Source organism: Anolis sagrei, chromosome 2, assembly GCF_037176765.1.
Source record: "Anolis sagrei isolate rAnoSag1 chromosome 2, rAnoSag1.mat, whole genome shotgun sequence".
NCBI lineage: Eukaryota > Metazoa > Chordata > Lepidosauria > Squamata > Dactyloidae > Anolis > Anolis sagrei.
In genome coordinates, this window is record NC_090022.1 from 279,447,148 (window position 1) to 279,508,095 (window position 60,948).

The window sequence follows — 60,948 nt, forward strand, 5'->3', positions numbered from 1 at the left end:
TCTCCCTCTATGAGCCATCTAGGAGGTTAAGAACATCTGGGGAGGTCTTGCTCTTGGTCCCACCTCCTTTGTAGGTGCAGTTGGTGGGGATGGGATACAGGGCCTTCTCAGTGGTGGCCCCTTGGCTATGGAACTCCCTCCCAAGTGAAATCAGATCAGCCCCCTTTCTCCTGACCTAGGAAAAAGCTAAAGACCCAGATTTCAATCAGTAACAGTGCAATAATAAAATACAGAATGGTACAATGACAATTGGAATGGCCTCGGATTGTGGCATCAGACTGCATGATTCTAAATAAGTGTTTTTAATGCTTGATATGTTTTTAGCAATAGTTTTAATGTATATGTTTTATTTTATTTTATGTGTATTCACATATATATGTAAGCTGCTCTGAGTCCCCTAAGGGGTGAGAAGGGTATAAATATGGTAAATAAATAAATAAATAAGTTTTCTGAATTATCTGCTTGAAACTGGATTATAAGAGTCTACACTGCCATATAATCCTGTTCAAAGGAGACAATATCGATTCAGAAAATGGATTATATGGCAGTGTTGATGGGGCCTGAGATGAAACAGAGATGAACTGGGATCCTCTTGGGTGACTGGGAAGAAGAAACAGTTAAGAAATGCTGCCCCATATTACTCAGAAAGTCATCCTGAAGCAAAACGCAGTGGTAGAAAATGCAAGCAGAAGAAAGTAGATAACTTTTCTGACTAATAACATGGAGATAATTTTAGATGATGCAGGAAATAACAAAAGGTTGATAGATGGAAAGTCAAATAACTTTACCCAGCTGTATAAGGATAGATAAAGCTCAGCTTCAGGTGATCTAACTCCAACTTTTGCCAGTGTAGGAACCTGCTGTTGGATCATGGTGATGGTGAACTGGGAAAATAAAAGAGATTTTCTCCTTTGATTTACTTATAGAGGGGTAAGAATAGAGGGGTAGCATTACTTCCCTAGATCTAGACACTATGCTCCTATTGATGCAGGCCAAAATCCCATTGGCTTTTTTTGCCGCCACATCAGAAAAGATTGAGAAGCACTGGCCATTGGTGAGAAGATAAGAAGCAGCAGTGGCTTTGGATACGGATCACAGCTCAATGGCAAAGCAAATTACATTTTAAAGGAATTCTGATATGTGCATTTCAAGTTTAAAGTTATTCCGTCATCAGTGTCAAAGTATCACCCTCTCTTTCTCTCCCTCCACAGAAATTAATGGGAAATAATGGTAAAATAATGAACAATACAACCCTTACAATTTTTTTGCATTATTATACAAGTAAAGCCGATCAAAAGCACAATATGCATCCTAATCTGTCTGCAGTATACATCCATGGACCATGTGCATCTTCATACACACCTTTGATTTTCACATTTAAATTGAATACAGACATCTACCCGATATGGAAAATTATACATATTTAAGATGCTAATAGGATTTCAGGCAATGAATTTTTCCCTTTCAGCACTGCATGGTGCTGAAAGCAATGTATTTTTCTATACATCAAAATGAATAATAAGAATAACTGTTGGAAATCAACTTTCCAAGTTATGTTGCTACTGTCTGTATCTATTTACTGACCTAGTGATCAATTTTTTGGAGTGTACCTTATTGATGTTGTTTGTTGTTGTTTCTTTTTTTTATTTTTGTCTTTGTCTTTTCATCTTTTTGTAGGGCAAACTTTGTAGAGCAAACTTTGGTGTGGATATATAGGTATATTAATGTATGTATATGCGAAATCATATACATATATGGATGCATGTATATATCTATATATATATAATTTGTTAGGGGCATCCAACGGAGAAACAAAACTCAAAAACCCCCCAACGAAACTTAACCAAAATTCCCATGCCCATAACACAACCCACAAGGTACAAACATATCTACTCAAAATGAAAAACAACACAACAACACACTCACAAAACGGCAAAACAACAAAACAACAAAACTCAAACCCAGCCGCAAGTTCCCTGGCGCGCGCACATGGTCTTCCGGCCAACGTTCCCTCTGCAGAAACCATGCCCACTCCAAGCCCCGCCGCGCCACTTCCCGCACACACACACCCCCTGCCACACACACACACACAACCCCACACTCCATCACTCCCCCCGCTGCCGCACACACACATGCAACCCCACTCCCCCCGCCGCTGCACACACACACGCAACCCCACACTCCATCACTCCCCCTGCCGCCGCACGCACATACGCAATCCCACGCTCCATCACTTCCCCCGCCGCCGCACGCACACACGCAACCCCACTCCCCCCGCCGCCGCACACACACACGCAACCCCACGCTCCATCACTCCCCTGCTGCCGCACACACACACGCAACCCCACGCTCTATCACTCCCCCGCCCCAATCTTACCTCCTTTTACTTCACGCCACCTCCAAACCCCACCCCGCCCCTTCCCGCCCTGTCAAAATCTAGGAAAGACAGGAAGGAAGGAAGGAAAGAAGGAAGAAAGAGAAAGGGAGGTAAAGAAAAAGGGGGAAGGAAGGAAAGTTAGAGAAAAAAGGAAGAAGAAAAGGAAAGAAAAGGAAAGATGGAAGGAAAGAAAAGAGAGACAGCAGAAAAGAAAGAAAAAGGGGGAAGGAAGGAAAGAGATAGAGAAAGAAGAGGAGAAGGAAAGATGGGAGGGAAGGAAGGAGGGAAAGAAGGAGAGAAAGAGGGAAGATTGGCCACAGCAACACGTGGCGGGTAAAGGTTGTTATTTCTATTATTATTATTATTATTATTATTATTATTATTATTATGCTATTGTTCCTATGAGACCCTTTTAGGGGGAATGGGAGAGGTGTCAGGTCCCAGAGGCAATGCATTGCATTATTGTTATTATTATGATGGTGGTGAAATAAAAGGAAATAAAAAGAGAAAGAAGGAAGCAAACAGGGAGGGAAGAAAGGCAAAGGAAGAAAGGGGGAGGGAATGAAGGAAAGAGAGAAGGATGAAACCAAGTAGTGAAAGAAGGAAAGAAAGAAAGAGGTAGAGAAGGAAGAAAGGAGAGAAAGGGGGAGGAAAAGGGGGAAGGAATAGGTAGGGACCTCTCTTTCATAATAGTCCAGATATCTACCTCAACTTTGATAAGTTTTACTATAGGCCACAGCAACGCGTGGCAGGGCACAGCTAGCACAGCTAGTACATACATATACAGGGAACCACACATGCCTTAGCTACTGTTATCTATTTTACATTTGTATTTGTTACGTCCAATCTTCATTAATAAAAATGAATTGCAAAAAGGAGGAAGCTTGGAGTTCCCCTTTTTAGTTGAGACTGGGCTCTCACTAACAAAATGGAATTTTCTGGATTTTGACCACTCATTGGAATCAGAAAATTGATTTGGATTTCATGAAAGTAATTTTTTCACATTTCCTGAATTTCATAGTTAGAGGAATAACACACCTCAGATTGAATTCACACACAGAGATACTTTGCATTTCATTTTCTTGCAGAAATTATATGTACCCCAAATAACACTTTTTAAAATGTGAATAACTAAACTGTACACAGTTAGGAAAAATATGAAGAAACATGCTTTAGTCAATGGGGGGAAATATGTGTTTGGGATAAAATGCATAAATAATTGTGCACATTAGGAAAAACTTATTACAATGGGTTGCTGTGAGTTTTCCTGGCTATATGGCCATGTTCCAGAAGCATTTTCTCCTGATGTTTCACCCATATTTATGGCAGGCATCCTCGGAGGTTGTGAGGTCAACCTCCGAGGATGCATCAACATTTCCAAAAAGAAACCCAACCTTGCATTGACCATGAGTTAAACACGTTCATGTAAACAAGTGTTAAACTTTGACACGTTTAGAGGAAATGAGCTTTGGAAATCCACCCTGAACCTGTCTAGTACAGAAAGAGGTCTACAAGTTCAGGTTCTATCGTTGTTTGCATCACATGCGTCAATGCTATGCTAAATCTGTTGTAGGACCGAGGTCTTGTTTCACACTCCTTGTTTGTATTTGTCCTGAGCAGGCAGAAGCAAGTATTTTCCGACCACTGCCAGCTCAGTTTCTCCCCGGAGAAAGCTCTGCACTGTTCCCTCTGGTTTCAACAGGCTTCCTCGGCTCTTGGAGAGCTGCAGGCCTGACCCCAAGGTCCAGAAAAGTGCCCTCTCCTACGTGACATTGCCCCTGTAAAGTGCTGGGTCTTGTTTACAAAGCCCCAAAAGGTGCTGGAATGGCCGGTTCACAAAAAGGGCTCTTGCATAGGCTCCAGGTGTAATTGGAGAAGCAAGTCACAGGTCACTGTTTGCTTCCTAGGCCCACTTCATTGCTCTGGGGTTGTGAAGCAGTGGCTGAATTCTCTTGCTAGATTCGCATTCAGGATGTTCACATAGCGGCTACTTCATTATGTTATATTTCTCTTTCATGGTTTATTGGCCTTCCTCCATCCTGCTCCTATGCTGCGGAAAGTTCATAGCCATCTTGCGGAATCTTCTCCTTTTGGCCTCTCTGGGCGCAGCTATATTACATATAATATATTACATTATATTGCATATAATATTACTAATAATATTGCCGTATAGTGGTATAATACAATACAATAATCTATAATACTAACATTGTGCTATACTAATAATATATATAGTATATATACATAAAATAATATTTTTTTTGGTCGTGTCAGGAGCAACCTGAGAAGCTGCAAGTCGCTTCTGGTGTGAGAGAATTGGCCATCTGCAAGGACATTGCCCAGGGACACCCAGATGATTTGATGTTTTATCATGCTTGTGGGAGGCTTCTCCCATGTCCCTGCATGAGGAGCTGGAGCTGATAGAGGGAGCTCATCCGCCTCTCCCCGGATTCGAACCTGTGACCTGTCGGTCTTCAATCCTGCCGGCACAGGGTTTTAACCCACTGCGCCACCGGGGGCTCCAACATAAAATAATAATATTGTAATACAATATAATACTTATAATATAATATATAATGTTGTTATATAATAATAATAGAAATATATTAAATATAATACTACTAATCATATATAATAATATATAATAATACAATTTTTATTGTATATTTGTATATTTGAAGTTGTAATGTTTTTAATTGTGAGCTGCTTTGAGTCTCTGTATGAAGAAATAAGGTAAACAGGTACAGGTTTCCCCCTAACATTAAGTCCAGTTGTGCCCGACTCTGGGGGTTGATGCTCATCTCCATTTCTAAGCCGAAGAGTTGGCATTGTCAGTAGACACCTCCAAGGTCATGTGGCTGGCATGACTGCATGGAGTGCCGTTACCTTCCCACCAGAGTGGTACCTATTGCTCTACTCACATTTGCATGTTTTTGAACCGCTAGGTTGGCAGAAGCTGTGGCTGACAGTGGGAGCTCATGCTGCTCCCCAGATTCAAACCTGTGACCTTTTGGTTAGCAAGTTCAGAAGCTCCCATGGAGAGATAAAAATGGGATATAAATAAATAAATAAAATCTATATTATGAACATCACTTTGATTGCTATGGCTCAATACTATGGAATGATTTGGAGTTTTACAAAATCTTTAGCCTTCTCTTCCCAAATGTGCTGGTGCCTCACCAAAATAAAATTGTCCAGGATTCCACAGCATTGAGCCATGACAGTTAAAATGGTATCAAATTGTAGTGTAGATGCATCCTGTGCTTGCTGCCCATAAGTTAAAAAAGAGATAAACTTTTAGCAATATTCATGTTTTTTTTCTCCTAAACTTATTTTTTTTCATTCTTGAAATGTCAAGATGTTGATCACACTGTAATGTTATGTTTCTGTTTGATAAAAAGAGGGTGAGTCTGGATAACCCATTAGGTTCTTATTTTGGAAAAGAAACTCAAAGGAGAAAACAGTTTTCCCATTTTGACAATTAGAAGCACAAAAATTTTGGGAGGCAAAGAAGCCTGGAAGACACATAAGACATTCCTTTCTAACTAATACCAATTAGGAAAAAAATACTTTTGCCTGGTACAAACCAGCTAAAGAGAAAAATAGTCTTAATTACATACAGATACTCACATCTATTAATTTCTGGATGAATCAGTGATGCAATGCTGTTTGTCATAGCTGATCAACAGAGCTTTTATGTAAATGCACAAGTTTATAAATTCCTGTTCATATCACGGTGCTTTAGGAAAAAAATGCTACTTTAGAACTTTTTCCAAGTTCTGCAGAATGCTAAGAATTCATATATTTGAATTTATTTTTATATTCATTTTTTTTGCAACAATGGAATAATGAGGGACCACAGTTAGAATGTAACAGATTGTGTGTTGTGTGACGTCCATTCAGCAACATTACCTGCACATGATTATGGACAGCTTCAACTGGCTCTCTTCAGATGTATGGATGAGTGTTGACAAGTGTAAACCTTTTATCCAAAACTAACATGTGAAATGAAACAGTCAGGTCAGGGAAACCTTGCATAAGCAAACCCAGACAACTACATTACCACTGGCTCTGTTTGCGGCGCATCTTTCATTTGCCAACAAAAGGGAAAATTAATTCTTTTCTGTGATGTGGCAGCTCTTTGATACCATTAATGTGAAACATTCCCAACGTTTTCTTTCAAATCAGAAAATGTTTGGTTTGCATGTACCATAACACCCATTCATTATAAAGCGTTACTTGGAGTGTGTAAGCAGCAGAACTCAGTACGGAGAGCTATTTATATGACATTAACGTTTAGCATAAGAGAAGTACAGCTGCCAGTCCTGGGAATAGCTGGTTCTGCAGCATAAAAGATCACTCCAAATGGTTTACAATCTCTTCATGCCCTGAAAATATCTCCAAAGCCTCATTTGCATTACAAAATCCGATAGAGGAAAGACAGGAATGCAAAAATTAACTGGTCCTGTTAGTGCCTTTACTGAACTTTTAAAATCTCACCATCTCTCTAAAATTCTGTCCTATTCAAAACCATTGATGTAACATATTTCACAATTTGCTGTCCAGTCAGTTTTGCTGTATAGTGATCCTATGAATGAGAGAACTTCAAAAGACCCCATTGTTAACATACCAAGCTCAAGGCCATGGCCTTGTCATGTGTACATATGTCATGTTTTGGATAAATCATGTGCGCATACATCATGTTTGATACAATGGGCCATTCAGTAGCCTCGTGGATTCTGCGCAAAATTTCTGCCTTCTAGGCAACTGCCAAGCTGAAGGACGACAGCCAAGAACAACTTTGGGCAAGCCACACTTTCAGGCTGGATCTACACTGCCATATAAACCAGTTTCTAAATCTGGATTATCTGCTTTGAACTGGATTATATGACTCTGTGCTGCTATATAATGCAGTTCAAAACAGATAATATGGATTATATGGCAGTGTAGATTGGGGCCTCAGCCTCAGAGGAAGATAACTTCCTCTAAGTGTTGCTCAATCTTCCTAATGCTGTGACCCCTTAATACAGTTCCTCATGTTGTTGTGACCTCCAACCATAACATTATTTTTGTTATGGTTGGGGATTTGTTATGTCATTATTACTTCATAACTGTAATTTTACTACTGTTATGAATCGTAATGTAAATATCTGATATGCAGGATGTATTTTCATTCACTGGACCAATTTTGGCACATATACCCGATATGCCCAAATTTGAATATTGGTGGGGTTGGGGAGGGGGGATGGATTTTTGTCATTTGGGAGTCGTGGTTATTAGGATTTATTATTAACCTACAATCAAAGAGCATTCTGAACTCCACCAATGATGGCATTGGACCAAACTTGGCACACAGAACTCCCATAACCAAGAGAAGGGTTTAGTAGGCATTGACCTTGAGTTTTGGAGTTGTAGTTCACCTACATCCAGAGCACTGTGGACTCAAACAACTATGGATCTGGACCAAACTTGGCACAAATCTTCAATATGCTCAAATGTGAACACTGGTGGGGTTTGGGGGAAATAGACCTTGACATTTGGGAGTTGTAGTTGCTGGGATTTACAGTTCACCTACAATCAAAGAGTATTCTGAACCTCACCAATGATAGAATTGGGCCAAACTTCCCACACAAAACTTCCATGCCTTGAAGGGATTCACTGGTGTGAGCCTCCCTCCAGCCAAGCACGCTCTCCCTCGCAAGCACATGCACATTATGCTGCCATGTGTTGAGCATTCCTGCTCTCCACTCCCCACTTGGAGTCTCAGAAACAGCCCTCCCCTTGGCTGAGAGGCTGGTCAATCACAGTGGAGGAGGGCTTTTGGTGGGAGGATTCACTGTCTGTTTCCAAAAAGGAAGAGAAGGAGAGATCTTCAGCCTTCTCTACCAAAGGGGTTCCTAAGACTATCAGAGATATATGTTTTCTGTTGGTCTTTGGCAACCCCTCTGAAACTCCCTAGTGACCCCCCTAGGAGTCCTGACCTCCAGATTGAGAAACGCTGCTCTAGAGTGAAAGTAGAGTATCAAATATTTATATAGTTAAGCAGATTAACATATGCCAATCATCAATCATAACTCCTTGACCGAACTGTAACGAGGAAATAGGCAGAAAAAACTACTCCATGTTATGGCAGACAACTAAGGCTACAGTCATAAGCACACATATTATGTAATAAACCTATCTGAATCCATTGGGACTTCTTGATTCTGAATAACTCTGCTTAGAATTGCATTGCATAAAAAGGAAATGTTTACAGGAGGAGAGTACAGGCACATGCAATATGGACATTGAAATTGATATATATTTGCATTTTCTGGTACTTCATTCCTGCCATGGCAACACAGCTATATGAAAAAGGTATTAACTGAAATCTAGATTAAAACATTTCTTCTGGTGCTAATCAAATCCATAGTGATCACCAGTGACCACCATAAATTCTTTAGTCCACAGGGGTGGGTATTATCATATGACACACAAAATGTTTGCTGAGGATCAAATGCTTTCTTTGTCTGGACTTGCCATGACATTTTTTCTATTGTATTTAGTAGATAATATTAAAACCTTGTGCAAACTAAGCTCTCCTTCCTCCAAATCTGGATGGATTTCTGAAAAGTCTTGTCTTTTTATTGAGTTATTAAAACAGTATATGTTACTGCATGTGGTTGATTTTAGAGGGACAGGCTGCCCTTCATCTCTACACATAAAAGCACACTGACATATACAAGATGATGTATCAAAACACTTTTTGAATGTTGTTGTCCTTTCTTCCATCTCTTAATTCCCTCTGTAATTTCAGGATCAGAGCTTTCCATTATCTCATAGCAATATCTTCTATTGATGGTTGTTTCTCACCGTTGCAGAAAATACTCTAGTAGAACACATACTTGTTGACATAGCTTGTGGTGTTGACCTTATCACATTGGAATTCCTGATACATATTATGAACTAAGAGTGACTCTTCCTATACACAAAATATAATAGCCTAGTATGAGTGTTCGTGCATTCATGCACATGTGCAGGCCATAGCAAAATGCTACTCCAAAGTGGTAGTCCATGGAGCAGTGCTAGTCCATGATCTATCAGCTGCCTGCCCATGGGAAATTTTGGGAAAACTATGAATTAAACAAGTGTTTTTTTCTGAACTGGCCTTTTCTACCAAAACTGACCCCTCAGCAGCCAGCATTAAGACATGTTTGTTATTTTTGATACAAAAGCACAGTATGTCACAGCAAACGAGATCAATATGCTTGGTTTTGTATCACAAAATCACAAGTTGAACACTTCCCAAGCATCTAGGACTGTGTGATGTCTTTTGAATGATATGTGCAGATCCAAGTAAGGTGTCCTTTTCCAGTTGACAGATAGTGATTTTGTCGATGTTTATTGTTTCCAAATGCCGGCTGAGATCTTTTGGCACGGCACCCAGTAAGCCAATGACCACTGGGACCACCTGTACTGATTTATGCCAGAGCCTTTGCAGTTCAATGTTGAGGTCTTGATAGTGGCTGAGTTTTTCTTGTTGTTTTTTCTCAATTCGACTGTCACCCGGTATGGTGACATCAATAATCCAGTCATTTTTGTTTTACACAATCGTGATGTCTGGTGTATTGTGTTCCAAAACTTTGTCAGTCCGCATTCGAAAGTCGCACAGTATTTTTGCATGTTCATTTTCCACGACCTTTGCAGGTTTATGATCTCACCAATTCTTTACTGCTGGCAGGTGGTACTTGTGACATATGTTCCAGTGAATCAGCTGGGCCACAGAGTTGTGCCTCTGTTTGTAGTCCGTCTGTGCGATTTTCTTGCAACAACTGATGATATGGTCCATTATTATTATTATTATTATTATTATTATTATCCCACCAGTTCTTTACTACTGGCAGGGGGTACTTGTGACATAAATTATTATTATTATTATTATTATTATTATTATTATTATTATTATTCTCACCCCAAAGTAGTGAACCAACAAGAGATATTGTATGATGTTGTTCAACAGGGACCGTGACCAAAGGCCACGGTTCTGCTACTGTGCGGGTTCATCACCTTCATGCCATAAAGTCCCTTCTTTCTCTCTTCAGATAGAATGAGAAGATATTCTTTCCGCTGGGATGAACCTGTACCTAGGAAAGGGAAAGCTGTGGTTGGAATAATCACCTTTTTGCTGAAGAGGGCTTATATAAGGGACAATACGGTGCCCCTTCCTCATTCCATGTATAGAAGTTGCCTACATTGATTAGCTACATTGGTTAGCTTTAACTACATTGAGTTATAGCTCATTTCAACACAAATCAATGTCATTATCCCCACACACCTGAGGAAGCAGGCTAGTTTAGGGGGCTCAGGAAAACTGTCCAGACGAAATGTGGGAGAAAAAGTCAGGGCAGCTGTTGCCTTCCTCTCTCAGCTGCTTGAGTCAGTCAACTCTCTCTGCCTAAAATGGAAGGCCAGCCTTGAGTAAGAGCTGGCAGTATGCTGCATGGATTGCCGCTGGATATCTGATTTTACTGTGACATACTTAGGGAGAAAAGATAGAGTGACCCATAGGATAATCTCCTGCGAACACCTCTGAGAGTTTTGCTACATCCTACTGTACAATACCAGCAAGGGGGTGTTTTCTGGAGCTTTCGCCTATGAGATTGCATGCTGCTTTCTTGGTGCCAATCTTGGAAACATCTCGGGTTGATTGTGTAGGTGGATAGCAGCCAGTTTTAAAGCAGATTCATTGCCGTGTTGGCTAGCATAATCATATATTTACTCACTTAACGGGGTCTTAAAATATGTTTAAGATAACTTATCCATACTAGATGGTTTAGAGCAGGGCTTCTTAAATATTTTCCACTCACAACGCCTTTCCACCTGAGAAGTTTTTACATGACCCTGAGTTTATAGGTATACAGATCAAGCTTTTAATCAGCGGATGAGCTCCTTCTGTCAGCTCCGGCACCCCATGTGGGGATATGAGAGAAGCCTCCCACAAGGATGGCAAAACATTAAAAACATCTGGGTGTCCCTTGGGCAATGTCCTTGCAGACAGCCAATTCTCTCACACCAGAAGCGACTTGCAGTTTCTCAAGTTGCTCCTGACATAAAAATATCAGCATTTGAAAAACTTGCTAAAAAGGCAGACTGGGTTTCCTTTTTGTGGAATACAGCTAAAGCATTTTCTGGAAACTGTAAATACGGCATGTTGTTGCTAACAGATTTGTGTTAACTGATGGCCTTCAGAAACTTTTTCCTGTTGCAATTTTTTTGTGACCCCAACATTGAGTTAAGGGGACTCTATTTGGGGTTGGAACCGATAGGATTAGAAGAAATGGTTTAAAGCAGTGGTCCCCAACCTTTGGTTCTCAGATATTTGGGACTTATTTATTTTATTGTTTATTTTATTTCCAACATTTCTATCCCACCCTTCTCAACCCCCGAGGGGGGGGGGGAGACTCAGGGCAGCTTACAAACAGGCAACAATTCGATGGCACAAGATAATACAAATATAAACAAATATAACAACAGTTCAAAACAGTAAATAGAATATTAAGTTAAAACCACATTAAAACATTATCATCAACTCATATAGCCAATTCCAGTCCGATTCAATATCCAAAGTGCTGTCATGCTTGCTGTCCAAAGGCCTGTTCTCAGAAGACTTCAGCTCCCAGAAGTTCTAACCAGCTTGGTCGGCTGTCGGGAATCCTGGGAGATGAAGTTCATAACATCTGGAGGACTAAAGGTTGGGAACCACTGGTTTAAAGCAAATGGAGTAATGTAAGTGAATGGTGGAGGAGGAGAAGAAGCAAAACTCAAGCTGCTGAGGAAAGAGGAAGGGGGCAGAGGAGGCAGTCAGCCAGCAGCCAGCCATGTGGATGGATGAGGAAGAATGTAATAAATCCAGCACCCGAGGAGAAGGAATGTGGTGGTGATGTGGGTAGAGAAAAGGCGGGGGAGGTATGTAAGGGTGAATGAGAAGGAGGAGGAACCCCCTGTGAGCCACACCAGGCACTTTCTGCCTTGCTTCACACACCCCTTGCTTGAAGAAAATCTGTTTTTTTTTGGGGGGGGGGGGTATTTTAAAGATAGCATCTTCATCTTCCTGTGGAGCTTGACTTGGAATAGAGTGGGTCTGCCATATCCATAGATTCAACCATCCATGAGATAGATAGATAGATAGAGATATAGATATATATAGATATATGGATTACGGCTGAATTTGGTGTTGTATTTAATGTTTTTATATTGTTTTTATTCTGTTTTTCTTATTCCATGTATATTTATGTTTTTCTTATCATAGGCACTATGCTGTGCCAGTTGTTAGCTGCCCTGAGTCCCTCTGTGAAATACGACGAGATATAAATACCCTAAATAAACACATTGTATATCACGGGACTTGAGCATCCACAGGTTTTGGTATCCACAGAGAGTCCTGGAACCAAATCCCAGCATATACCAAGGGCTCACTGTATTTTCCTTAAGGAGTTTGGTTTTAATGTATTTATTTATTTACTCCATTTATACCCTACCCTTCTCAAACCCAGAACCTCAATCAATGGCTGATACCAAATGAGAGACTCTCCCCTGGGCACACAGAAATCTGGGCGACTTGGAAGGCGCTGAATAGACTGCGCTCTGGCACCACGAGATGCAGAGCCAATCTTAAGAAATGGGGCTACAAAGTGGAGTCCACGACATGCAAGTGTGGAGAAGAGCAAACCACTGACCACCTGCTGCAATGCAACCTGAGCCCTGCCACATGCACAATGGAGGACCTTCTTGCAGCAACACCAGAGGCACTTCAAGTGGCCAGATACTGGTCAAAGGACATTTAATCAACTACCAAGCTTGCAAACTTTGTGTTTTATCTGTTTGTTTGTTTTGTTAAAAATGTAATACAAATGTCTGGTTGCTCCTGACACGATAAATAAAACCCTACCCTTCTCACCCTGAAGGGAACTCAGAGCGGCTTATAATCTAAGGCAAAAATTCAATGCTGCACTGTGCACATACCAATAAGTATACCATATGAAATTATAAAACAGTTAAAACATATAAACAGGTAAAAACATATAAAATAGCAAATACAAATTAAAACATAAGTGCTGAGTTATGATTTCCAACTTGTTGGTTTTCTTGTCATCATTATTCAGACTGCTAGATTAAAGTCAAATCTATGCTGCCCTACTCCCCAAATGCCTGTGTACAGATCCAGGTCTTTAGCTTTTTCCTGAAGACCAGGAGGGATGGGGCCAGTCTAATGTCAGTGGGGAGGGAGTTCCACAGCCGAGGGGCCACCACTGAGAAGGCCCTGTCTCTCGTCCCCACCAGTCATGCTTGCAAAGGGAGTGGGACTGAGAGCAGGGCCTCCCCAGAAGATCTTAAAGCTTAAAGTACTTGGAACTCTGAACTAATTTTTAAATCCATCTTCACTGATTTAACCCTCAATTTTTTTAAGCCTAATTTGTATACCTGTTTTATACATCTATATCAGGGGTCCTCAAACTTTTTAAACAGAGGGCCAGGTCACAGTCCCTCAAACTGTTGGAGGGACAGATTACAATTTGGAAAAAAAACATGAATGAATTCCTATGAACACTGCACATATTCTTATTTGTAGTGCAAAAAACACTTAAAAGCAATACAAAAATTAAAATGAAGAACAATTTTAATAAAAATAAACTTATTCGTATTTCAATGGGAAGTGTGGGCCTGCTTTTGGCTGATGAGATAGGGCTGTTGTTTTTGTGTGCTTTCAAGTCGTTTCCGACTTAGGTTGACCTTGAGCGAGGGATGAGTAAATAACCTTGGAGGGCCGTACCTGGCCCTCGGGCCTTAGTTTGAGGACCCCCTGATCTATATATACCTGTGGTCACATAAAAAAATATCAGGCGAATACATTTTCACATGCTGAAAAGGTTTAAGAAGTTCTGGCTTGGAGTAGCCAGTAATGCCACATAATAAGACCATATGAAAAGAAGTTTAAAACATTAGAACACTAAGGGGAGAAAATTCAGCAATGCATGAGTCATTAAATTAGATGCAAATAACACCACCAGGTGTTTTTTGCACTACTAGATAAAAGCAACAGCCACGTATAAAACAGTTACAGAACTGCAGGTGATCCAGAAGTTGGCGAGAAGAAAAATATCTTCCTGCCTCAGGGCCAACAAGGACACGAAATGTATTTCCCAGGAGAGAACATTCCAGAGATGTTGTGCAACCACAGGGAGAACACACACTGCATCAGTGAAATACTTGCTATGTGTTTACAGGTAACTGTAGTTGCTTAAGTCCTTAATATAGGGACATTTTTCCTCCTTCTCCTACCAATTATTGCAGCTGTTTAGTGGTAACTTCATGTTCCTTAGGTAGCCCCTAAACTAGCGGCTGTTAGGATAGAGAATATGTGCAGTTGCTAATAGGTAACTGTAAGTTGCATATTTGCAATTGCCCAACAAGATTCTGGCTGATAACAGGAAAAAGGAGGAAGGAAGTTGATGTCAGGGTTGGCAAAATGTTCCCCAAGGGTCCATAAATATTTGCATTTTTTTCCAATTTTTCTTTTTGTCCCCAGATATCCTGTAGAGAACATGGAGATTAGATATTTTTATCACATTTTTTGCCTCGTGATAGGGTTTTTCTTAAAAGAGGATGCAAACAGGATGTGATTTTTCTGCCACAATTGTAAAAATGGCTTTTTCTGGGCAAAAAGTGACTCATGGATGAAAAAACCCTTCACATAGCCTAGAGCAGGCGTGGGCAAACTACAGCCCTACAGGTGTTTTGGACTTTAACTCCCACAATTCCTAACAGCCTACCGTCCAAAACACCTGGAGGGCTGAAGTTTGCCCATGCCTGGCCTAAAGAGTGATTGGGAGTATTTTGGGGAAAACTGACTTTTGTGTGGTCACAGGTGTGGCAATTTAACATTTCCCAGAAAGCTGATGCAGCGCTCTAGCCTCCCACAGTTGCCCATTCCAGTCTAAACAGTTCTGTCCCAGACTACCTGTCAGAATATATCTCCTGCCTCAAATCATCTCAAAGTTTAAGATCATCTGGAGAGGCCCTGCTCTCGATCCCACCATCGTTGCAAACGTGATTGGTGGAGACGAGAGACAGGGCCTTCTCAGCAGTGCCCCCTGTCTATTTATTTATTTACATATTTATTTATCTATGGAATTCCCTCCCCAAAGACATCAGATTGGCCACCTCCCTCCTATCATTTAGAAGGAAACTCATGACTTGGCTGTGCGACCTTGCATTTGACCATTGAATAGCGGCTTGTATGAAGAAGACATAAGCAATTTCGAAGTGACAATGAATTGACCTGGACCCGGATTTAATTGACATGTTTTAACAACTGTTTATTTAATGTTTTGTTTTAATGAATTTGCTGATTGTTTTTATCATTATGATGGCACCGAATGGTGTTTGCTGTGAGGCCGCCCTGAGTCCCCCCTCGGGGGTGAGAAGGGTGGGGACCAGTATATGAAATAAATAAATCAATAAATATGTTTAAGCAAAGTCAGGCAAAGGCTAGACTTGGTAGTTGTACTGTAGGGAAGCCCTGGCCCTTGAGCGTGCTAACTGGAGGTCAGCTGTGACCAGCAGTGCTGGAGAATTCGAGGAGGCATGAATGGAGGGCAAAAGGGAGAAATGTGTCAAGAGGAAGGCATGTCAAGCCAACCCTGACTAGACTGCCTTCCACTTGGAAACTGATGTCCTCCACAGCCACCTACGAGCCCACCAACAAGACACTGGACGTGGAAGACCATCATCCTCGAATTATGAGGAATCGCCTAAGTAAGTACTGTAGTAGTACTAGTTCTTTTCCTCATCTTTTTATTACTGCCACTACTGTGAAGATCTAGTCTTTTTTAGAATCTAGGCATTTCTGTTATTTTGAAATAAATTGGATAAGCTCTGCAAAAAGGGGAGTTATGTAACAAGAAAAACTAGTAACTATGACTACATCAGATTAGAAAGCAACTAATAGAGTGTATTGTTGAAGGGTTTCATGGCCAAAATCAGTGAGTTGTTGTGAGTAGCATTCTCTCCTAATGTTTCGCCTGCATCTGTGGCAAGCATCCTCAGAGGTTCTGTTGGCAGTGAGGCAAGTGGGGTGAATATATTTCTGTGGGATATCCAGGGTGGGAGAAGCAATCTCTGTTTAAATAAAATGTGAATGTTGTACGAGGGATATCTGGAAAGTAAGGTTGCAATATTTTTAAAAAAATATAAAGGATGAATATATTTTAATAAAACTTGCAAGGATTATAGTATAGGTGTTACATTATTTTTCCACATAATCACTATTCAGTTCAATACATTTTGTAATCTGTTCAATGAGTTTTTCGATGCCTGTGTCACAGAAGTCTCCGCCATTTTCAGCCATTTTCTCACTTCGATTTTCACCTTGTTGTCATTGGAAAAGTGTTTTCCACACAGGTGTTCCTTCGATTTAGTGAATAATGCGAGATCGGGGCTGTGAGAGGGGTAGCCTAAAACAACCTAACCAAATGAAGTCAACAACTCTAGTGTTGCATGAGCGGTGCGCGGACGCACATTGTCATGAAGGAGACGGACAAAAGGGAAACAGAATGAGGATGCTCATGTCTAACTTTCACCCCAATGCCAGTTGATGAGCTACTGACAACTGGCACTGCTTGTTCACTTCCGCTGGCATCCCGCTACATGGCAGTGATACCAACTTACCCCAAGAAAATTCCCTGCGAGTGCTACGTGCCTTGAAACCTTACTTTCTGGATAACCCTCATAGTACCAGTACTAATCTAGGCAGTTGGTATTTTGAGATAAACTGGGTAAGCACTACAAAAAGGGAAGTCATGTAACAAGAATACTAGTTACTATGACTACATCAGATTAGAAAGCAACAAATTGGGTTAATTGTCGAAGGCTTCCATGGCTGTGGGTTGCTGTGAGGGTTTTGGGTCATATGGCCATGTTCCAGTAGCATTCTCTTATAACATTTTGCCTGCATCTGTGGCTGGCATCTTCAGAGGTTCAGTTGGCAGTGAGGCAAGTGGAGCTGCCCCTGGTCCTGACCCCAAATGGGGTCCCCCATAACTCAAAATTGGAATCCTGAAAAAATTGCCAATAGTAAAAGGGTTCTGAGCCATTTCCACAAATCTGTTAGCACAACTTGAGCAGTGTTTAGGGGCTCTACAGAAAATGCTTCAGCTGTACTCCACAAAAAGGGAAATCAGCCTACATCAGTCTACATAGGTACCACCAAATGCAGCATTGCCCAAACACGAATCAAGGAACATGAAAGGCACAACCAGAGAAGTCAGCCATAACAGGACACATGATGAACCAATCTGGACACATCATATTATTTGAGAACACAGAAGTGCTGGACCACTCTAACAACCACCATGTCACACTACACAGTGAAGCCATTGAAATCCACAAGCAGGGAGACAATTTCAAGAGAAAGGAGGAAACCATGAAAATGAACAAAATCTGGCTACCAGTATTAAAACAACCTCTAAAATCAGGACAGTAAACAAAGAGCAATCCTCAAAATGTAGGGGAATTCCAAACAGGAAACAACCAGGGCCACCTAAAAAAACCCAACAAAGGATTCCCCAGGCAGGAAGCAGCCAGGCTTTGAAGCTGCAAGGCCATTCAATGCTAATCAAGCTGGCCAATTGCAGCATTCACACCTGCCTCAAGCAGACAAGAGTTCTTTCTCCCACTCTGGGCATTCTACAGATATATAAACCTCACTTGCTTAGTTTCCAACAGGCCTTACAACCTCTGACGATGCCTGCCATAGATGTGGGTGAAATGTCAGGAGAAAATGCTTCTGGAACATGGCCATACAGCCCGGAAAACTTACAGAAAATCAGCCTCTATAGCAAACTTTGCAAATGTTGTTTTATTATCAGAAAATGCTTGATTTTTGTATCTGTTTTATACATCTATATACCTGGGGTTCACATAAAAATTATCAGGTTGAATAAAGTAATTAAAAAGTTTCTCAGCTGGAAAAGGGTTGTGAATGGAAAAGGTTTACGAAGACAACTGTCTGGCTGGCTGTTGGACTAAATTTGGTCCAGGATCGCTTTCTGTTTGTTCATAAATCAAGAGCATTTCTGTGGGGCTGGAAAAGAAAGCTTAAATTGGAAATTCACAGAATGAGTTGTGTAGGTCTAGGAAAGGAACTGGGGAAGGACTAGGAAATGAAGACTTTTCTTCCACTCAGTCTGCAAGTTGAGAAAATGAGAAAAGAAGGTAATCTCTCCCCTTCACTGCTGGTAAATACTATGCAAAGAAACCTCAGTGCCTCCCATTGGTCCACCCCTGTTTATGTTAATCTTTGTAGCTTTACATATCCCCTCCCAAAGCCCTGCCTCTCTTAAGTATCCCAGCCAGAGCTGTCAGAAACAGAAAGCACAGAGTTAGCTGTAAAAAGACATACTTGCTTCGCCGGGACCTGCAACGCATCTCAGATCTTGCACTGGTCTAGGAAACATTTTGCTTTTAAACTCATATGCCTCTTCAACCACGTGCAGTTGTGGTGGACTTGCTGCAGAACTGTTGAATTAGGAGAAATAAAGGGATTTGCTACCTCTTTGATAAGCTGTCAGAGTCCCTGCAAAACTTTTGGAATAAGAAGAAACATCTTCCTCTGCTTCTGGAGAATGCTATGGACTTCAGCTATGCGAAACTAGTAAACTTCTAACAGTAGATAAGTTTCAAGAATAGGAAGATCATCTACAGGTCGCAGCTCCCACCGTCATCCCTGCCTACAAATGAAAGGCAAACCCCATTTCATCAAAAGAAGAGACTCCAGTGACGTGTGGACAATGAACCAAGGAGATCACAGCAAACCAAATGCGTACATGGTCCACAATTTGGACAGCGGTGAACACAATGCATATTGCGAAGGTAAGCATTTTAACATTTAATGTAAGGTCCAGAATCTGAAACTAAAACTAGAGCACAATGTTTCTCAACTTTCCTTGTGCCACGACCCCTTAATACAGTTCCTAATGATGTGGCGACCACCAACCATAAAATTACTTTTGTTGCTACTTCATAACTTTGTAGTTTTGCAACTATTATGAATTGTAATGCAAATATCTGATAGACAAGATGTATTTTCATTCACTGGACCAAATTTGGCACAAAAACGCCCAAATTTGTATACTGGTGGGGTTGGGGGATTGGTTTTGTCATTTGGGAGTTGTAGTTGCTGGGATTTATAGTTTACCTACAATCAAAGAGTATTCTGAACTCCACCAATGATAGAATTGAACCAAACTTGGTACACAGAACTTCCATGACCCACAGAAAATAATGGAAGGGTTTGTTGGGCATTGACCTTGAGTTTTGGAGTTGTAGTTCACCTACATCCAGAGAGCACTGTGGACTCAAATAATGATAAATCTGGACCAAACTTGGCATGAATACTCAATATGCCCAAATGTGAACATTGGGTAAAATAGACCTTGATATTTGGGAGTTGTAGTTTGCTGGAATTTATTGTTTGCCTACAGTCAAAGAGCATTCTGAACCGCACCAATGATAGAATTAGGCCAAACTTCCCACATAGAACCCTCATGACTAACAGAAAATACAGTGTTTTCTGATGATCTTTGGTGACCCCTCTGATAATAATAATAATAATAATAATAATAACAACAATAATAATAAAACATTATTTGTACCCCGCTACTATCTCCCCAAGGGACTTGGTGCGGCTTACATGAGGCCGAACCCACAGCACATCAATAAACAAGACAATAACAATAATCAATACAAACAGTTAAAATAAAATAAAATAAATGAACTCAAAACAAAAAAAATACACAATAAGCAATAAACAATAACAATAATAACATATAGCATTAAAAAACCTATGGCCGGGCCAAATGTAATAATTAAAATTTAAAATGCCGGACATGAACAAGGTAAGGTAAACTAGGATAACCCCTCGAGACCCCCCCCCCCCAGTGGTCCCAACAACTAAGGTTGAGAAACGTTGCTATAGTACAATTCACCCAGGAGGAAGTCTCCTTTAACTTACCAATCCAAATTCTGATGTATCCCAGGGAAGTAAATTCTCCCCAAACAAGTCCAGGTGTTCAGTGTCTGAGGAAAGAACCTTTGCTCATTTAGTGTTTTAAAAATATTACGATACATGCACACTCTTCAACATTAGCTGTGATTTCCCATAATTCAAAAACGCCCACTTTCCATGACCAAAAAGGAGGGAATTTGATCCCTTACTCTTTTTGGTTTCCAGAAACTGTGCACTTAGATATGCTTACGGGGGTCACTTTTTTCAGAATTTGGAATCTCTTGACATTTTGCATTGTCTGAGGCCCCCCAAAAAGTACCTCAAATGGGAAGGCTTTTGGTGGGGACTATGTTTTCATTCCTCGTACTTTCTCTTTTTCTTGATGTTGTTGTGTGCCTTCAGATTGCTTCAAACTTATAGTGACCCTAAGGCAAAGTTATCACAACATTTTCTTGGCGTGACTGATTCAGAGTGGGTTTGCCTTTGCCTGGGGCTGAGAGAGAGTAACATGCCCAAGGTCACTTGGTGGGTTTTTATGGTTGAGCAGGGATTTGAACCCTGGTCTCCATAGTCATAGTTCAATACTTAAACCACTACACCATGCTGGCTGTACTTGATACAGAAGAAGGAAAATAGCAAAAAGCAAGTGATTGAAATATGGGGCATTTTTTATGACTATATAGATGATGATTCCTGGAAACAGAGTGAGGAATTCTTCTGATGTTGTTGGGCTGCAACAATCTTGTAGTCTCCAGTTCCTGGCAGGGCTTGTTGGAGCTGAGTCTTGGAAGTATACTTTAGTTCTATTCCTGTCTAAATTCTGCAAGAGCAAAAGTTTTCCAGGTGGGATTTTACCAGCGAAGAATTTTGTTGCATAATGTTACCGTCCCTCCTAGGATAATTAGGTTGGAGAGATAGTCATCTTCATCTTCATAAAGGAATAAAACTCAAATCTGTTTCCAGTGTGGTCGAAATTCTTGTCTGATGTCCCTGAATTTGCCTGTCAATCCATATCCTTTAGTCAATATACAGCTAATTGGATCTTAAGCCTTCCTTGGCATGGTGATTAGTAGTCCCCTTTCACAAAACTTATATAAAGAGGGTAAATCAGCTTTAAAACTCTACAAGAATAATATTGCACCAGGAATAGAAAAGAAAACAAAAACTGTATTTAAAAGGTTTGGAATATTAAAAATATTTTCTCCCTGCCTTCTAAACTCTAGCTCTTCCTAGGAAATTTTCTGGAAACCTTTGACATCTTCTGTAAGGGCAGGCACATGTTGTAATGGGACCTCCATTGAGAATACATTTCAGAAGAGTGCTTCTTATTCAAAGCCACCCAGAAAGTTTCACAGCTGACTCAGGTTTCGAAGCAGAGCTTCCCAGATACACGTCCTTTGCTCAGTCGATTGCATTTCTTTGGTTCTTGCGCAATAAACTTTATATATAATTTATGCTGATTCTGCTCATTCTCCCCGTCCTACAAATGATAAGTTTCAGTCTTCTTTTCTCAGAAACTGAAGGTGAAAAAGGGAAAGACTGAAGCAACATTGGGACCATTTTAAGTGCTATTAAAATTGTTATTTTAACTTGTTCCTGCAATTTTCCTAGTTCTAGATTTATTATTATTATTATTATTATTATTATTGTTATTATTATTATTAAATTTATACCTTGCTTTATCTCTTTCAAAGGAGACTCAATGCGGCTTATTCTACAGCACAGTATCCCAGCCTAGAGTTCTGCAGATATGCTGGACTATAGCATAGCTTCTGTCATGTTCAGCTAGCACATTGCCTGAAAATGAAGGGATTTGTAGTCTGACCAATTGGGGAGTATAGTTTAAGCATCCCTTATCCAGAATTCATAAATCTGAAATACTTCAAAATCCAACATTTTTCACATTAGTGGCTGAGAGTAGTCATACCTTTGCATTCTGACACAAACAGAAACTTTGTTTAATGCACAAAATTATTAAAAATATTGAATAAAATTATTTTCTAGCTATGTGTATAAGGTATACATGAAACATAAACAATCTCTAGGTTACTTCATTGTGTGTGTATGTAGATGTGTGTGTATATGTATATATGTGTGTGTGTGTGCATATACAAACACACACACACACATATATACTGTAATACAGATATCCCAAAATCTGATAGAATTCAAAACCCAATGCATGGCTGGTTCCAAGGATTTCAGATAGGAGATGCCAAAACTGTACTGGATTGCTTAAAACTACTTCTATTATATAGAAATATATGCCAGCCACATGCCCTTGGAGGTGTTTACGGACAATGTCGGCTCTTCAGCTTAGAAATGGAGATGAGCACCAACCCCCAGAGTTGGACATGACTGGACCTAATGTCAGGGGAAAACCTTTATCTTTTTTACATGGCATTCTGCAAACACATATAATTTTGTCTATTGCTAGCTCTTTAGGATTTTTTCTACTTATGAATCCCTTTCATTCTTTATAGTTAAACGTAGTAAAGAACAGCAACAAACACTTCAAGTTTTTTGTTTGAAAATGAACCATTCATTGAGGATATTGAAGGAAACCTTACTCAATGGGATTCAACTCCATAGGTGAGAAGTGCTGAAAAAGACAATGCCTGCCTAATTGTGGCATCTTGTCTTTAGTGTCAATACTTTCACTAAAGATGATGCACAATTATGCCAGGAGGAAAGCATCTTGGGCTGGGGCTTATTACATGACCTTGTGACTGTCCTGATGTTGCATTGTGCTGGAATCATGATTGAATTCTCTCTCTTCGTTGACTTGAAAAACACCTCAATAAATCCAATATCATTGTTTTTCCACCTCTGTTACTTCCACTGCAATCCTAATATTGCGAAGCAGGGAAAGGTCTTGTGAGAATGGCAAAACTGCACAGTTGCAAAGTTATGGCAAAAATCGAAAGAGCACCACATGCACTGGATAGAGCAAATGCACATAAGAAGTGAGGCTGTGCAGAAGACCAATTAAAGCAGTGGTTCTCAACCTGTGGGTCCCCAGGTGTTTTGGCTTTCAGCTCCCAGAAATCTTAACAGCTGGTAAACTGGCTGGGATTTCTGGGAGTTGTAGGCCAAAACACCTAGGGACCCACAGGTTGAGAACCACTAAACTAATGAATGTGAATCACCAAAGTGTCACCATAGCGCTATTGTAGGAAGGTGTGAAAGTAACCCTTCCGATAACAGCATGTTTCCATTCACTCAAATAACATGATTGCCACAAGACAACAGGTTGGTGTGATGAAGTCCTAAGTCAACCCTTTCCAGTGAAATACAGTTGATATAATCTCTGCTCTAATTACACTGCAAAGTCTTATTTTATCTCATGCTGTTACTATGTTGAATTCTGGAGTTTGTAGTTTAGTGAGTCTATTAAAGGCTTCTCCCTAAACTACAAACTACTAGTGTGATGAGGCCCTAATGATACATTCATAAATATGCTGTCCAAACCTGAAATATTTTCATGTCAGTTATATATGGTGTTCATTTTGCTCCCACTTTCATGCACTTTTCAGGGAAGCCCTTAAGAGATTTCTAGCTGATTTAGCATGTATGTGGTATTCCACACCTATCAGTGCTGGTAATGTGTGAAACAGGATATGTTTGGCTTGTTCTACTGACACCCTTCTTGTTGCCAGGAATCATTAAAGCTTGAAAGATAAACTTAGAACTTGTCTAAACTTGTACAAACTTAATGGATTTCATTCTAGATATCATATTTACAGAAGCACACAGAGTCAAGCCAGCATTATTTCTCATCCACTGTTGATTGCACCATATAAGATAAGGAACATGCTAAACCAAAACTTCAAGACTGATAGTCCGATGTGGCAAGGATACTCTTAATTGATCTTCCATCCACTCACTTTTGAATTGCTTTTAAAACAGTGTTTCTCAACCTGTGGGTTAGGACTACCGGGGGGTCACAAGGGGGTGTCAGCGGGGTAGCCAAAGACAATCAGTAAACACTGTATTTTCTGTTGGTCATGTGGGTTCTGCAGAGGAAGTTTGGTCCAATTCTATCATTGGTGGGGTTCACAATGCTCTTTGATTGTAGGTGAACTATAAATCCCAACAACTACAACTCCCAAATGTCAAGCTCTGTTTTGCCCAAACTCCACCAGTGTTCACATTTGGCCGTACTGAGGATTCATGCCAAGTTTGGTCCAGATCTATCATTGTTTTGAGTCCACAGTGCTCTCTGGATGTAGGTGAACTACAACTTCAAAACTCAAGGTCAATACCCACCAAACCATTCCAGTATTTTCTGTTGGTCATGGGAGTCCTGTGTGCCAAGTTTGGTTCAATTCCATCCTTAGTAGAGTTTAGAATGCTCTTTGATTGTAGGTGAACTATAAGTCCCGGCAACGACAACTCCCAAATTACAAAATAATCCCCTCCCCAACCCCACCAGTATTCAAATTTGGGCATATCAGGTATTTGTGCCAAATTTCATCCAGTGAATGAAAATACATCGTGCATATCAGATATTTACATTACGATTCATATCAGTAGTAAAATCACCATTATGAAGTAGCAATGAAAATAATTTGTTTGGGGGTCCCCACAACATGAGGAACTGTATTAAGGGGTCACGTCATTGGGAAGGTTGAGAACCACTGATTTCAAATGTCCTTGGATTTCCTCAGTTGCTACAACTTGAGTTTAAATTGCAAATGTGATTTGCACCCAATTCAGTAGGAGGGAGAGAAGAGGAAAGAGAGAAATCTTGCTGTTTACTGTTGACTCCGGTAAAAGCAAACTGCTGCAGCCTCGTACAGATTGTCTGTTTTTCCGTATTTATAACTTTTGCCATTTTGACCACACAGTAATGTTGCTTGGAAGCACTTGCTCCAGTTTTCATTTGTAAACTGTTGGAAAGCATGTGTTATGCTGAATGAAATATTATGCTGAAAAACACACACTTAAGCTTTGACTTTTGTGGCTAGGTATATCAATCATGAAGTCTCTAAACAAGAAGTAGGTAAAGTCCAGTGTTCCAGATGTTGACAGATTGCAATTCCCATCAATCCTAAACACAGGCTATTCTGATTAGGCTTGATGGAGCTAATATGACATCTAGAAGGCAACACATTGCCACCCAATCCAAACCCTAAGACACAGCAATGGCTGCAACATGTAATGTACATCACAGTGTATTTATACTTGGCTGACTGCAACCACTGACATCCTGCTGTGATGCTTATTTCAGAGTCTTTCACATAGCTCTACTTGCGATCTGGAACTGGCAAGAACTGGTCTTGGGTCTTTCCTTGTACTAAGCATATATTCTTCTTAATATTGAACTTAAATCCTCCTGTTTTAAGACTCTATTGGCCCTCATTTAAAATAATTCAAGAAGAAAATAATTTTGCAGTGACTTCGGAATGCAGTCATTTAAACCAAGGCACTCTGCCAGCAAAATCTGGACCACTAGACTTGGGATGTTTCTGACTCACAGGAAATAATTAGGAATTGCATTTGACTTTGCACTTTATCAGTAAGCTGAAATTTCCCAACGGTTTGGCATAACGAGTCTACAAAATACTCCAAATGTGTAGTTACTGAGATTTCAGCGAGCATGATAGTTTTTCTATATTTCCACTACAGTTGGAACTGATATGAATAATTGAAGCATGCGGGGAAGTTCATCCTGACAGGACCCCTGCAAATTATAAGATGAGAGCAAATTGTAACATGAGAGACCCTGGTTGTGCAATAGGTTAAACCCTTGTGCCAGCAGGACTGAAGACCAACAGGTCGGAGGTTCGAATCCAAGAGGGGTGCGGATGAGCTCCCTCTGTTAGCTCCAGCTCCTCATGCGAGGACACAAGGGAAGCCTCCCAACAGGATGGTAAAACATAAAAACATCTGACTGTCCTCTGGGCAATGTCCTTGCAGACGGTCAATTCTCTCACACTAGAAGCAACTTGCAGTTTTTCAGTCGTTCTTGACATTAAATATATATATTTGGCTCCTGGCCAGAAAAGATAAACTGTTGTTTCCAAAGAGTAGATTTATATTTTGATTAATTTTCTCCTTGAGCAACAAAATTAAATATCATAAAGTTTCATGTTTCAAATATGAAATGTTTGCTCTTGCTTGATAATTACTAGTTTCTCTTAGCAGAGATCTGGGGCATCATTTCCCTAATCTGAAACATGCTCTTTGTTTCTTGCTGTTCTGTACTTGAAATTGGGGCCTGAATCCTATTGTCCAAATCTGACCGGATTTGAGCCATTAGGTCAGTTGGATTTACCTATGTGTTGCTTCATCATTCAAAACTGATATAGGTTTATTCCAGCTAGGGTTGACCAATGGGGTTCTGGCTGTTAGAAACCTTTTCTAAATTACTTTTTTTTCTATTCGTCAGATATTCTAAAACACTCTTTACGAATTGTCTGGAAATTCACGTGTTATATCCACAACATTCAGGTCAGGACTTCCCAACAAAGACCTAATCTACTTAAGGGATATCTCTCTATTAAGTTTTCCTCCCATAGTTTGGCACTAAAGGAAATCTCCAAGCACTTTATGTGTAATGAATTACTATAAATAAGACCACACTAAAACTGCTATGCAGCCAGCTCTCCACATTCTCTGGGGCTATGGGCAATGGGCTCCCATGAAAGGGAAAAACCATGGATTAGGTAAAGATAAAGGTTTTCCCCTGACATTAAGTCCAGTGTCCGACTCTGGGGGGTTGGTGCTCATCTCAATTTCTAAGCCAAAGAGCCAGCGTTGTCTGAAGACACCTCCAAGGTCATGTGGCTGGCATGACTGCATGGAGTGCCATTACCTTCCTGCTGAAGCAGTACCTATTGATCTCCTCACATTTGCACGTTTTCGAACTGCTAGGTTGGCAGAAGCTGGAGTTAACAGTGGGAGCTCACCCCTCTCCCCAGATTCAAAATTGCGACCTTTTGGTAAGCAAGTTCAGCAGCTCAGCAGTTTAACCCACTGCACTACCAGGGGCTCCTAAAATTGCTATTTTTAAAACTGAGAGATCACTTCTCTAGTTATTTCCAAGTCTCTCAGTATTTTTCAATGGTTGACTTTTTCTGGAAGCTGACCATATAACTGCACAGGTGGACCTAAGGATTCCTAGAGAGGTGTTTTCTCTAGAAACCTCTAGGTCCTGTAGCATGACCACTGGAAGTGGACCGTAGAGTCACAGTGAAAGACTTAGGTCAGGCGTGGGCAAACTTTGGTCCTCCAGATGTTTTGGACCTCAACTCCCGCAATTTCTAACAGTCCAAAACACCTGGAGAGCTGAAGTTTGCCCATGCCTGACTTAGGGATTTCTAGAAGGAACATTTTAATCAAATTTGCAAAGAATCAAAACTGCAAATGTGGAGAAACTACTATATTTTAATAAGTCTACTCAGCCATCTTCCCTAAACACTTTGTAAAACAGAAACACCATTTTACCAACTAGGTAAAAACATCAAAGGTAGACAGTTCTGGAAAGGTAAATGAAAGAGCTGAACATGGTGGGAGAAAGTGTGGAAAGTAAGAAGTGTATGAAGACCAGAAATTAAGTTGTGCTCTTCTTAGCTATCCATATCAAGCATTTAGCTCAATGTGTTCTTATTAAAGGAAAGGAAAGCAGAGGGAAAGTGCTTCAGTCTGCAGTCATTATTTATGAGCCTGGGTAACTGATTCATTCCTGGTCTACTCTTGGCAGAAAGAGAAGGACTATTCCAGTCCCATCGGCCAGAGACAACCCAGTTGGCAGGCTCCTGCAGGGACTTTTCCAGGAACCTCCTGTATTTAAAAGTTGCTGAGCTGCTCAGGACTGGAGCAACCCGGTACAAACTGGTTACTACTGCAAAACTGGCCCGACAAATCATATGTTGCTCTTGAGGAGGAGGAATGAGGGAGGCTGCCACATCCTATCCCACCCCTTTCCTCTGTCCCATTCTCCACCTTTTCTTCTCTGTGGAGTAAGCCAACTTTTCTTAGGAAGAGTCTCTGCACGAAGTACTTTGCCCATTGGCATATGCTGCCTTCTGCTCTTGCTAATGAAAGAGAACTGGCCAATATTATCCCTCCTTTCTTTTTTCTTAAAACAAGCTAATAATGCTAACACCATTAGAGGCACCTCTGTTGTGTTCTGCATATTTCCATTGGGTGGACACCAGGCCATACTTTACCCTTGAACTGCACCTCCCTCCAAGTGAGTATCTTCTTCAGATTTCCAACAAGTGTTGTCTTTCTGGTACAAGATCTCCCTCCAGAAATATTTTATGGTTATAGGAACATCGTGTAGAACCCCTAGAACACATCTGTCAACATAGCCAGTGCCTCTATTAATATGGGTGAGGCATTATGGGAGTTATATCCTCAAAAGAAACATTACCAAACTCCCATGGGTCTGTTTTCTATCCTTCTTAGTGAGCATTCTGTGACTTGAATGACATTGACTTGGAATAAACTGAGGGCCCTTCTACACTGCCATATAATCCAGGTTATCAAATCAGATAGTCCACATTATTTGCTTTGAACTGAATTATCTGGAACTACACTGCCATTCAGTGCCCTTCCACACAGCTGAATAAAGTCCCACATTATCTACTTTGAACTGGGATATATGGCAGTGTGGACTCATATAACCCAGTTCAAAGCAGATATTGTAGAATTTTTGCCTTAATAATTCTGGGTTATATGGCTGTGTGGAAGGGCCCACAATCCAGTTCGGAGCAGATAATTTAGATTGTATATGGCAATGTAGAAGGGGCCTGAATGATTACCCCATCAGAATTGAGAAATGTTACTTTGGTCTATTTTGTAGCCAATTGAGACAAGTTATTAAACTCAGTTCTCACCCTCCCTCCTGTTTCTACCAGTGAGCTCCTCAATCACCATTCTGACCCTTTCGTCTAAAGTATGTCTTCTCCTTTCATGAGTATCAGGGGTGTAGCATTAGGAGTATTTGAAAATAGAAAAACTGGGGGAAAGCTTTTTAAATCTAAGGCCCCTTCCACACAGCTGTATAAAATCCACATTGAACTGAATTAAATGACAGTGTAGACTCAAATAACCTAGTTGAAAGCAGATATTGTGATGATCTGCCTTGATATTCTGAATTATATGGCTGTGTGGAAGGGCGTTCCTTTATACGTTACCTTTGAGTTGTCTTTTTGGGATTAATAGTACTTGTAGTGGGCATGTTTGCTTCTTGTACTTGCTAGTCACTGGCCTCTCAGGCCCCTTCCACACAGCTGAATGAAATTCCACATTTTCTGCTTTGAATTGGAAAATATGGCAGTGCGGACTCAGATAACCCAGTTCAAAGCAGATATTGTGGGATTTTCTTCCTTAATATTCTGGGTTATATGTCTGTGTGGTAGGTCCTTTAGCTAGCTGCTAGTGGCCCCAGCAGAAGCCAGTGAGATGTTAGGCCATTATACAAGATGTATTGTACCTTCTTTTGTCAGTGCTGGCAGGACACTAGGACTAGACAACCGGAATGAAATCATGATAGTGGGGTTTGGAAATTTAAATCAGCACACAGAGATATATTGAGGTGAGGGCATTATGCTTGTCTTGTAATACCTTTCTTGAAATTGGGAGCTCATATTTCTGAGTCGGAAAGCACAAGTCTTAGCAGAATCTCTGGTTTTACTGACTAGATTTACCTGTTATGAAAATAAAGTGAAAAATAAGATGAAAAGCCAGTGACACCCTCATGAAAAGCCAACTCTTTGTTGTTCTTGCTTCCAGTGCTAAACAAAGTGCCTTTCTTTATTTGAGGAGAGCTTCATCTGGCTATATTTCAGAGGAAGGAACTGGCAAAACCGCCTCTATTCCTTGATTAAGAAAACTCTATGAAGTTCATGGGGCCACCATCAATTGCTAGACAATATGAAGGCATATGTACACATTAGGAGCTCCACAAGGTGTCAACAATCCTTTTAAATGTGTTGTCGAAGGGTTTCAGGGTTGAAATCATTGGGTTGCTGTGAGTTTGCAACATTCACACTTGCCTCAAACAGACAAGAGTTTTTTTTTTCTCCCATCCTGGATATTCCACAGATGTATAAACCTCACTTGCCTAGTTTCCATCAGAACTCACAACCTCAGAGGAGGCCTGCCACAGTTGTGGGCAAAACGTCAGGAGAGAATGCTTCTGGACAGGCCCGTAGCCAGGATTTCGTTTCGGGGGGGGGGCTAAAAAATTTTCAGGGGGGCCTGAGTTTCGGGGGGGGGGCTGAGTCTGAGTGAAAGAGGGTCTAGCCTAGCAAACCTTTTGTATCATTACCCCAATACCCCCATACATATGGGATATATTGAGAATGGTGATCAAATCATGATATTAATAAACATAACAGTTTAAATAATGCACCAGTAAGGCCTTTTCGCGAACCACCATGAGAATTTCGGGGGGGGGCTGAAGCCCCCCGAGCCCCCCCCCCCCCCCGGCTACATGCCTGCTTCTGGAACAGGGCCATACAGCCCAGAAATCTCACAGCAACCCAATCCTTTTAAACATTATTGTCTCTTTTCTGGCTCATTATTGTTTGAAAGATCGTTAAGTCTACTGCTATTTATAAAATACTGGAATAGCAAAAAATATTGTTTTTTCTGCCAGCAATCCAGTGAAACACAGAAAACTTCCTCCCAATTCAGAGTTTAAGCTGTTGCAACAGTTTCCCTACCCCCTCTCCTAATTCTGGCATGGAATATGTGCAATTTGGCAGCTCTCTGTGGCCTTGCAGCTTCAGTAAACAGTAATTCTCTGATAGCTGACCACAGTAAGTCTGGTATTTTGTTTTTCATATCCCTCCCCACCTCCATCCCTCTTTCTCACTCTTCCTCTGTGAATGCATTATGTTTCAAAGTCACAGTCCCTTAATTTAAACCCTTGCTAAAATTGGACTTTTTGTGGCAGGTTGGGTTAACTTTAGATGTGCTTCTTACTTGGAAGAGGTGTGGAAATGTCATTTCAGGAGACTCCTCCATTAAAAATCATGGTGGAAGACTATTGACTTGCCTTTACACCCCACTTATACTGTCATATAATGCATTATATGTCTCAACTGACCATATATTGTTGTTCTAAACTGCATTATATGGTCAGTGTAGACCAGGCATGGGCAAACTTTGTCCCTCCAGGTGTTTTGGACTTCAACTCCCACAATTCCTAACAGCCTCAGGCCTCCCCCCCCCCTCAGCCACTTAAGCGACTGAAGGGGAAAAGGAAGGGGCCTGAGGCTATTAGGAATTGAGCGAGTTAAAGTCCAAAACACATGGAGGGACAAAGTTTGCCCATGCCTAGTGTAGACTCACATAATGGAGTTCTATGCAGTTAAACTGCGTCATGAGTCTACCATAACCATATTGCACAGTTCAATTTAGTGCAGTAAAGGGGAAAACCTAAATTAAGATTGCTGAATTGCCCTCAATTGAATAATGCTTGCATGAAGAAATTAGTAAGCCTTTAAAGTTGCCGGCCCAAACTTGAAAAGATGAAACAAACCTAAAAATGGTGTAGAGAGCTAGCCACTACTGCCCTCTGCTGAATTTGAAATGAAATGCTAAAAGTATTTAGATATCACAAACTTGACCAGAGAGGGACAGAAATATTGAAGTGTTGTCTTGTTTTTAAAAAATGCTTTAAACTATCTTTACAAAGTAACTTCTGAATGTAACCATTGAATGTGGATACATTATATCCATGTGGACTAATTACAACTAATTTGATACTTCTGAAATATATTTACATTCCAAAGTAGCTAGTAAATATATCAGTAAATATAAGTTACAAGTAGCGGTATTAACTTGCAACTCATTACTTCCAAATTCCAGGTTGCAGGAAGAATGTTATTCAAATGTAGCCCGACGAATAATAGTTTCCACTGCAAAACAATATTATTTTATCTACAATATTATAGTTAATCCACATCCTCACACTTAGTTTAGTTAGAGTATAATTTCTTAAGTAACAAGTAGTGCAAAGCTCAGAGCACTAGTCAGTGGGAGACGGTCCACCTGGCAAGCATCGAGTAGTTACAGCCAGAGTAGGGTAACTGCTGGGACAATAATGGAGTAAGAAAGAGTTACTCCTTGTGGTGAATGTTGGTGATGAGGAAGCGAGTTTGGTGGAGTTTGGAGGTTTTATTTATCGTGTCAGGAGCAACCAGACATTTGTATTACATTTTTAACAAAACAAACAAACAGACAAAACACAAAGTTTGCAAGCTTGGTAGTTGGTTAAATGTCCTTTGACCAGTATCTGGCCACTTGGAGTGCCTCTGGTGTTGCCACAAGAAGGTCCTCCATTGTGCATGTAGCAGGGCTCAGGTTGCATTGCAGCAAGTGGTCAGTGGTTTGCTCCTCACCACACTCGCATGTCGCGGATTCCACTTTGTAGCCCCATTTCTTAAGATTGGCTCTGCATCTCGTGGTGCCAGAGCGCAGTCTGTTCAGAGTTTGGAGGTGTCTGAGAGGCTTGTGGAACTGGACTTTGTTTTTGTATAAACTCAGCTAAAAGACAAATGTGTCAGTTTTCTCCTTGGGCAGAGGGAGAAAGCTTCCGCATCTCTGTGTGTCTATACATTAATCTTCATTGTGAGAAGTTTCATAAGAACTGAATAGTGTTTAGGATTTGTAAGCATGAATAATCTCTTCCAAGAGAGGAAACTGCCTTACAACTGTCCTAGGAGCCATACAATCAGCTTTCTCTAGTAATGTAGACACCTTTATTTTCCATCTTCTCACCTGCATGGCACAAAAGCCCAACAAGTGCATTATGCAGATGTATAGGAGTGTTACATCAATGTAAGTAGCCTGCTTTATATCCATACTGTACAATTGTAGCAGTTTTATACCTCTTTAACTGACATAGTTCCATCCTACAGAATACTGGGATTCATCGTTTGGTGAGATGTTTAAAGCTTTCTAGGGCTCTCACCATAACTACAGGATTACATTTCTCTGGCAGAGTACTTCATCAAATTTAAAACCTCATTATTTAATAGGAAAGAGCCATTGAAACCAAAGTGGGATCAAAGAACAGAGCCATTACAGTGGAAGTTGCATCAAACCAGTATAACCATTTACGTATTGTAGATAAACCCCTGGAGAATTGTGGTCTATAGATTGTACATAGGTTCACAGAGCAATCAACAGTACAAAACTAATCACATCTGCTGCATCATAATTCAGTTGGGAGTTAACTTCAAGATAAATGCATACAGGGTTTGAGCCTAAATATATATCTACATTAAGGCACCCTCCAAAAACAAGTGCTTGTTTTACCTTTCATATGTATTCAAGGGTGTCCCCACAGTGATGGGTAGGCTAGTTCAACTAAGGTCTGTCTATATATACAGTTTCTTAACTGCATATGTGGTGAATTAATACATATTTTAATATGTTGCTCTTGTGGTTTATTCCTACAAAGATGTTTTGTGGGATGGCTTCACAAATTATACCATCATGAGACACAGTCAGTTCTATCTCCAAATTTAAATATGTGGTTAAGTTATCAATAAGCAGTTACACAAAAAGAATCCAGCCTTTGTCTATGTTGGTTTGATGTTGACTTTAGAGAAATAGTTCTCCCCCTCACACACACACTTTTTCTTTAAATAGTTGCATTAAATAGCTAGCTAGTTTAAAGCTTATAATTGCAATATTATTCAATTTTAACCCTCAGGATTACTTTTTATTCTGAGAGCAATCCATGCCACTTCTGCTTGTTGTTTGTTTTCCTATGGATATCCTTCTTGGGACCTCATCTCATCCATTTTGGGCTCCGTTTCCATGCATTTTGGAAACTGAGTCCCATGGAGGCCATCACAGCACTTCTGGTTGGACTCTATGTGACTCAGTTTCCGCAGCTCATGGAAATTGTGCTACCTGACTCCAAATGGGAGAAAGTAGGAAAAAGACAGACCTTGATTGGGAAGATGGACATAGATGGGAGGGAACGAAGTAAGATGGTTCCTTCTGCTTTCCCCCCACTCATGGGATGAGGACTTTGATCACTAGAGAGAGAGATCTACCAATGGAGATCCCCTTGGTATGCAGCAGAAAACACTACCACCCCACCACTTTTCCCATAAGCAGTGTGTCATTAATATGGAATAACAAAAGAAAGGTAGAGTGCAGGGGAAAAAATCAAAAATAAAATAATGATTTATCAATGCCACATATTTTAAATATTGACCAAGGCAAAAAGGTTGACCAATATTAAATCGACAGCATGTACCTGCTAGAACATGTCCAGAGAAGGGCAACCAGAAATGATCAAAAGTTTGGAAACTAAGCCCTGTGAGGTGTGGCTTTGGGAGCAGAGTATGTTTACCTTGGAGAAAAGAAGGCTGAGAGGAGACACTATAGCTATCTTTAAATATTTGAAAAGATGTCACATTAAGGAGGGGAGGAAGCTTGTTTTCCCTTGCTCTGGAGACTTTAGGACATGGCACAATGGATTCAAAATGCAGGAAAAGAGATTCTATCTAAACATTAGGAGAAATGCCCAGTGGAATATGCTGCCTTTGAGTGTGGTGGAAGTTTTTAAATAAAGTGGCTATTTATTGGGAATGATTTGATTGTGTGTATCTGAATGGCATAATGGGGTTGGACTTCCAAATCTATGATTCTACCTTGTTGCTGGTGGAATTCTATCAAGTCAGTTATGAAAACATCCCAGAAGGGAAAAACAGCCACCTGGTGGGCAGAAACATTGGAAGAGTTATCTAAGTGCATCTCCATGGTGCTTTGATATTTACTGGTGGCTGTGGCACAACCTGGCAAAATCACTGCAGATTGAAGTATTGGGTGTCCCCTGACAGAACCCCAAGGAGAAAAATTACATCAAATTAAAGCTACAGTAGAATTCTCACACTTTCCTTTCCGTGCTTTCCAACTAATACCTTCATTGAGTATGAAAACACCAAATAGTTGGCCAGTGCCTTATGATCAATACTTCTGGGGAAATCCCAGAACAATCTGGAAGTATTCACCTTTTTAGATATAGTAACATTCTTTTCACACAGTCATCTGAAGGTGGACATGCTTTGGGGAAATTTAATTATAAGTGCTTCAAGAAGTCTGCTCCTACATAGGGTTCCCAGTTAGTACAATTTCAGGCTCTAAGACCAAAACCTCAGATAAAGGGATGATCTCCTGCTTTGTCGTAAAGTATGGTTCCAGGTGATTTGCACAATGGTTTTGGGTGATGTCACAGCTGGTGGTGTCATTTAAGCATACTAAATTACATATCAACTACAATTGCACTGAGTACATCATCCAAAAGCAGGATGGGGGAAAATCTGCCAAAGGAAAATACCCCCCCCCCCCTTGTTACACGCACACAACCTTCAAGCCAATGCTCTCATACTTTCCTCTAAGGACCAGACAATACGGTCCAGGATTTGCAATTGGGAGCCCTTGCCCTTGTACATCTTTTGGGGCAAAGTTACAAAGACACTTACATACATAATAAACTGTCAAGGGCATATGCCTATATGATTCTGGGAAACATACTAACAAGGTTTTTGTATGTATGGTTTATATCTGTGTAAGATTTTCACTGAAATGCAGGGCTAGTGCTTGCTGTTGGGTCCCACTCCCAATGTATTCCTATTCAGATGAATGTTTGAAGGGAACTAATGGCTCACGGGGTTTCTATATATCAGTGCAGCAAAAACAGAGCTTAACAAATCTGAAAAAAGATTAGTGTATTTTTTTGGTGTCAGGAGCAACTTTGTATTGACGTAAAACCAATAAAGACACATTAGAATCAGAAAAACGTGTAAGTAATTATGACGCTTCCATCATGCAAATACTAAAGCATATTAACATATTGATACATTTATCAGTTTTCTCTAAACTAAAATCTACTGTCTCTAAATTTATTATTATTATCAGACACGTGTTTTACTTAAGGAACATATAATTTACTTGCTACAAGGCAGATTGAGAAATGAATGGATGAATAACAAAATGACCTATTTGTATTCACTCACAGTATAATATTACTCCTTCTCCTTTCAGACAGATCAGTGGTTGCACAGCCCATCTTTGTTTTCAAGAAGACGCAACATAATAAGGTAAATGATGAAGCGGCCTCTTTTTTAACTTGTTAAGATAACGAAGATTTATAAATGCACACGTTGGAAGTAGTGGGATCACAGTAGCAAACAGGCAGACACTCACTTGACCATCTCCATAAAATCTGCATACGTATCCTAAGATTCACCACCACCATTGGTTGCTGCCAATGTGCTCAGCTTTGAAAGGCATTTTGATCAGTTCCAAAAGTTTAGACACACCAATAGCTACCAGTTAAGAAGACTATACAGTACAATCTCAGTATTCATGGAGGATTATGTTTCTGAACTTACTATGAATAATAGTGAATCCTCCAGAAACTGACTTCTATCAGAAGTTACCATAGAGGTGTCCTCTCTAAAAAATTACTTGGTCCTCCAACACAACTCAATAGCTTCTTGTGGAAGTATACCACAGAATTGCCTGGATGACCTAGAAAATTCCTAACAAGGACATATTTTGTCGGCTGCAGATATCAGTCTTGTGGGTGTTGTATATGCTCTGTAGTATCAGAAACAATTTCCTATTGTATGTTGGTTGCTGGGGAATACAAGACAAAGTACAGTTGCACCCCTTTCCAGCCTATGGATTTCCAATAGCAAATGGTCATGGTGAACAAAATATTTAACTAGAGAGGCCTTTAACTCAAAGGGCCTTCCTTATGTTCATAAACAGATAGGTTATTTTGGAATTGGTCAGAAAAATCTTGCCATTATGAGCTCAACAAAAATAAGATATTTAGCAATGTATGTTGGATGTGAACTCTACTACATCATGAATAAAATTGCAGATAAAGTAGGGAGTATGGATGATTTAGAACACTAGCTTTTGCTCTGCTTTAAAGTTGGGGATGTGGGGGTGATGACTACATTTTTCAAGATTGCAAATGATGTTCAGTAGTAGAGACCATCCTGTGACATCAGGAGCTTCTCTTAGATAATTAAGGTCTTATGAGGCTTAATATAGGTCTAACCAAGATTTCTTTTTGTTCAGAGGCCTGCAGAAGATCCTGTATGTAAAACTGAAAATGGTAATTATGAATTTAGTTGAGACTTTTTTTTTGACACAAACATATTATAAAGGGTGTCATATTATTTTATTTAGTGGCTGGATGTAAACCTTGTCACAGGCCTTGAGCCCTTCCACATTGTCCATCACAGATGCTAGAACTTTTCTGTATGCAGCCTGTGACTGAGCCTGCAAATCACCTAATTGGAAAGATTATTGTTCCTCTTTATCCATAGTCTCCTAATGCATGCAAATTATCACCATCAATAATATGTGTACACAGAACATACTTTTGTTCGATTTGCATAAAACCAAACACACAGAGCAAATCTTATATTCATTTATAATAAACCTCATCAGTTAATGTCTTTATTATAGAAATAATGAAGATGCCAGCTTTAATTAAACCCTTTACATTGTTTGCTTCCTTCTTTGATTTGTATCTCCGTTTGTGATTCACTGGGAAGCATAGCCTCCACTTTTATACAGAAGGAAGCTGGCAGTTGGATTATAAATCCTGACATGGATGCCAGGAAAAGAACAAGTTACTCAGTTTCTGAAAGTTTTTCTTGCTTCCCACCATACTCTCTCCAAGAAAGCAAGTCCTTTCTGTCCATCATGCTCCTAATAGCACTACTGTACATTTATAAAAGCTGACAAGGGAACAAACTAGAAGCATTAAAGATGTCTAGTCCTGAGAATTTTAGTCTATAATTAGTTCCTACATACTTTACAGATGAACATCACAATCTAGCCTGGGAAAACCAACCTTCTATTGAGCATCATATGAAAGGCAGCTATATGTTAACAAGTTTGTGTTCGATTTGTGAAGTCTTGTGTTGGATGTTCAAGCTGTTTTAATGCAGGAATGAGGGACTCTTGAATTTCTAGGTGATTTGGTCTACAACTCCCATCAGCCTCATTAAACTTGACCAATGACAATATACTGAATGGGTTTTGGACCAACACAATTGTTGGAAAGTCATTGGTTTCTCATCTCTGTCTTAATATAATATATTGCTCTGATTGAAAAGATATGGAGTCTATGCTGATGTACTGTAAATTTTTCTCTCTCTGTAGTTTCCACTGGTTGTTCCAGAAAACGTCCAAGATCTTCATCTTTTTCTTTTCAGTCCTCTGACTCTCAGTTGTACAGAGGTATGATTCCTAACCCCTTTCTCATTTCTCATGATAAATATTTTAAAATGAAAAAAAAAATGTACCAAAGCTAGTGAAATATATTCATGAAACTAAGTTAAGTTTTATAAGGTGTGGTTTAGCTTCCATTCCTTTCAAACTTATTTTATAGCTTGATATGGATGACAGTGGAGTAAAAATTGTAAAAATGATAAATATCATGCCAGATATCTGCCATGTTTTGATATCAAAGAAAGAAACCATTATAATTATGTTTGCCTGCATAAATCTGTTTGCACAGTTACTTTTGCTAAAATTATATAAAAATAAGTGATCTTGCAAAGAAAACTATGGATTGTTTCTTATATTTACAGAAAGTGTATGTTCACCAAAACGTTTGAGATCATCGTCCTTTACCATCCTTCCAACATTCCCGCCATCGCAGCCAGGTAAACTAAAAATGGACTGGTGAATTCATTAAATTATTATTATTATTATTATTAATCTTTATTTATTTTCTGCTCTGCCTCCCTGAGGGGAGTCAAGGTGGATTACAGAACACATATATGGCAAACATTCAATGCTTTGTCTTTATATATATATATATATATATATATATATATATATATATATACATACATACATATACACACACACACACACCCACACACATATATATAGGACAAAGCTCCCAAAGCATGTTGAAGAAATATTCAAACTGGAATAGAAAACTGACTTTATTGGGCAAACATTTGTTTTGCAGTGAAGAAGAATAACATATTCATGACCTCCATACCATTACAAAAGAACATTGGTGTGAAAGCCATAGAAAAAGGTAAGCGGAATTATCACTAGATACATATTCCTTGCATATGTTACCTGAGAATGAGGAAGAGAACTACACTGATGCATGCCTGTATGAGGATTAAGATAGGAAAGGGTATGTTTTTTTTTTATTTCCAGACACTGCAGAAAGACAGTGTGGGCCAGGAAGAATGCTGAAAGGAGTAATGAGGAATCTGAGCTTTCTATGAGGCAGATTAGATCTTCCTCATAGAAGGCCAGATCTCACTCCCAACAAATTAGGACTAAATCTGCCTTTTAAAAAATGCAGAGGAAATGAGTAAAACATGTACTTGGAGAATTTTTTTCCCACATGACATTCAATCATGCATAGGTCCAAACATTAAACAGAATGCATATTTCCTCAGATTATTATTATTATTATTATTATTATTATTATTATTACAACATTTTATTTATATTCTGCTTTATCTCCCTAAGGGGACTCAGTGCAGATTACAGTATACACATATATAGGCAAATATTCAACACCTTTTATACAGTAAACAACAATACACAAAGGCAAAGGTTTCCCTTTTCATCTCTGGTGTCTGGAGGTAATGCTCAACTCTGGTCATAGAGAGGTGCTCTTGTTCCATTTTTCATGCCAAGGAATCTGCTGTCCGTAGACACCTTCTTGGTCATGTTGCCGGCATAGCTGCATGGACACCTTTTACCTTCCCACCAAGGTGGTACCTATTGATCTACTCACATTGCATGTTTTCAAACTGCTAGGTTCGTGATGTTTTGTATCGATGTTGTTCTCATGATGTTTTGTATCGATGTTGTTCACCGCTTGGAGTCGCCTGAGGGCTGAGAAAAGCGGTATATAAATAAAGTAAATAAATAAATAGGTTGACAGAAGCTAAGGCTAACAGTGGGAGCTCATCCCGACCTGTGGTTTTAAACTGCCAACCTTCAGGTCAGCAAGTTTTTCTGCAGCTAGAGGTTTAACCCACTGTGCTACCGTGGCCCCCTTCTCTTCTTATAGTAAGGTTTCTTCAGAGATAGGAGGAATATCCTATCTTGGAAGTCACACTTGCAAATTAAGTACATATTTACTTTCTAATGGTTGCTCAAAATTTAAACAAATTAGACTCAAGATTCAGAAGCTAATTCTGTGCTATGGCTAGAGTTAGTAGATCCCGGAGCTTGCCTGAGTTTCCAGTTTCCATAAGTATTCATGGAGACAAGGGTGTAAATCCTCAGTTTTGGTGGGCACAAGTCCAGGCAAGAGGAAAGGGTTGTGTGCAAATCTCCAACTCAGGAGAGCAGCAGCTTGCTATGATTTGCAAGGTTTAACTGAATTGTTGCTGCAACATGCAAAGACTCTCCAGAGAACCTATATATTCACTTAGTTAGCTTCTTCTTCCCTCTTACTCATTGTGGTGCCAGGGAAAGATGACAAACCATGAGCAACTGTGGTTGGTACTTACTTAATGGATAACTCTTAATGACAAAGGGTCATCCTTAAATCTCAGATTTTGGCACTGAAATCTCAGAGCCTGGGATGATCCTAAATTGGCAATCCTAGCTTTGACAGAGGTTATTCATCCTCTAAGAGGGCCCCTCGTCTAAAATGCTACATCTATTGTGTAGTGTGGCTCACAATCACTCTGTGTATTATGACACAAAAGCATCAGGCATGAGGAGAAACTGCTGAAACATGTAGACTGCATAGATCATTCTATGGTTCAACCCTTAATCCTACTATATGTAGTCATATCCTTTAACTTTACTAATCTGGTACACATCTTCCCTATGTGTGGTCCTATTTTTAACACATATGCAGGATTTTGATATTTCAAAAGTCTTGCTTCATCCCTACAAAAGAAAGTGCCAGGTGTGGAGTTATTTTATAAGCAAAATCTGGAAAGTTTCCAGGAGACCTAGCTGCGGTTCTCCTAGAATGAAAATAATTGTCCATGTGACAACACTTACCTGAGACAAGATTTGCATAGGGTGTCTTTGTTTCACAAGGCAAGTGATTTTAAAAGAAACTTTTTAAAAAAGTGACCAACCAAAAATGACAAAAATTAACCCTGCTTGCCTTTATTTTTGCAAGGCATTCCACCCACAAATGTACAATGGGATGTTTTGAAGCCTGCTGTCTTGCAACCTCCAAAAGCTTCTATGAGCAGACTAGCTGAGAAGATAAGTGCTGAAAATGTTCTGCCAGATAATCATAAAAGAGACACTGAGGTAAATACTGCGGGAATGGGGAATATCATTTGAACAGGAAATATGTGGTTCTGTTGTTTCATAAATGACTATTAATATTTTATGGAGTGGAGTTTTGATACTTTTAGCTGTAACTTTTGTTGTGCATTTCCTGTGCCCCAAACACAGACACTTAAATTCAATTTGAAATCACAACTGTTATAGACCCACAGAATCAGTTGCAGAATTGTCTGATGCAAAGCCTGTTGTGCAACAGCCAGAAATTCTGATCAAGGAGCAAAATAAATTAATGGATAAAGAAACGAGCTAAGGCTTTGTTATTGAAAGAGCTCCATTAATGATAGAAGTGCTCTGAATTAACACAGCACTAGGCTGAGAAAATAATGGGGAAGGAAGAGTAAAAGCAGATCAAAGAAGAGGGAAATTTGCATCATTTTTTTCCATGTCAGGAGCAACTTGAGAAACTGCAAGTCACTTCTGGTGTGAGAGAATTTGCCATCTGCAAGGACGTTGCCCAGAGGACGCCCAGTTGTTTGATGTTTACCATCCTGTGGGAGGCTTCTCTCATGTCCCCACATGGGAAGCTGGAGCTGATGGAGGGAGCTCAATCGGCTCTCCCCAGATTCAAGCCACTGACCTGTCGGTCAGCAGTCGTGTCAGCACAAGGGTTTAACCCATTGTGCCATTGCATCATTGAACATTTACTTAAACTTATGACTATTGCTATCATGAATTCATCTTGAACTCATTAATGCTGAGCTTTGTTGCATTCCCAACCAATCTAGACTTGGGTAAATCCTGTTTATTCAATGGATCTATTCTAGTTGGGATAAGCAATTGAAAATAGGTCAGTACATTAGTATGTGTGTATAGGGGGTTTTCCATTTATGTTTTCTCTTCTTCTGTTGTTTTAGGTATCTCAAGATACTTGTTCCTGGACAGATATCTCAGACAAGAAACCCTTTTCTCTTCACATGTCATGCCCACAAATAATAGGGTATGTGGACTTAAATCTATTCTTATTTTTTTTATCTTGAAAAAACATTCACTTAATTTGAGTTTTCTTGAAATATCACCAAATTTGAGTCTTCCCAAAATTAATATCCTTTAGATATTATTATTATTATTATTATTATTATTATTATTATTATTATTACCACCACCACCACCACCACCCTGCTTTTTCTTGCCACAAGAAGGCTCAAAGTGACTAGATATGTTAGAATACTACTGGTGGCTAGTAATGATGGAAGTTATAAACCAATATGTCTGGAGGACTTGCTTGATTAGACAATACGTTTACAAAAGACCTCCATATCCACAGGGGTTACATTCTAGATTGCATATGACAACCCCGTTAAATTACCTGACTTCTAATTCCAGCATACCATAGACTCACCCTGGAAGATTTGAGAAATTCAAAAGAGATTATTTCCCCCAGGCACAAATGAGTGAAACCCACAGATATGGGTTCTGTGGTTACAGGACTCTTGCTGTATTTCTTTACTTTTTTCTGCCCAGCAGCTTGAGTTAAAAGACTAGTGCCAAGAGGCAAGGGGAAAATATTTGATTTTGGGAATGTACCCAGATGTTAATGGATTTGCACAATAGCAGAAAGGGTAGCTTCCAAATGTCGTTATTTGCTGGTTACATTTCTATTATTACTTTTCTCCATTGCATTCATGGCAGTATACATGACTCTCCCTGGAATGATTTATGGATCAGATTGAGAGAGAATGAATGACAAAACGTGACCAGTGGGACATGACCCAGTAAATGTCATGTGGAAAGTTGAAGCTGTATCTCCCAAGTCCTAAATCCATAGTCTAATTACTACTAATCACACTGATGATTTTCCACACCATCAGAAATCCTAGCTGTACAAACTTGTCTCAATAGTTTTAACAAGAGCCTTATTTATCATGGATTGCATCCCTCTGCATATAGCTGTACACATAGTGATCCCCTTTTCTAAACTCACAAACGTTTGGCATTAGCTGTGTGCCATACCCATGGTAGAGCATGAGCAGCTATTTTTTCTGTTGCAACTCTCAGCATTCCCCAGCCACTGGGCCATGTAGGATAGGGGTCTCTGAGAGTTGTAGTCCCAAAAGTAACAAAAACCCATTTTGTGTCTGTGGTTGAAGCACCAAATGTAGGGCAAGTCTATTGGGCATGGCTTCACTGTAGTAAAACAATGTGTTCTAGGAAGAATGTATTATTGAAGGCTTTCATGGCCGGGATCACTGGGTTGTAGTGAGTTTTCCGAGCCGTATGGCCATGTTCTGGAACATGGCCGTACAGCCCAGAAAACTCACAATAACCCAGTATTCTAGGAAGACCAAAAGATTTCAAGAGGGCTTCCAGAAAGTAGTTGGCACTAGGGTTTCATGACAGGTCTTCTGTGTTTTTATCTCAAGGGAGGAAGGACTGAGTATACCTAACATATATGAATATATATTAACTGGCGTTATTTCCTCTTTCCCCCCCTCTTGACTGATGTGTTTTTCTTAATCTTGGTTCTAGCAACCAGTTATCTCACTGCAGGATTATCTCAAACAGTAGGCAGTCTAACTTCGTGTTTGGAGAAAATATAATAGAAAGAGTTTTGGTAAGTAGTGAAGATTTTTGTTTCATTTGGTGGGATGGTGGAAGGTCAACCAGGAAAAGTTACTCCCCTGACTTAGATTCACCCTTTATGTCATACATGGGCATCTGCATTCTGCAAATGTTTACATTCATTTCATAGCCCATTAAATTTAGATCTTGTTAAAGCAATTTCATTTCTTGAAGAATGTGAGGCAGCTTCAAAAATGTCAGTCATTTCAAATACACCTTTCTTAAAATTTCACAATATGTTCAGCAAAAAAGGAAAACCACTGATGCATTGAAAGCTGCCCATCTATGAAACTGTCTTTGAGTTTTTGGCAATTTAAACACAACTTCTTCTGAAATCTTTTCTAAATAAAACCTTATCTAATAATGCAATAGGGATAAATGTGAACTTTCTTTCAAAGACACCTGGGTAGGGAATTCCAGTGATTGAACTGGCTTATGTATTATCACCCATTTATCTGTAGCAATTAGCTTCATCTAATATTTCCTGCATATCAAGTTCCCTTTTAAAGGCAGAAAATCAGATAGGACTCCTTTTTCCTCCCAGTTGCTAAGTAACCCTTTGCCTGGGCACTTTGCACATCACATACACAGCATTTACTAACGGTGTGAGGCTAAGTTTACTTTTGTTATTCAGAATGACAAAGAAGTACAAAAGCAGTAGGGATGAACAAAAATGTAATCAAAGTTGCTTTTTTGACAATAGTATTCGTTTCATATGTCAGACTTATTGCAAGAAAAAGTTCACATTTCTTGGAAATTTATACATTTATTTATTAATTGCATTTCTATATTGCTCTTCTCACCCCTGGGTGGACTTAGAGTGGTGTACAACATGGCAAAATGGCAAAAATTCAATGCCAAACATACATATAAAAGCAATACATAACATAACTACATCAATAATGTATAAAAATGAATTAAAACCATTAAAACTATACAAAGAAACATCATAACATGAACATAAAACATATTAAATACTACACCAGCCTCATGGTTATCATTTATTTATTTATTTACTCATTTTCTACCCCGCTCATATCAGCCTGGAGGCGACTCAGGGTGGCGAACAAGTCGGCACAATTCCATGCCATATAAAAATAAATACATCAATAAAACAAGGAAAAACATCACAATATATCTAAAAGCATAAAAATAGTGCATAATAAAAATGTTAAAACTATGTCATGTTTGATCCTCATCCATTCCGTTGTCCTTAGCCCTTCCTGGGTCATTTTCTGATTCAAGTTTGTCTGATTATGACGCGGTGCTAAAAACTTGCTCAAAGAGCCAAATTTTCAGGGTTTTTTTTAAAGGTCAGGAGGGAGGGGGCCGATCTAATATCCCTAGGCAGGGAGTTCCACACCTGCTCCAGTAATACTAGGTTTGTGATATGTTTCAGAGAAATAAAATGTGTACATGATACATACAATTGGCAAATGCAAGCAGCAAATGCAAGTGAAAAATGTGAACATGCAGGGAACAACATACAAAAATGCATATGATAGGAAAACAATTTTGTAGATTGGGAAAATGTACAACAATGAATATCAATTTCCATGAAGAAAAAAAAATGAATCTCTCAACTTTATTTGAATAGAAGAGAACGGGAATGCAAGTGGGATTTGGAGAAGTGCAACAAAATCCAGAGTGAGAGTTTTCACAGCTCTAACAAAGGAAGGTGCTGAATTGTGTGGAATGCAGTAGAGCAGTATACAGTGTATAAAATTGCAATATCATTCCCATCTAGTGAAGACAGAATATTAACATATACTTTCCACCCAGTCTTTATGCTGCTGTATTATGCCATTTGTTCTTTGTAAAAATAAAATAATATCTAGCACACTATCAAGTGTATTTCCAATTTGTTCCATTGCAATATCTTTCTCCAATTTTTGAGTGACATGCTCAATTTTCCATCACATTGCATCCCATCCCATTCTACAATGTCTTTCTCCAATTTACTTTAGAAACCTGAAAAATCCCCAGAGCCGCTGTCGGAAGATGAAGCACACTACTGTGAAAAAGAAACCACCTTTTCCATAGGCTTCCATACCAGTTCTCCATGGACAAGTAGGTGCTATACAAATTAGCCATAACTATATAATGCAAGTAAGAGCTCTCACATGGAGTTCTGGTTGGTGTCTTAGTGTCACCTCCACATTGACTTATAGCCCCTCCAGTTTTTAAGTCCCAATAAGAGATTAAAGGCAATGGAGAAAAACTGCATAACATACAGACAATGTGACCAGTCATCATTCGAATCCCTTGGCCAGTCATTCAGATCCATTCATTGACTTTGCTCACTATTGGATACTGTGAGATCCAGTATGGGTGTTGAGGCCTGTGAAGCCTTTGAGGATGAGGATTTTCTGGTTGAGCCTGGTGTTTCTGTGGGGGAAAGCGAAAGTGTTTTTCAAAATGATGAGAATATTTTGGGTAAATCTGTTGTTGAGGAAACAGACAGTGATTCTCATGAGAATCAGACAGGGATTGACACTGAAAGGAATGTGTAGGAGACAGGAGGGTTACAGATAACCCAGTGTTTGCAGATCCAAAGGGATAGTGCAAAACAGAGACAAATCTGATATTCAAAGGGGCTAAAAGATAAACAAAGGGAGACTGTAGGTGTGAGAAAAGGGTGATGTCATGGGCAAGAGGGAGTATTCTTAAGGAATTGGAATCAATGTTTGGTGGGGAGATCAACACTGTCAATTGTGGTGTCCAATTCTGGGCACCACAATTGAAGAGAGATATTGACAAGCTGGAATATGTCCAGAGGAGGGCGACTAAAATGATCAAGGGTCTGGACAACAAGCCCTATGAGGAGTGGCTTAAGGAGCTGGGCATGTTTAGCCTGAAGAAGAGACGGATGAGAGGAGATATGATAGCCATGTATAAATATGTGAGAGGAAGCCACAGGGAGGAGGGAGCAAGCTTGTTTACTGCTTCCATGGAGATTAGGACAAGGAACAATGGCTTCAAACCACAAGAAAGGAGATTCCATCTGAACATGAGGATGAACTTCCTGACTGTGAGAGCTGTTCAGCAGTGGAACTCTCTGCCCTGGAGTGTGGTAGAGGCTCCTTCTTTGGAAGCTTTTAAACAGAGGCTGGATGACCATCTGTCAGGGGTGATTTGAATGCAATATTCCTGCTTCTTGGCAGGGGGTTGGACTGGATGGCCCATGAGGTCTCTTCTAACTCTTTGATTCTATGAGTCTATGATTCTATGAACACTGGATTTTTATGTGTCAAGTTGCCTGCCTTGGCAGCTCTGAGTTAGGAGTTCAGTTCTTGAATCTGTATCCTGTTTTCTGTTTGTTCCATGCCTCCTGTTTGGATTACAAATCTTGTTTCAAATTTCTAGCCTTTGGGATTATAGTAAAGTTTAAGTATCAAGCCTTTATATTATGGTCATGTTCATGCTTTCAAGCTTTTGGATATATTCCTGTTTAAGTGCAACAACCCCCGGATTACAGTTTCTTGCTTTTGCCTTTAGTGATTTTGGAATTCGTATTCAGCGTTGGTCATTGATTTTGTTAAGCTTCTGGAAATCTAGCTCATGGATGTATTTTGAAACTGTTTTATATTAGATACTATTTTCTTAATAAACTTACTATTTTGTTCATCTGTGTGATGTTTGGGTGAAAAGGGGATTAAGTAGGTAGCTGGACTGCAACAATGGCCATGACGCCTTTTTTTTTTAAAGTAACTACATGTAAACTCATGGGAATATCCATGCTACCATTTGCCCACCTCCAACTCTCCATATTAGCAGCAAGTGGCTAGGAACCAGCAGTGAACTGTACATCAGGCTTTTTTGTTCCAATACATCTCAGAACTGGGAGGGAAAACATTTTCTAAGGAGAGAATAAACTTTTGCTATTGGTGGGAGCAATTGCTACAGAAAGTCTGCGAAAACAAAAATATAATCTGGTTATTTTTTTAAAGGCACCATCTAAATTTGAGTAAAAATTATCACACCTATCACCAACACTTACTTTGCTTGTATTGTTTCTGGGGCCGATAGTAGCTTTTCAAGGCTACTAATAGAAGTTCAGAAAATTATCTTAATAACAGCTAGTTATCTCTAAAACAAAGGCATTTTGAAGAAACAAAAGGTCAAGACCCATTACATTTTATTATAGCAAATGTTTTCTCTTATTGTAATATAGGGCTTTTAAAAAATATTTCCCTTTTTCTTGTGTAACATCAGATTTTGTCAAGGGCACAACACTGGCAGAATCAGCTGCTGCTTATATATCTAACAAACCAAGACAAAGATATTTATTAGATAAAGTTGAAGTCACAACGGGAGAAGAAGCAGAACACAATGTCTTGCAGGTAAGTTTTTCCCTATATATTTCTATGGAAAATTTTGAATTCTATTATATTAATTCTATAGAATTATAATATATCAATAGGGCCCTCTGGTGGCATAGCAGGTTCAATTTTAAATTAATAAATAATGAATTTACTAAATTATTTTAAGTTGTATTAATTTAGTAAATAATACTAAAACTTTAAAAAAATAAATCAGCAATTAATTTGTAGTTTCCACATCCATAGCAATTCCTTTTTCAATTTCTCACCCTTAGATCAACTGCAAGCTTTTTTTATTTAGCAAGGCATCACTGTCCTGGATCGAAAGAGGCAGTGGCTCTCTGAGACTTAACGATACATCTAGCAATAATTGTGGGATGCTTCAGTCAAGACTGGGTGAGAATTCAGCATTCATTTTATCTTTCTTCATAAAATTAATGTGTTAATTAAAGGAGCTTTGAGTGACTAGTTCAGGCATGGGCAAACTTGGGCCCTCCAGGTGTTTTGGACTTCGACTCCTGCAATTCCTAGCAGCCAGAAGGCTGCTAGGAATTGTGGGAATTGAAGTCCAAAACACCTGGAGGGCCCAAGTTTGCCCATGCCTGGACTAGCTCATTTATTACATTTTCATAGGAATACAACTACAGTTGTGAATCAAAATATACATGCCCATTATTAAAGACATGAACATTTCAGTCGCATATGAAGCTCCGCTGTCTCCCCTAGTTGCAAATGAACTAACAAAAAGGTTTATAGTTATGGTTTTGTCAGGACCAAGAAACTATGGTTAACACGTTTGGAATAAGGTAGACTATTAAGCCATAATTATTCTGGCAGAAAAGAAACAGAGCAATGTTCCCATCTGGTTGGCGAACTTGAGTTCCAGACATTTGGACGTTCCTTTGCAGTAAAGAATTCCTTTACAGTAAATAGAACAGCAAAAAGGACATAGTCATCTTTTTGTTTTAAGGCAAGATAGACAATTGAAGTAATCAGATATTCTACATTCTTAGGAAACATTGGAGCATGAGAAGGTTCCTTGTATACTGTTATTCCATCATACCCATTGTTGTTAATTATGAGTATCACTCCCTCTCTATGTTGAGTCAGGCAGGATAGTTTTCTGTTCCTTCTTGGAGAACCTGAAAAGCCCAATGTTACTTAACTCTGAGATCTGATGTGGTCATGAGGTGGTGTACGAAACAGGGACATATCCTGCATTAAGAGAAGGGGATTTCAGTTTTCCTGCCTTCCTTCTTAATATTCGGTTTCTTCTGCTTATAGTCATGCGAAATCAAGGAAGCATGAGGCTGGTTCTCAACACCAAACTCTGGACTCAGATGATCGTAGAAAGAGCAAACAGGAAGAGTTTGTGCATCACAGCAACAGACCTGGAGGACAATTCAGTCAAAGTGTTTCTAATTCAGGTAAGAAGTACGTTTTACTATCCATTAATAAAAGAGATGGAATATATTTAATTTAATGTAATATTTTTTGCATCCAAGCAAAATCAATTAACAGGAGGTGTAGGTTCATTAATTTAAAAAAATTGGATATATTCAGAAGCTAGCATCATGGAGTTTAATGAGACGTTCTCTCTAGGATAAGACATCTCTGTTTGCCTAAGTATATAATTTTAATTGATTTGCACTTTTTTTTTGCAAAACTTGATTTGTACACATATTCATTTTAGATCATTCGGATTCAAGGTGTTTGGGGATGCTTTAATGATTCTGCCAATTTCCCCTCTTCTGTTGCATCCCTCTACATTGTGTTGTTGTGTCCCTTCACGTCATTTTTGACTTCTGGTGATCATTACCATGGAGTTTTCTTGGCAAGATTTGGACAAAGGGGTTTGCCATAGGCTTCCCCTGAGGCTGAAATAATGTGACACGCAATGGGTTTCCATTGCCAAATGGGTATTTGAACCTTTTTATTCAGAGTTGTAGTCCAGAGCTCAAACGATTGCAGCATACTGGCTTTCCCTGCATCCTTTCACTCTGAATCAGAGGATTCCTTAATATAGTAATTTTTCTTTTAGTTTAAGGTATTGCATTGGGAACAGGGACTGGGACAGGTATACTATCTGGTTGAGAAGACCTACAGGACTCAAAATGTTATTAAATTGTACCTTCAAGTGAACCAATGGGACCATGTTGCAGGGTTATCTTGAGAAGATTTATTCAGAGAATACTTGTTGTCACCTTCCTTTATGTCTCAGAGTGTGTGACATGTTCAAAGTCACTCAGTAGTATTCCATGGCTGAACAGGATTTTGAACCCTGGTCTCACAACATGTCTAGTCCAACACTCAAACCACTCTATCATGCTGGTTCACACCAACATTCATATGAATTTTTAGTGCAACTTTTTAGAAATGTAAAAAGTCCTGAAACATTAGCAGACATCCTGCCCTGCTGTTTGCATAAAACCACTCTATGAATTTGAACTTCACTGTATGATTATTCTAGATATACAGTTGAGTCTCGCCTATCCAACTTTCACTCATCCAACTTTCAGTCTGCCTCCTGCCCGGATCCTCAGCTATTTCAATGCAATGTTTTGGTGCTAAATTCATAAATACAGTAATTACTGCATAACATTATCATGTACTGATCTGCTTTTTCTGTCAATTTGTTGTAAAACATTATGTTTTGGTGCACAATTTGTAAAATCATAACGTAATATGATGTTTAATAGGCTTTTCCATAATCCCTCCTTATTATCCAACATTTTCGCTTATCCAACATTCTGCTGGCCCATTTATGAGCATAAGCAAGACTCTACTGAGCATAAGCATAAGCAAGACTCTCTAGAGCATAAGCAAGACTCTTCTGTACATCAACAAACTACTCCATTGGACTAAAGGCAGCTTGAGACACTCATCATGTGAACTTTGTAGAGTTTAGATCTTTTTTTCCCAGCAGAAATTGAGCAAGATGTCAACTTCCTGAAAGGGGGACTCTACTATAATTAGAGGGCCTAAATGATGACAAAATTGATTCCACATCCTTTTTGGGAAAAGCAGGGAGTCATTTGGGGCAAATGGAATGAAATATAGAGCATGTGAGCAGTTTTGCTGCTTTTCATTGTGTTTACCACATAAGCAATACTTGATAATGGAGGTCTCCTTTGACATGTAGAACAACATTACTCAATCACAGAAAGGCTTTCGTTTATGACAACTACTTCTTAAAGATTGTTTTTCCTTCTTCTCCCTTCTTGTCTCTGTATACAATTAGATATGTTAAAGTAGTATTATTTTTAACTATTTTATTTTAAAAATTGTATTTTCTAGCCAGTAGAATATCATGTACAATATCTGTTTGATTATTATGCATGTATTCAGTATGTTTTGCCTGAATGAATCCTTGCCATGGGGGACAAATAGTAAAGGAAGAAGACACAGCTTATAGCATCTCAATATAGTTCACTCTAATCATTTTAGAACTCTCTTATCTTCAGTTTGCTCAACCGTCCGTTGATGTGTTGCAAAACAATCCTAAATGGCCCTGTGCATTATATTCGTTACACAGGCAAGTTCAAAGGATGCTGCTTCTCTGTATGCAGCAATCCACCACCGTCTCGTTGCACTGAGAAACTCTGCAAAGCAGGAATGCAATGGGAATCTAATGGAGCCAGAACCAGATATTCAACAGTTAAATTGTGAGAGTGATGAAGATGAGAGTGAAAAAATAACGGAAATGAACAAAACCAGATCAGGTAAGGCTTTTTTCCATAGTGTAACTGGCCAGACTTCACTCAGATCCATTAATATACTTCTTTTGTTTACAAGACTACTGCAAGGTTTGAATTTGTAAGTCATTATTCACTTACATAGTGTGATGGGAGCTAGAATATATTTATTTAATTTATATGCCACATTTCTTCCAGAATAAAAGACATAAAATCAGAACACATTTTCCATGTAATTTTTTAAAGTCTTCCATTCATAATTATATCAGGTTTTGCAATACTAACACGTGCATTCATATACAGAAGTGTTGTATGAGCCCATGATTCCATAGCACTGAACCATGGTGGTAAAAGTGGCATCAAACTGCAGAAATTCCACAGTGTAGAGGCACATAGAACCCTGACTTGACAGTACCAATGATCTAAAGCACTATAAAAACCCTACCACTCTGTGGATAAATTCATTGGCTCTCTCTTACTTTTAGCTTGTATTTTCACTCTATATGGCTAACATGTCCAGTTAGAAGTAAATGGATCTCAGTAAATGGATCATGCTGGATTGAGCTAACTGGATATGGTAAAGATTTTTTAATGAATTAGGCCACTAAAAACACTCAAGAGCATTATCTATTATTATTATTATTATTATTATTATTATTATAATAAACATAACAAGATTAGTACACAGCAAACAAGATCACTCTGCTGGCTGTTGTACTGGATCACATGTCAGACACTTCCCAAGTATCTAGGACTGTGTGATGTATGGCAAATAATGCGTGCAGATCCCAATAGAGTGGCCTTCTGCAGCTGAAAGATGCTAATTTTGTCAGTGCCTATTGTGTTTAAGTGCAAGCCAAGATCTTCAGGCATTGCACCCAGTATGCCAATCACCACTGGGACCACCTTTACTAGCTTGTGCCAGTGTCTTTGCAGTTCAATCTTTATTATTATTATTATTATTATTATTATTATTATTATTATTATGTTTATTTATACCCTGCTTTAACTCCCCAAAGGGGGCTCAAAGTGGCTTGACATAAAAGTATCCGTATCCAATTTAAAATATACAAATATACAAACATCAAAACAGAATTATACACATCAGTATTAAAAATACGTGTTTTCTTTCATTGTATATATATATTAAAAACATCCACAGTTTATACTATTTGTTTCCTCTTTTCATTTGTGGTCTAATAGCAGCCTGGAGATATTTCCTTTTCTAAACATAATGTTTTGTTTTATGTATAACCTTCTGCTCATAAATTTTCTTCATCTAAAAATAAGGTGTGAGGATATACATCCCTTTGATCCTTTCACTTTAAAGTTATGTGTGTGAGTGCGCATAAATCTTATGGAAACTTTTTTTAGCATTTACAAAATTCTTAATTGCTTCATTTTAATTTAAGAGTTTGAGGATTAATTCCTGTACACATTTATAAGAGAGGAAACTATAAATAGCAGTCAAGTGACTTCTAGAGGTAGCTTGCTTCTGCAAAATATGAGACATGGAAAATACTGTGAAGTGAGTCCCAGTGAGTAGACTGCTAAGCATTATTTATAAAAATGACACATTGCCCAGTGGAAACGAGTCGCCAGAATCCACTGGCCTTCACTGACATTTCTGCTTGGCTGGCATTACCCAAGTTCTCCTACTTTTTCATGGGTAAAAAGCTTTTTTGGTAAACTTTCAAGGCCTCTCCCTTTATTTTTTGGCTGTACACTACGTAGAAGCAAAATGACTAAGTGGAACCTGTTGTATTTTAGATATATTATGAGACAACATCATTCATTGAACAAGTAAAGCAGAAGGCACCAGGAAAAGAGAAATACCACTGTAGAATGGGAATGACTCCATAAAAGAATGGCACAGCCCTCAGTTTATATGTCCTACAGAAGGCTGTTGATGTCCAACTCTTTCATTCATCATAAGTCACAACTGACTCAACAGCAAATAATATCAACAACAGCCACAAACCTTTAATGTAAATGCCACTCCAACTTTCTCTAATACTAACAACCTCTATACTGAGGATAAGATGAACACTGAAAATACATTTGTCAATAAAGCTTTGAAGCTCATTTTCATACTGTAGCTACTATACCATGGAACATACTACTACTTCATCAAGCAACAATAGTTTTAAAAAGACATTTAGAGAGAATCCCTTCCCTTTTAGCTAGAGAAATAGCTTTGAAAACTCTGTGAGGAGGTAATAAAAGTCCAGCATTTGTTTGCAGAGTTCAGTGAGGTATCAAATCAGAATGCTGATGTGCAAGTTAAACAAATATGTTGACAAGCCAAGGCCTCTGACACAGATCTAGATAAAGACTTAGTGATGATAACTCAGGACACAGTCCTTGGGGGACATTTATATTTTGGTGTAAATTCTTATTTTGATGGGGGTCTCAACTGTGTGAGTGAGTTTAATACACAAAATAGAGGGTTGACAGAAATTCTGAATATTTCATATCTTCCCTCAGTCCAAATTCCTCCTCCTTTTAGCTCCAGGTGATCCTTGACATCCTGACCTATTCTCTTATCAGATAACCTTGGCAGGGCTTCTGACAGTTCCTGCTTTATTTATTCTATGTTGACTTCAGACTCCTTATCTTCTGTGCTAGCTGATCCTGTTCTAAGCGCCAAGAAGCCATGTGGTCTAACTTCCCTGTGCTTTTGCTTCAAATACCAGTATTTGCAAAAGGAGCCTGTGGTTAATGACTAGTGTTGTGATTTTGGAAGCAAAGACTCCAAGATCTGCACCAAACTGAACAGGGTTTCAAAGAGAGAAAGGAAACAGAGGAGAGAAAATTGGGAAGTATTGTGGGTTGAGGGAAACCTTGAACTTGCACCAGACCACAACTCATAATTATTCCTTGTCTCTCAGGCTAGGTAAAGGTTTTCCCCTGACATTAATCTAGCCGTGTCTAACTCTGGGGGTTGGTGCTCATCTCCATTTTAATGCCAAAGAGCCAGTGTTGTCCATAGACACCTCTAAGGTCATGTGGCCAGCATGACTACATGGAGTGCTGTCACCGTCCCGTTGGAGCGGTACCTATTGATCTACTCACATTTGCATGTTTTCAAACTGTCAGAAGCTGGGGCTAATAGCAAGAGCTCACTCTGCTCCCCAGATTCAAACCTTTCGGTCAGCAAGTTCAACAGTTTAACATGCTGTGGAACCAGAGGCACCTATCAAGTATCCCTCAGGCTCTTAAAAAGGAGAAGAGGAAAAAATAGGGGGAAATGGTTAGAGCCCCCATGTTAGATGATACTTTAAGTTCTTCTTAATTAAAAATTAACTTTGGCTGCTCAAGCTATCTATTTCTTAGGGATCTATTTGTTCATGAACAAACAGATGGAATTTTCTTTGATGTCCCCACTGTAGCTGCTTAATGGACGAGGTGCTTTTCAAAAACCCAAGAAAAGTAGGTTGTCTCTTAAACATTTAGTGAAAAGTTAAAAGGAACCTCTCACTTCCCTCTATTAAAATGCATTGCAGGCCACTAGCAACTGTTATGCGCTTTAAAAAGATATACAAAAAGGTTACCATATGAATGGGATCTTTGAAAAAAACTGGCAGGCATGAATGCCCAACGTGCTCTGAGTGCTCAATGTTGCCCTTTGCTTTATTCTCAAGTGTTTTTTTGTTCTCAGTCGCAAAATTTGCTTGCTGAACTATCGCCAGCATTCCTCTAAGAGACGCCTCATTCCAGCTCTGTTTATTAAGATATACTGTTGCATTTCAAGGTTATGTATGAAACTTTGACTGAATGGATTTGGATGATTTCGCTTATGATTTCATTGGAGTATTCTAGTAACTTCTACTGTTTACAGATTTTTTCCCACATGACATTAAATGCATAGCGGACTCAAAAATGCAGTAGCACACACATGCCATGCCAAACTGTGCATTAAAAGGTTTGGGGCATCAAGGGTGCATCCACACTATGGAATCAATATCGTATAACACTGCTTTAACTGCCCTGCAGATGGCCAATTCTCTCAATTTGAAGTTTCTCAAGTAGCTTCTGACATGATAAAAAAATGTTGTGGCTCAATGCTATGGAATCACAGGAGTTGTAGTTTTACAAGGTCTTTATCTCTGCCAAATAGTGCTGGTGCTGTAGTTTTCTTTCCCCTGAATCTATTGGACTAGATTATATGGTAATGTAGATTCACATAATCCAGTTCAAAGCAGATAATCTATTGAGAAGACCAAAATTACGCACTCCGCTGTCTCCCTTCTTGAGTTAACTAAGGTCCCTTCTTCACTGCCATATAAAATCCAGATTATTTGCTTTGAACCGGATTATATGGCAATGTAGACTCATATAATCCAGTGCAAAGGAGATAATGTGATTTATCTGCGTTGATAATCTGGATTATATGGCAATGTAGAAAGGCCCTTTGCATTTTTAACTGAGTTTGCAGGAATCAAAGTGGTGGAGGCTCCTTCTTTAGAGGCTTTTAAACAGAGGCTGGATGGCCATCTGTCAGGGGTGCTGTGAATGCACATTTCCTGCTTCTTGGCAGGGGGTTGGGCTGAATGGCCCATGAGGTCTCTCCCAACTCTATGATTCTGTGACTAAAGTGGGAGGAGAAGAGAGTGTATTTTAAAAGCAGCTGAAAAGGTGCGGTGGTAGAGGACTATTTCGAACTCTCCCTGCCAATTTCAGAGGAAATAAAAGAGGTTTTTGTGCACAGAATCAAACAAGTTATTGTGGATCTGAAGTAATCTTTTCTGGCTACATTCAGAAGATCAGTAAAACAAAATTATATTACTAGCTGAAATCTCAAGATGGAGCTCAGTGCCTAGGTCCACAGCAAGACCATGGGATGGAGTTTCATTGCTTCTGGCATAAGTGGGGCACAGATCTGGAGCTTCTGGACTCATTCCTTTGCTTCTTTTCATTTGGCAAATAGCAACTTCCCAGCCAAGGATACTATTGTCCTGATTGGCGACCTTCCTTCTGGTCCCAGTTCAGCTAAAGCTTCAGTCAGTCCTGCACATTCTTTCTTAGGAATTAAGTGCTACCGAAATGGATGAAACCTAGGCATAAGTGTAAATCTGTTTGAAATTCATTGTGCATATGAGTTGGGTTCCATTCCTTCCAATGGGATAAATTAAATTGAAATTAACTTTTCCAAGACTGCAGCCAGCACACTGATGATATGTAGGAAACCCCTGTTCATCTAGAGTAGGTCATACAAATTGGTTTCCAGGGAAAACATGTAGATTTCTTCCCACTACCAATGGTAAAAGTTCCCACGGGATAAAAAGAATAGCAAAGCATTTGTTTGCAAACACTCTTTCTATATTTCTAAATAATCAAACTTTAGCAGTAGACCTTTAACACTGATTGCATTTCCTAGTGTTTTTTTCTACAGATAAAAGACTTTTAACGCCCAGTACTTCAATACTAGCAGTTACTTTGGTCTCAAGATTGTTTACTCCCACATTGCACAATAGTGAAGTTAGAATGGAGAAAAAACTGACCTTGAGATGAAAACAAAAACCAGAAAAGAATTGGTAGCTTAATAATAATGTACCCAATTGAAGTTTACAGGACTATCATATGCATGTTAATTTCTATGCAAAAATATCTGCAGTGTATTTATGTGATTGTGTTTGTGCCTTCAAGTTGCCTGTTACCTTATGGCAACCACATACATTTCATATGGTTTTCTTAAGCAAGAACATTCCTTTGAAATATAGTCTACATCACTGATTCTTGAAAGTATGGGTCCAGGCCCCAAATGGGGTCCTCTTGGCTAAATGTTGAGGTCCCTAAACTTGGCAACAGTAAATCAGTTAGCAACATGCAATGTTTACAGTAGACTCTGCAGAAAATGATTCATCTGTACGTTGTAAAAAAGGCGAAATCAGCCAGTTTAGCAAGCCTTGCAAATGCAGATTTATTATTGGTGAAAGTTTAATTTCTATACCTATTTATGTACCCAGGGTCATGTAAAAAGGACTAGGGCAGAAAGGAGTTTAAGAAGCTATGGTCTACAGCATATGGGATTTGCTAATAGTCTCACATCAGAATACTAATCACGACTGATCCTGCTTAGCTTCTAGGATTGTACAAAATCTAGTACCTTTAGGATATTTAAGTCCCAACTATACAATTAGCCTTCCATGTCCATAGTATCCACAGTATCCAGATACAGTCAGGCTCCCATATCCATAGATTTTGTATCCATAGATTCAGCCATCCATGGTTGAGCCTTGTTTTTGCATTTTGTATAAGAGATGCCCTTTTATAACCTCACTGTATATAATGGGGATTTAGCATCTATGGATTTTGTTACTCGAGCAAGTGAGGGGTGGGTGGAGCTTGTATCAGATACCATGATCCCACTGTATTTATATCCTGACTTTCCTTTGATAAGCTCAAGATGACATATGTCTCTCATCCTTCCCTGTTTGTTCTTACAATTGCCACTTTGTGAAGTAGGTCAGGGGGAGACAGTGAGTTCCATGGCTTAGTGGGGGCATTAACTTGGACATCCCAAATCCTAGTCAAAGATTATAAACACTATACCACGCTGACTTTCCAGTCTCTTACTTCCTATTAAATTGTTAAGATGGCAGTATTAGTAGTCTGAATTTAGGCAATACTGTATAATTTAAGTCAGGTATGGGCAAACTTGGGGCTCTCCAGGTGTTTTGGATTTCAACTCACGCAATTCCTAAAAGCTGGTTGCTGTTAGGAATTGTGGGAGTTGAAGTCCAAAACACCTGGAGGACCCAAGTCTGCCCAAGCCTGACTTAAGGAATGCTATTTTTAATTTTAAAGTTTCAGAAAATAACTATCATGTCATTATATTCTTTTCCAGACCATTATAAATGGATCCGAAGACACTCTGTGGTCTGCTCGTGACAACTCACTACTTACAGCCCAAGAAACAAGATTGAAGATTTGTGTTATTTGGTGGTCTGGAAGCCTTGGCACATGAGAAATTTCTCTGCAGCATTTGTTGCATGACTATGGGGCAAAGATTTCTGAATATTTACTCCAGACTCCGAGGATACATGGAAGAAGCACTTTAAATGTTCCAGTCACGAATCTGTATATTTCTGCAGAAATCTGAACATGGTCCCAGTTCTTTAGGAATAATGTTTGAAAAGAAAATAAGCTACAGAATTTTGAATGAGCTGGTTGAAAAGACACTTTAAAGAAATGGATAATCCTAATCCAAATTCTTTCATCATATTGATGGCATTAATCAGTTATCTATGAATTGTTGACTATGCTATTTCTCAATAGACAGGTGACACACTGCTGATAACATTTTTGCAAAATGCTAAAGTTAAGGTTTTACTTTGATTTAAGTTAGCTTTATCCTTGACTACTTTGCTGACAAGTGAGTTTGGGGGCCAAATTCTCATCTGGAAAATAAAAATATCATTTGGTAAATGAAATTTAAAAATGGGGATTGTTTCGTGGATTTATCTACAGGATGAGATACTGACGACTGGTACTGCTTTTCGTTTTCCACTACATGGCAGTGATACCAACTTCCCATGAAAATTCTCCTCGAGAGCGACGTGCCTTGTAACCTTACTTTCCAGATAACCCTCTTATTTTCTGCACTGAGGACAGATGTGAAGAATTCATTCAGCTTCCTTGCTGTATCATATTTTTAGCAAACCTTTAATGCACTCATCGCCCAGTGGTTCTTTGGTGGTTTCCTGCTTCTAATCCCTTTAAACTTTTTTTTAACTCTCTTCATGCTTTTAGCAGCAAATTCCTTATAATCCCTCTCTTCCATTGTCTCATTATGTGTCTGCATCTCTTTTGTGTTTCTTTTCATTCTCATTTGGACCAGGCTTTCTGAAGATGATGACTTAAATAATAAACCAGCTGATAACAAGGCACCAATACAAACAATCCTCAAGTTACAAACAAAATAGGTTCTGTAGACTTGTTCTTAAGTGAATTTGTTTGCAAGTTGGAACAGATACATTTTTTTTAAAGTGTAACTATCCAAATGTATATTTTTTAAGCTTTGGTTAGCATTGGCATCTTCCTAATGATACACGGGTTAAAAACAAAACCAAAGTATCTGGAGGTCCACTTCTGATTTTGGAAATGCTGCTGTTTTCCCAATGTTAATGAAGGGAGTGGCTCTGCAATGCATTGAAAAGGCAACATTTCCAAGGCAACAATCTCCCTCTGATATGAGGAACCTTGAAAGGCCAAGGCCCACCTCAAGTACTGGAGGCTACAGTTTCACCAGTCTTGTGTATTGAGAATTAAATCTCACTGTGAGTGCATCTATACTGGGGAATTAATGCAGTTTGACACCACTTTAGCTGCCATGGCTTGATGCTATTCAATCCTGGGAGTTGTAGTTTTGCAAGGGCTTTGGCCCCCTCTACCAGAGTGCTAATGCTTCATCAAACGACAAATCCCATGATTCAACAGCACTGGGCAATGACAGTTAAAGTGGTGCCAAACTGCATTAATTCTACAGCAATGTTTGATGGGACTCACTGTCGAAGTTGTAGGACAGCATCAGTTTACTTCACTCTTCAATAAAATTACATTTTCTCTCCTTTTCACACATAGTAATATTTGAAAGGAAAGTTTGTGCCGGCAGGACTGAAGACCGACAGGTCG

At 39.3% G+C, this 60,948-nt stretch overlaps 1 protein-coding gene across 1 annotated transcript; it reads left to right on the forward strand.

The window, feature by feature from the left end:
- Window positions 1-18,772: 18,772 nt before the first annotated feature.
- On the forward strand, window positions 18,773-59,983 carry RANBP3L (RAN binding protein 3 like). Its single transcript, XM_060761398.2, has 15 exons — window positions 18,773-19,285; window positions 36,450-36,505; window positions 37,500-37,536; window positions 38,595-38,672; window positions 39,026-39,100; window positions 39,415-39,486; window positions 41,560-41,696; window positions 42,590-42,672; window positions 44,202-44,286; window positions 46,262-46,364; window positions 48,510-48,637; window positions 48,892-49,012; window positions 49,901-50,043; window positions 52,152-52,338; window positions 59,162-59,983. Exons 1-15 carry the CDS (start codon window positions 19,150-19,152, stop codon window positions 59,203-59,205), a joined length of 1,485 nt encoding a protein of 494 aa, XP_060617381.2. The 5' UTR covers window positions 18,773-19,149; the 3' UTR covers window positions 59,206-59,983.
- Window positions 59,984-60,948: the final 965 nt, after the last annotated feature.

Bases quoted from the DNA above. Each gene is read 5' to 3' on its own strand.
- RANBP3L (XM_060761398.2), top strand. From the start codon at position 19,150: ATGAAAGGCAAACCCCATTTCATCAAAAGAAGAGACTCCAGTGACGTG. The intron at 39,487-41,559 runs GTAAGCGGAATT...TATTTTTGCAAG, and splicing joins TGTGAAAGCCATAGAAAAAG to GCATTCCACCCACAAATGTA. The intron at 42,673-44,201 runs GTATGTGGACTT...TCTTGGTTCTAG, and splicing joins TCATGCCCACAAATAATAGG to CAACCAGTTATCTCACTGCA.